General features: G+C 37.4%; 1 protein-coding gene and 1 pseudogene across 1 annotated transcript; one reads left to right on the top strand and one right to left on the bottom strand.

Moving 5' to 3' along the window:
* Positions 1-18,453: 18,453 nt before the first annotated feature.
* Positions 18,454-51,406, bottom strand: LOC123249775 (annotated as a pseudogene).
* Positions 51,407-53,589: 2,183 nt separating this feature from the next.
* FOXL3 (forkhead box L3) lies at positions 53,590-55,357 on the top strand. The gene is made up of 3 exons (XM_044657436.1): positions 53,590-53,696; positions 54,245-54,413; positions 54,875-55,357. Exons 1-3 carry the CDS (start codon positions 53,590-53,592, stop codon positions 55,355-55,357), a joined length of 759 nt encoding a protein of 252 aa, XP_044513371.1.
* The last annotated feature ends 16,732 nt before the right edge of the window (positions 55,358-72,089 follow it).

Here is a 72,089-nt window from a genome sequence, read left to right as displayed (position 1 = left end):
AAAGATTTTTTTCTGCATAGTTCCATATTTCCCTTCTAATTTTAATTCGCTAGGGTTTTTTGTTGTGCAAAACCCTTTTTACTTTTATGTAGTCAAAATTTCATGTACCATTTATGATCTTCTCTCTCCATTGTCTGGTCATGATGTCTTCTTTTATCCACAGGATATGAAAGTGTTTTTTCCTTGTTCTTTTGATTTGTTTATAATGTGACCTTTTATATCTAGAGCATGTATCCATTTATCTGCTTATTGTGGTAAGTGAATTTTAGCCTAATCTTAGTTTCTACCAGACTTTTTCAATCAGTTTTTAATAGTGACTCCCCACTCTAGTAGATGTGGTCTTTAGGTTTAATGAGTGCAGTGCTACTACATTCATTTATGTTTATTGTATAATGTATTCCATTTATTGACTCTTCTTGTTTTTTTTAGCCAGTACCAAATGGTTGTGATGTTTACTACTTTGTAATATAGTTTGAGATCTGATTTAGCTAGCTCTCCTTTGTTCTCATGTTTTTATACCATTTCCCTTAAGGAACTTGATCTTTTGCTTCTCCAGATAAATTTTTTTTCTAATTCTCTAAATTAATCCTTTGGTAGTTGATGGATATGTTATTAAATATATAAATTAATTCAAACAATACTCTTATTTTAAAATATCTTTATGGACAATAATTAGCAATTAATCTCCATTTAAGTCTGTCTTTATTTTTATACAAATTGTTTTGTAGTTATAGTTATATAGTTCCTATGTATGAATTGGTGGATACACTAAAAATATATATTCTTTAGGCATTTTCATTGGGCTCTCTTTATCTCTTCTTGTTGGATTTTGTTGGTAATATGTAGAAAAATTGATGGTATAGATGATTTATTTTATATACTGCTACTATGCTAGTTATTATTTAAATTAATTTCTTAATTGATTTTTTAGGGTTCTCTATGAAGACAATCGTGTCTTCTTCAAAAAAGTGAAAACTTTGTTTCCTCTTTGTTGATGCTTATTGCTTCAATTTGTGTCTTTCCTCATTTGCTATACCTAGCATTTCTAGTACTGTACCAAATAGTGAGGATAATAGATTTTCTTGTTTTACCACTGGCCTTACTGAAAAGGTTTTTAGGAATAAAGAACTGGAGGAATTCCATGTGAACTGGAATGACCTCCAGGAATTGAGGCAGAGTGAAAGAAGCAAGATCCAGGAGAACATTGTACACAGAGACTGATACCCTGTGGTACAATCGAACATAACAGACTTCTCTACGAGCAGCAATGCAAGGATCCAGAGCAAGGCTGAGGGACTTATGAGAAAGAAAACTAACCACATTCAGAGGAAGAACTGTGGGAGAAGAAACACAGAAGAAAAACAACTACTTGAACACATGGGCTGATGGGGATATTATTGGGGATGTAGACACTAAACGATAACTCTAGTCCAACTATCAATAACGTGGAATTAGGTCTTGATCAATGATACATGTAAAACCCAGTGGAATTGTGAGTCGGCTAACGGGGAGTAGGGAGGTTTGGGGGAGAGGGAAAGAACATGAAACATGTAACTGGGGGAAAATATTCAAAATTAAAATTAAAAATTAAAAATTAATAAATAAATTTCTTTCTAAATTCCTAAAAAAATTAAAAAAAAATAAATTGAACTTCTCCCCTTAAAAAAAGAAAAGGTTTTTAGTTTATCTCCTTTAAATGCAATGTCCTTAGTGTGAGAGAATTTAAAATGAAAACTCATTTAAGGAAAGTCTGGAAATTCCTCTGCTTTTTAGTATGCTGAACAAAAATTTGTGCTGTATTTTGTTAAAAGCTTTTCCTTCATCTAATGATACAATCATATGGATTTTGTTATTCTTTTCCACATAGTCTATTATGTTTGTATTTTTCCTAATATCAAAAACCATACTTGCATTCCTGATATCCAGCCAGGGATTTTTTGCATGATAATCTTGACTACAGTTATCAGGATTATCCTAAGGCAAAATTAAAATGCAGATAAAATCTATCTTCAGCACTCTCCTACCACCCTTTCTTATTCTTTCTATATCCATTCTCTCTATATATAAAATAGGAGCTGTGGTGTACCTAATGACTATTAGCTTCTGAAATCTAATTACGTAAGTATCCTAATCAGGTTTGTCTTTGTTGGATAAGTTCTTGTGCTCTGGACAATTCTATATCTTGACCTCTGAATTTTGAAAATCTCTCTCTCTCTCTGGACTATTCCAAATCTCCCTGCCTTAATCTCATTATTGTCCCCCAAAAGCTAGATCTGAAGCTGAACTCGAATCCCAAGCATCTATAATGACCATGCATGACCACGAGCACATTTGAGAAAATACGTCTTTCTTCTTATTGCAGAAGTGGGGGACTATGAATATGGAACATGCCATATGTTGTCAGATGAGGTTGATATGTACATTAGTTTTGCTGTACTTGTATTTATCTGTTTTAAATTTTTTCCTTGCAAGGAGGTGTCAATGTGTGTGAGGGAGGGAATACAACTGGAAATGGTGAAAAAAAGAAAATATATTATTAAAACCTAAAAACTTTAAAAACAAATAGGCAGTTAACCAATGCAGTAGATAGAGCATTTGACCTGTAGATAGGATGATATGAATTAAAATTTGATCTCAGATACTTTCAAGCCATGTGATTCTGAGCAAGTCACTTAACCTGTTTGCCTTAGTTTCCTCATCTGTAAAATGGGAATCATAAAACCTCCTACTTCCCAGGATTGTTATGAGAATCAAATGAAATAACAGATGTAAAGTGCCTTGCTAATTTTAAAGCACTATAATAAATAAAAACTGGCTATTTATAATTCTTATTGTTGTTATAATAATTATTATAATTTTTATTAAAAGAAAATCAATCCATGTTCTAAGGCTAATGTTAGTCTTATTAAGTGGTACAGGTTAAACAAGCATAGTTGGCCAAAGATAAGTGTCAGAGTTTCCACCAATGCCTAGTTTAAGGAAGAGGAGGTTTCGAAAATCAGTTTGACAGTGCTTTCAGTCTTAGGATATATACCTTGATCAGCCCCATTTTTTACTTTACAAAAGTCACGGTGTCTCATGTGGGATAGGAGGAAATGAGTAACAGATAAGCCTCTTGAAAAGCCTATAGTAGCTCTTCAGTGATGGTGGTCTGGCTGTGGATCTGTGGCCTTGGCTGCTATACCTCAGGAAAGGGTTGAGTAGCTAATTAAACTAGAATGACTGTCAACCCAATTCACAGGGCATTTGCTCAATCCTCTACTTCATTTTGCCTAAACAAAATAATTAGACTGAAGAGTCTTAGGGAATGTCTCCAACCTTTCCCTAATAAAAAAGTGCTTTTGATTTCCCTGGGCCCTTATGATTATTGACCAAGGATAAGGACAGTGTGTGTTTCTAGGACATTCCCATGAAGTCAAAGGCATGAGGGACTGTAGAGTTATAGGAATGTGTTAGTGACCATTCCACCATCACAGAGAAGCTTCTGTAGGCTTCTCAAGAGATCTGTCTGTCATTCATTTTTTGCTACACTACAAAGATATTGTGATGTTCATGAAATAAAAAAGGGATATGACCAAGATACATTAGGACTGCAATACCATAATAAATATAAAGTGGCAAATAATTAAAATACAGTGATAGAAATTGAGCACTAGCTACTGGTGGCAATTCATGGCCCAGCAAACCTAATTTTAAAGCCTCCTCTTTCTTAAATTAGCTATTGGTGGAAGCCTTGGCATTTATCTCTGGCCAACTATGCTTGTTTAACCTGTACTAGTTACTAGGACTAAAATTAACTTTAGAACATAGATTAATTTTTTATAATAATAATTGTCATAACACTAATTATTATTATAAATATCCCATTTTTACTTATTATATGCAGTGTTTTAAAGTTTGCAAGGTACTTTATAGATGTTATTTTATTTGAAACTTCAAAGCTTGAAGACTGATAAGGATTTGAGAATGAATAAGAACTTTTTATATCACAGAATTTTCAAAGTCATAGACTTAGAGCTGGAAGGGACTTTTCTAAAATCTTTTTTTTTTAAACAGATGAAGAAAATGAAGCCAAAAGAGATTCCATGTTTTACTGTGAAGATAGAATTAACTCTCCCTTTGTCTATTTTTAGCAAATCAAATCAAGAACTTAAAGTACCCCTACTTAGTAGTTAGCTAACCATTAGGTAAGAGAGCTCACAAAGCACTTACTAGTTCACACCCCAAAGGCCACAAGTACTTTTGGACAGTGCTAGGCAAATTGGAAAACTGCAATTGGTTCCTGTGAAGAGGAGGAGAGACAGGAAATGACATGAAAAAAAGGGGTGTAAAAGAAGAGACCAACATGGTCTGGGCCTTTTTTTTCCTGCCTTGGCTTTTGGAAAGACTCTTCCCTTGGATTCTGCATTACTGAGTAGAGCTGTAAAGACACAATTTTCCTTGGAGTCATTCTGCAATGGTAGAACTCTGGCTGAAGACTCCTGGGACTTCCACGTGGAAATCTGGACTTCAGGGAGCCCCTGCCAGGGGCTGAGCCAGATTTCACCAGAGCAGCACTTAGGGAAGTAGGCTAGACAAGACTCTGTCTCCTTCATATATTTCCCACTTTCGATATCTCTACTTTGTTGTAAATAAAAGCTGCTAACAGTCATTTTGACTTAGGGGCTAAGATTTTGTAATTGGAGATGACTTTTAAAACTCTTTTATTGAGTCAAAACCTAATTTAAATCTTACACTTACCCAAGGTCACACAGCAAGTAGTATCTAAAGCTGGATTTGAATACAAGTCTTCTTGACTTTGAGATCCTATCTATGCTATCTACTTTTTTCTACTTTCAGGACTCTATCCACTACAATAGAGAGCCTTTTCAATTAATAGAGGTCAATTAGGGAATCTTTACTTTAGAACAATATTCACCTTGATCATTCTTCTGCAGAAAATATCTATTTAAACAGGTGAATTGGATCAAGACCCCAAAATGGTGATCACTGGAGTGCTATCGGAATGCCCAAACCTGTGCTTCCAAAACACTTTGTACACATTAAAGACCTGTCTAAATATGAGTTGTTTCTGTTGTTATTTCTTATCTAGACAAACCTGAGCATCTGTACAAGAGGGGAGAGGGAGTTGAATTGCCTTTGAGAAACACTGCAGTTCTTTTAATGACCCTAAGCTTCTCCTATTAAACAAAGGTTTATCCTTTTAATATCCTCATTTTTCAGGCAATACTATAGGGCCAGCATATCATGAAACTGCAAAGTCTGGTAAGATTTAAAATTGTGAGTTAGCCAAAGAACAATGGAATGGTGCATGGTAGGGACAGGAGTGAAGCAGGCTGCCACATGTGAGCAGTGATATTTCTATGGAATACATGGGTGAAGCAAGGAAGTGTATCTCATCAGAGAGATAAATAATCTTTCCCTCCAAAGAAAAATTGCTAGAAATACTATAGACAGCATTACATAAAAGCTAAGTATTATCATTTGGCAAAGTGCTTTAAATCTTTCATTTAACCTCACAATTCTAGAAGAGAGGTACTATCGTTATCCCCATTATACAATAAAGGATATTGAGGTAGATAGAGGATAAAAAAATTTCTTTAGTGTCTCAGGCTAATTGTCTGAAGTTGGATTTGAACTCATCTGCCTAGTTCCAACCCAATGCTCTATCCACAGCACCAGTCTGTTCATATACCTTCCCACTCAGTTGATATGTAAATTAATTTGATTGAGTTACCTTTTCTTCCTTTTTTTAGTCTCCCAAGAGATGATTTACTAGACATAAAACGGGGAGGGTGGATTCTAAGATCATCAATTTAGAACTAAAAGGAACCTAAGAGTAGAAACCCCTTAGCATACAGAGGTTAAGTGATTTGCACAGGGGATATGTTCAGAAATGAAAGTGATAGAAAAACAGATCTCAAAAATTAAAAATTAAGAAAAGTATTATTTTCTTCTTCTTTCCTCACCGCTGTGTAATACTTTAACTACATTATGGGTCAAATAAACTGGCCTTGGAACAAATTCACACTGAAAATGCTTTGAAAACAATGGACCACCACCACCACCAACAACACAAATACAAAGGGTGGCAGAGGGGATAGAGCACTGAGTGTGAAGTCAGGAAGATGTGGGTTCAAATTGGTCTCAGAAATTTACTAGTTTGTAAATATAACTTTGTTATATAACTTGAGCCTCACGTCCAGGGTCACTATATATATATATAGTGAGAGAGAGAGAGAGAAAGAGCTCTTAGCAAAATTCCTGGTGAGTATTACGTAAATGTTAGTTATTTGCTATTATATTTTTGCATATGTTTCATATCTCTATGTATAATAATAATATAATTTATGTACACAAAATGAATTGTTCATTTTGAAGTTAGGGGGTTTAGGGGACATGGCAAACTTTTGAGGTGACCCTATGTTACCATGAGAATTAATTACACATCTCCACAGAATTTCTCTTGTGGTCTCTGTCAGAGACAAAATCCTGGGCTGGAGGTATTGGCTGCTTTTGTGTGGCATTTCTCATATTAGCCTGCTAAAGGTCATCTTGTCCTTCCAGTTTGTGGTTTGCCATCCATGGTCAACCTTCATAAAAATGGTATAAGCTAGGAGTTTTCTCTCTATCAGTTCCAGTCACCAGGGAGTACATGCTAATACATAAACATTTAGAAACTTAACAGCCCAAGTCTACACACAAGAACAGCCAAATCAAACCACCAAATGACCCAGAGATTTTTTTAAGCCCTTCCCTTCCATCTTAGAATCAATTCTGTCTATTGGTTCTAAAACAGAAAAGTAGTAAGGACTAGGGATGGGGGTAAAGTGACTTAGCCAGGGTCAATAAGTAGGAAGTGTCTGAGGGCAGATTTCTACCCAGAACCTCCTGTCTCTAGGCCTGACTCTCAATCTACTAAGCCACCTAGCTCCCTTCCAGAAATTTCTTTATGGTATCTATCATCTATTCTCTCTGCCTGAGTTGATTGTCTCCTTGATGCTTTATTTTTCCATATATACTTTGATGGTTATTTCATCCTACTGAGGTTGTTGATTAGGAAGTGAAAGTCATTCAAATTTTCTAGGAACCATAATCCTTCTCTACTTTTCCCTATTCCCTCTCACCTAAAGTTAAGTAATTCAACAGTTTTAAATAGCCTCCTTTGCCACGAGTTTCCCCAGCATCTAATCTATCCTTCACATTGTGGCTTTAATAATTTTTTTCTAAAGCACAGTTCTCATTGTTACTATCCTACTTTAAAACCAGTGGAAATGTGCATTGGATATGGGGGGGGGGGGAAAGGGGGGTGAAGGGGAAAGTAAAAACAAGAATCATGTAACCATGGAAAATTTTTCTAAAAAACCTTTTCTCTGACTCCCTATCACCTCCCTTCTAGATGGTGAAGTACAAACACCTCAGCTTTCACATTCAAAGTCCTCCATAGTCTAGTGCAAATCTTCTTTCCCCATCTTTCCTCTCACTTCTCTGGGATATACAATCTATGCTCTAACCTCATTGCAAGGTCTCTGAAGGCACATCAAAGCCTGTAGTAATCAGTCGACATTGCCTACAGGAAATCATATGAGGAAATTTCCCAGAATTTCAGAACATAGAAAACAAAGCATGAATGCAGAGAATTTGTAGGACACACACACACACACACACACACACACACACACACACACACACACACACACACACACACGACATTCAAATTCCAAGACATGTGGTTGTTAAGTTTAAGATATTCGAAGTAACAAATTCCACAGATCCTTAGGGAAAAGATTGCCAAATATAAGGAAAGGAATTTCAAGTGACCCAAGATTATTCTGTGACCATGAAAAATCAAAGGAAGGAATGGAACAGTATATGCTGAAAAGAAAAAAAAAAGAGTTCAAGACATAACACATCATGTAAATTTGAATTCTAATCATCCCTGGTGGTGGGGGGAACAGGCACTCAACAAGAGAGGTATTTGAGGTACTGCAGAACAACAACAAACAACAACTCTGAAACAAAAAAATGAATAGGTATAAGTAGAATATTAGACTTTTATCATCCCCACACAACAGAAAAACAAGAAAGGCAAAGAAGTACATTTGAAACTAGAAGAATATGCAATGAAATTTATGACCTCATGTTTAGATGTTGCCTTAACAGAAAGATAAATGAATTTTAAAAGGTTAAGAATGATCAATTAGAATGAATGATTGAATGAATGAATTGAATAAAGATCATGCCTGATTCTGTTGCATGTAATGCTTCTTTACAGGTACTTCAGCCTTGGGCAGGTTCACCTGCATTTCTGGGCTTCCATCCAGGGGAAGGAGAAACCCTCTTATCTTTCCAAATAATCTCCCCACTCACAACAATACATAATTGACTCCTTCATTTCTACAGCTCCTTTACTCTTGCATAGTCCAAAGCACACTACCTGTGTGAAATGAAAACATGCTTCAGTAATTTATCCACACTGTTCTCCTTGTCCTACCTTGGGGGCAGGGGCAGACAGAGGAGCAGGTGCAGCTAGGAAATACACCAGCTGGCCTGGGGACCTTTGAAATGGTATCAGTCTCCCCAGGTTCAATATTGGTGCAAATCTACCAAGAGATTCATAAGCATGACTTTTCTGACGAGGTCCTGAAGATTCTGGGTATATAAGGCCTCAGTTTCTTCCTCTGTACAACTAAGGAGTTAGACTGGATGATCTTGAAGATCCCTTTCAGGTTTTTATTCTTGAAAAAAATTTAAAAATGCCTATAATTAGTCCTTTGGCAAAGGATAGGATTTTTCATTACTGCCTAAAATCTTCTAAAGGATAGAAAAAAATGAAGTTAAAGATTAAGAAAATTGGAAGGATGGGGAAAATAATTTAGCTTTGAGTGAAGTGGTGCCACAGTCCTGAAGTCTGGAAGACTCCTCCTCTTCTTGAGTTCAAATCTGGCCCCAGACACTTAACTTTGTGATCATGGGCAAGTGACTTAACCCTGTTTACCTCAGTTTCCTCATTTGAAAAAATGAACTGGAGAAGAAAATGGCAAACCAGTCCAGTATCTTTGACAAGAAAACCCCAAATGAGGTTATGAAGAATTGGACCAGACTGAAACAACTGAATAACATTGAAGTGATCTTACTCATCGTTCTGTCCCAGCAAGATTTAATGCATAACACTCTAAACTTAAACATAACATTCCTTTACCTGTGTGCCAATCAAGAAAATCTATTGTTCAATTTCTTTTTTTTTTAAACCCTTACCTTCCATTTTAGAGTCGATACTGTATATTGGCTCCAAGGCAGAAGAGTGATAAGGGCTAGGCAGTGGGGGTCAAGTGACTTGCCCAGGGTCACACAGCTGGGAAGTTTCTGAGGTCAGATTTGAACCTAGGACTTCTCATCTCTTTAGGCCTGGCTCTCAATCCACTGAGTCACCCAGCTGCCTCTATTGTTCAATTTCTGCCTGTGATGCAATGAGGGGCAAGTAACAAACTGGGTTCTTAGTCTGATATTATTAATCTGAAAAAGAGATAACGATATTTTGAATACTCGAGCAATTCTTGTGAGGTTCGAATGGGATCATACAAAAACTTTAATTTATATGGCAATTTTGTAAAAAGTTTTACATGTATTATTTCACTTAGTCCTTCTAACAACCAGGTCAGATTGTTCTTTATTCATTTCAGTCATATCCAACTCTTCATGATCCCATTTGGAATTTTCTTGGCAAAGATTATGGAGTAGTTTTCCATTTCCTTCTCCAGCTTATTTTACAGATGAGGAAGTGAGGCAAAGAAGGTTAAATCATTTGCCCAAGGTCACACAGCTAGCAAATATCTGAAGCCAAATTTAAATTTGTGAAGGTGTTTTCCTGACTACAAGCTCTATAACCACTGTACCACCAGCTCCTCATTAGATGAGATGGATACTTTTATTATACTCATTTTATTTTTTTCTTTTCTTTTTCTTTTTTTTTAAACCCTTACCTTCAGTCTTGGAATCAATACTTTGTATTGGCTCCAAGGCAGAAGAGTGGTAAGGGCTAGGCAATGGGGGTTAAGTGACTTGCCCAGGGTCACACAGCTGGGAAGTGTCTGAGGCCATATTTGAACCCAGGACCTCCCTTCTCTAGTCCTGGTTCTCAATCCACTGAGCTACCCAGCTGCCCCATATTATACTCATTTTAGAGAGGAGGAAACAAACTCAGAGAGGTGGGTGACAAAGTAAGCGCCAGAGGTAGAATTTGAAAATAGGTCTTCCTGATTTCCAGTTCAATGTTCTATCCACCATACTGTGTTGAGGCACTTTATGAATGTATGGACTATTTAAAAATCCTTGTGAACTTCAAAACAAGACCAATTAGAGGCATGTCAGTCATATGCCAACTAGTCAAGTTAACCTCAGAGGGCCATGGACAGGGTGATTCACTGAAACATACAGGAATTGTGATCTGCATTGGTGGCAGGGGTATTGTGAGGCTAGAATGAGACCAATGAATGCAAGGCACTCTGCAAACCATGGAGCATTATATAAGTGCAAGTTTTTATTATTATTGTTTTTGTTGTTAGCCTACAATCACCAGGCTTCTCATCTGCTGATGATTTCATTCCTTGTTTTTTATTGCATTCTTGCTGAGCTCAAGCAAGGTTTGAACATCAATAGATGGTAAATGGTAAATGGTTAAATAGATTTTTTTAAACCCTTACCTTCCATCTCAGAATCAACAATATGTATTGGTTCCAAGGCAGAAGAGCAGTAAGGGCTAGGTAACAGGAGCCAAGTGACTTGTCCAGAGTCACACAGCTGGGAAGTATCTAAGACCAGATTGAATCCAGGACCTTCCCTCTCTTGGCCTGGTTCTCTATCCACTAAGCCACCTAGCTACCCTTCTGGTAAATATTTAAACAACCAGGCTCTCCAGGGGGGAAAAAAAACCTAACAAACTTTTGCATATGCTTTTAAGTTCAATCTGCCTTATTAACATTTTTGTTATTCTAAACAATCAGCAAAATAATAAATCAAGTCCTGATTTGTAGTGACTGGGAATTTCTGAAGTGGTAAAATTCAACAGTGGGGTCTTCCAAGGGGGCTCTCACACATAGCCACAGAATCACAGATCTCTCATAAATTGCCATCTAAGTCTAGTTTAAATCATAGACTGGTGGTCTTACCACCATTAGAAAAGAAGGCAATTGATTTGTGGAATTGGTGCAAAGGCAGTGCCTCTGTGTGTGTGTGTTTGTGTGTGTGTGCGTGTGTGTGCTTATTGATGACTCTACAACAGTGATGGGCCACCTTTTGAGCTTGGTGTGTCACTGAGCATAATTCGGATGGTGTGTCAGTTCGAGAAAAAAAACATATAATGTCGCCATATTTATAGTTTAAATAACAAAAATGTATAATTGTAATATATAACTGTATTTAATAAACCAAAATAGGTAAAATAATATAGGTAGAATTGTCATCTATAGCGTACAGAGTGTCTACACTACACTATAGCAAATGTTTCATCCTCGGCATGTGACCCCAGACTTCTCTGTATGCGGCCGCGTATCAATGAAAATGGCCACGTGTGTCAATGCTGGCATGTGTGTCATAGGTTTGCCATCACCACTCTACAAAGAAAATTTAACTTAAAAAAGAGTAGGGTCTAAGTATCTTGATTTCTATTGGACTGGTTCTTATACTGCGTCTCTAGAGCTGAATATTTCAAAAATAAGGAGGGCAAGAGAATCAAGTGAGACTTCTTTCTAGCAGGGGAGCAAAGCTTTTGCCAGCTTGATTGCCTGGGTAACTTTTGCTCTTTATCTGTGTTTATATTCCTTCACCTGTGTGCCAACCTGGAGAAAATCTTATACAATGGGGGTGGTGTATGGGGTATTCCAGGAGGCCTAGCACCTCTGGTGTGAGGACTTGCTAATTGATTGATTCTATAATCATATTAACTGATGGAGGGCATTTTAGCTGGAAGAGATCAGAGAAATTATCTAGTAGAATCAGGGGTGGGCTCATAAACATTTGACAACTGGCTTTCCCCAAAAAAATCATGTGCAAGACACACTTTTAAGTGTCTGGCTTGCATTGTTTTCACATTTTCAAAGTGTAAATATTACGTTGAAAATTTAACAATGTGCTCTTTTATTGGGTTGGAGCTGGTTCCCGCACACCCCTGTCTTAAGCAAACATTCAAATCCCAGAGACCTCTGCATTTACTTAGCTGATGTCCTAAGTAATTAGTTCTTGAACTAAATCCCCAGCATAGGTTTAAAGCAGGAGGCCTGCACCATCAAGATTCTATATCACAACTAAGAGAAATAACTACATCTGAGGAACCCATTGAAGTAAAAAAAAGAAAACCCAAAATAACTACATAATGTCAAAGCTACTAATCTCTGTTTGACATAAAATACTTCTCATTGTCCAAGGTATCCCAAAGGTTTTAGTGAAGTTTTGAGCTTAAAACTGGACTGAGACTTTTAGGGCATAGTGTATAATATGTGAATATATATTATATGACATATAATATGTAAATATATAATATATCGATACAGTCTATAAAATAATATAACATAACATAATAAAACAAATATACGTATATAATTGGTTGATTGTTATTCTTCATTCTCAAATAGAACCATAATGATATAACTGGAAATGTCTTTTGACTGAAGAAAAAATTGGGATTAAGTGAGGCAGAGTGGCACCAAGTTATCAGTCTTACTCTTCTGGAGCCACTGAAGTCCAGTGGTAAGACAAAAGCCAAGATGATTGGTGATGACTCAGGATGCAGTGGATAACAATGTCTGATCAAGCCCTCACCTCTCCACAGCAGCTGCTTCAGTCACCTTCATGGTCAATGGAACAAATTGTTCTCACCTGCCCCTTCCTCTAGGACAGTGGTTCCCAAACTTTTTTGGCCTACTGCCCCCTTTCCAGAAAAAATATTACTTAGCACCCCCTGGAAATTATGAAACTATTTATTGAACTCAGAATAGAATGTAATACAAAAAAATGTGGCCATCACTGTTCCCCTGGATCGCTGCAGCACCCACCAGGGGCAGTGGCGCCCACTTTGGGAATCACTACTCTAGGAGAAGACTTCACAAGCCTGGGGTGAACACTGCCCTAATGCACTAGTAGGTTCAAGGCCTATCAATTATTACCCTCAATCTGGTTTAGTTCCTCTGCCTCGATGGTCTTCCCCAATTAACTAGCCTTTACCACTCTTTTGCCTTAGAACTGATACTTAGCTATTGGTTGTAAGATAAAAGGTAAGGATTTTTAAATTAAAAATAAAGAAATGAAGGTGTGGGCTTCTGACATCCTGTCTATTTCTAAGTCCATAATTTTTTGATAAGAAGTGCCTGCAATTCTAGAAGCTAGTTTAGAAGCCTTAGTCTCAACATTGATCAATTTGGTAGCTAAGAGGCTGGTCTGGGAGAAGTGATCAAGGAAGCATGAGAGAAACCTAGAAATGTCTGGGAGACTGTGTCTAAGACTTGGGGAATAAGTCAGTTTCAGGAGTTATGGTATAGCAATAAAGTGAATCAGATTATACCAGCCAAGGTAAGTACAGGGCTTCCTACCTGTGAAGTGGGACATGAAAAATTCAATTTATTTCAATCTGTCAGTCAGTAAATATTGATTAAGCAACTACTATGTATCTTGGTCAGTAGATAGAACAGTGGAAAGAGTGCTGGGCTCAGAGTCAAGAAGATTCATCTTTCTGAGTTCAAATCTGGCTTCATATATTTACTAGCTATGTGACTTTGCACAAGACATTTAATCCTACTTGCCTCAGTTTCCTCATCTGTAAAATGACTGTACATGCTACAGCTTCTTGAAGCCACAAGTGAGAGCTGAGTGGCAAGCGGACATCAAAGGAGAAAAGTAGTCCTAAAAAGGTTTTAGTGAGCCCTCGCAACAGAGGTGCTAGTCCCCCCGAATATCTGTGGCACTCCATGTATGTAATAACTTTCATTTATATAGTGTTTAAGGTTTAAGGTTTACAGAGAATTTTCTTAGAACTAGCATAGATAAACAGTTTATTTTTTTAAACCAGTTAAAATAGATAAACATTTGTCTCTTTCACTGGGTGTATGAAAATTCTCTTTGAAAATCATGGCTTGTTCAGACTCATCCCCATATATCTAAAAACCTTTTAAATCCCAGTTCCATACACTGCTGAGTCCCAAGGGTTGCAGATTTTTCCTTTTCTATAGTAATAAGTTCTTCACATTTTTACCACTATCTTGAGAGCTGAAACATTTTTGTTTCAGTTGTTTAGGATCATTAGATGCCTGGTGTTATGTGAGTGGAAAATATCCTTGCTACTGAGCCCTAAGATTCATTCATCCAAAAGATACTTCAAGGATCTTAGGGACTCTATGGGGCCCAAAGGGAAAAGAAGAGAAATAGGAATACCTCAGATGGAAAAAATATAGATTAGATTAAAACCCAGAATCATGTGACATATTGTTTATAAAAAAAGACATATGAGGCAAGGAGATTCATATAGAGTAAAGGTAAGGGACTGGAACAGATACTTCAGCTAAAGTAAAAAAAAAAAAAAAGCAGGAATAGCAATCATGATCTCAGATGAAGCTAAAGCAAAAATAGATCTAATTAAATGAGATAAGGAAGGAAATTACATCTTCGTAAAAGGTACCATAGACAATGAAATAATAGCAATTCTAAATATATGTACACCAAGTGATATAGTCTTAAAATTTTTTAAAGAGAAATTAATGATCATCAAGAGGAAATAGACAGCAAAACTATCCTAGTAGAGATAACCTTATCCTCTCAGAACTAGATAAATCTAACAAAAAATAAATAAGAAAGAAATAAAGGAAGTGAATGTAATTTAGAAAATTGAGATTTAATACCTCTCTGGAAAAAATTAAATGGGGATAGAAAGGAATATACATCCTTTTTAGAAGTGCATGGTACATATACAAAAATTGATCATGTGTTAGGGCACAAAAATTTCACAAAAAAATGCAGAAAAAATAAATATATCCCTTTCAGATCATAATGTAATAAAAATTATAATCAATGAGGATCCATGGAAGGACAAAGTAAAAATTAATTGAAATTTAAATATTCTAAATCTAAAAAAGGGTGTGTCAAAAACAAATCATAGGAACAATAAATATTTTCATAAAAAAGAATGACAATAAAGAGACAATCTATCAAAATTTATAGGAAAAACCCAAATCAGTTCTTAGGGAAAAATTTATATATAATATATAAATCTGGCTTCAGGCACTTCCTAGCTATGTGACCCTGGGAAATTCACTTAACCCCCATTGCCTAGCCCTTACTACTTTTCTGTCTTGGATCCAAAACATAGTATTGATTCTAAGATGGAAGGTAAGGGTATAAAAAAAAAAATAAAAGATAGAGAGAGAGAGAAAGAGAGGCAGAGAGAGACAGAGAGACAGAGAGAGACAGAGAGACAGAGACAGAGAGAAACAGAGAGAGAACAGATCAATGAAGGAGGTATGCAACTAAAAATAACCCAAATATTCCAGCTTTTGGGATAAGAACTCATTATTTAACAAAAACTGCTAGAAAACAGTATGGTAGAAACTAGGTATAGATCAACGATCTTACACTCTATACCAAGATAAGGTCAAAATGGAGATGTGATTTAGACTTAAAGGGTGATATTATAAGTAAATTAGTGGAACATAGAATAGTTTACCTGTCAGATCTAAAGAGAAGGGAAAAAATTATGACCAAATAAGAGACAGAGAACATTACAAGATGTAAGGTAAATAATGCTGATTATATTAAATTAAAAAGGTTTTGTGAAGGGGGTAGCTGGGTAGCTCAGTGGATTGAGAGCCAGGCCTAGAGATGGGAGGTCCTGGGTTCAAATCTGGCCTCAGACACTTCCCAGCTATGTGACTCTGGGCAAGTCACTTGACCCCCATTGTCTACCCTTACCACTCTTCCACCTATAAGTCAATACACAGAAGTTAAGGGTTTAAAATAAAAAAAAGAAAAGAAAAAAAAGGTTTTGTGCAAACAAAATCAATGTAACCAAACCAGGAAAAAATTTACAGCAATTTTTTAAAACCTTTACCTTCTGTCATGGAATCAATACTGTGTATTGGCTCCAAGATAGAAGAGTGGTAAGGACTAGATAATGGGGGGTTAAGTGACTTGCCTAGGGTCACACAGCTGGGAAGTGTCTGAGGCCAGATTTGAAACTAGGACATCCCATTTCTAGGCCTGGCTCTCAATCCACTGAGCGACCCAGCTGCCCCAGCAATTTTTTTTCTGATAAAGGTCCCATTTCTTAAAAGGATAGAGAGAACTGAGCCAAATTTTAAGAATACAAGCTATTCCCCAATTGATGAATGGTCAAAGGATATGAAGAGCAGTTTTCAGATGGAGAAATCAAAGCTATCAATAATAGTTATATGAAAAAATGTTCTAAATTATTCTTGATTAAAAAGTGCAAACTAAAACAACTCTGTGGTACTATCTTTCACCTTTCCGATTGGCCAATATGACAGTAAAGGGAAGTGATAAATGTTGAAGGGGATGTAGCAAAATTGGAATATTAATGCATTAGGTGGAGTTGTGACCTGATCCAACCATTCTGAAGGGCAATTTGGAACTATGCCTAGAGGGAGGCCTATAAAACAGCGCATACTCTTTGATCCTCTAATACTACTAAGAGGTTTATATCCCAAATAGATGAAAAAAGGCTGGGGAAAGAACCTACTTGTACAAAAATATTTTTAAAAGCTCTTTCTGTGGTGGCAAAGAATAAGAAATTGAGGGGATGTCCATCGTTTAGAGAATGGCTGGATAAATTGTGGTATGTGATGGTGATGGAATACTACTGTGCTATAATAAGTGATAAATAGGAGGATTTCAGAAAGAGCTAGGAAAGATCTACATGAACTGATGGAGAATGAAATAAGCAGAACCAGGAAAACATTGTACAGTGTAACAGCCACATTGTAGAATGATCAAATGGGATAGACTTAGCTACTCTCTGCAGTACAATGATCCAGGACAATTCTGAAGGACTTATGACAAAGAATGTTGTTCACTTCCAGAGAAAGAATTGTAGGAGATGGAATGAAGATCAAAATATACTATTTTTCACTTTAATATATTTGTGTTTTTATTTTGTGTTTTGGTTTTATAAGACTATTTTCTTACAATGATGACCAGTATAGAAATATGTTTTGCATGATAATATTTATATAACCCAGAACAAATTGTTTACCATCTCTGGGAGGAGAGAAAAAAAGAGAGAGAGGGAGACAATTTGGATCTTTTAATTTTGGAAAATTTTTATTACATGTAATTGGGAGAATATCTTTATAATAAATATCTTTAAATATTTAATAAATAAATATCTTTAAAAACAATAACAAAAAGAATGGTAGGTTTAGAAGCAAGGGCCCCTGGAATTATTTCTGCCCCTCTGCTCCCTACTCCCTGTATGACCTTGGGGAGATCATTGAATCTCAGTGGATCTCAAATTCTTCATTTTGCAAGATGAAAGGGTTGGGTTACATGGAATTCTCCCAGACTGCATATAACCTAGAGTCCACTTTTGTGGACTTTTTACCTTTTGCCTACCTTCCCTTTGTTAGTATTATAAGCAAAGGTAGGGAGGTTAAGCAAGAGATTATTGTACCAGGGGCAGCTAGGTGGCTTAGTGGATTGAGAGCTAACCTAAAGTCAGAAAGTTCTGCATTCAAATCTAACCTCAGACACTTCCTAGCTCTGTGACCCTGGGCAAGTCATTTAACTCACTTTGCCTAGCCTTTGCCACTTTTCTACCTTAGAACATGATATTAATTTTAAGAGACTATGCTACCACAGAGCTTGGAAGCTTCTACTTCAAGAGTGCCTATCGTCATTCTGAATACTTAGGCAGTGGGAAAAAGCATTTGGTGATAGTATTTGATCTTTAAAGTTACCACCAATTTGTCACTCCCTGCTGTGTTCTGTCATCAAGAGAGTGAATGAAAGCAGGAGAGGAAAGAGATTAAGATCTTTGGTGCAGGGTCAAGCTCTAACTTTTTTTTTTAGTAAAAAACAAACAAATCCACAACTCTTAACTTCTGTCCCAGAATCAATATTAAGTATTGGTTCCAAGTCAGAAGAGAGGTAAGGGCTAGGCAATTAGGGTTAAGTGACTTGCCCAGAATAAAAAAGCTAGTAAATGGTTAAGGTAGAATTTGAAATTAGGTGTCCCTGACTGTAGGCATAGCATATCATCAACCTATCTGCCTGAATTAGGTGAGAGAGATCAGGAGAAATTGGGAGGTGTAGTACAGTGGCCTCATCATGATGTCTTGGGCTTAGCTCACTATCTTTTGTATCAGAATTTTTTGGGGGGGTCTGGGAGGAATGCAACAACTTTATTGAAAGAAAAGTGCAGTGAAATTACTCAAAAGCTTGAAAGAATTGAGGGAATTAGACATCTCCCCTCAAGCGCAGGACCAAGTGCAGGGTAGATTCTTTCTGGATGTTGTAGTCAGACAGGGTATAATCATCTTCCAGCTGCCTCCCAGCAAAGATCAGACTCTGCTGCTCTGGAGGGATGCCTTCTTTGTTCTGGATCTTTGTCTTGACATTCTCAGTGTATCACTGGACTTCACTTCCAGGGTAATGGTCTTGCCAGTTAAGGTCTTCACAAAGATCTTCATGCCATCCCTGAGGTGAAAAACCAAATGCAAGGTGGATTCTTTCTGAATGTTGTAGTCAGACAGGGTGTGACCATCATCTAGCTGCTTTCCAGCAAAGATCAGTCTCTGCCGGTCTGAGGGGATGCCCTCCTTGTCTTGGATGTGCTACAGATTTTGTCAGTCTGAGACTTATCTGTCTCCTGAGCACGATCCCAGCTACCCTTCCTTTCAGTGTACTAGTGTGGAGACCAAAAAAAAGATGAAGCGATTTCTATTAGATGCATTCTAGTTTTGTTTATCTGAATTGCATCAGCTGAGCTTGTCCTAGTTTCTTCATCTGGAGCGAGGGTACTTGGAGGCCAGCCAAACAAAGGATAGTTGATTTCTGTTAGAAGTTTTTAGGAAAGCATCGGAGTAAATTAATTCACGGTAAGATATGAATGACTTTTAGCTCACTTCCTCTCACAGTAATGCACTAACCTTCTCAAAGATATTTTTATTTTTAAAAAGAAATAAGCAGACAAAATCCTTAAGGGAAGAAATTCCACTATATGAAAAAGATGCTCCAATTCACTATAATTAGAGAACTACAAAGATTGAAATTCTAAGATTCCACTTAATACCCATCTAATTGGCAAAGATGACCAAAAGACTAATGGATGTTGGAGGGGCTATGGGAAAACAGGCATACTGATACACTGCCAGAGGACTAGTGAATGGCTACAACCATTCTGGAAAGCAATTTAGAATTATAAACAGCTACTAAACAGTGACCCAGATATAACAGAGGTCTAGGAGGTCTCTCTCCAGAGGAAAACAAAGAGAGGAGAGGGTCCTATATGTATAAAAATATTCAGAGTGGCTTTTTTTTTGTGGTGACAAAAAAACTAGAAATTAAAGGGATAGCTACCAATTGTGGAAAGGATTGAATAAATTATGGTCTATGAATGTGATTGAACACTATCGTGTTGTTGGGGAAATACTGGGGAAATACAACTTGTCTGACAGACATAGATAAACATGTACAAACAGATCTATATGACATATATACATACTTATTTACCTAGTTGAATATAAGGTATTGAATTATATGTATGTAATATGTATGTATATGCTTTATGAATGCATATATTATGCTGCCAATGGGGGAATTTGTTTTTCTTGACTAGGCATATCTCTCTCTCCAATAGAATAGGAATAGGAGGCAAGAAAATAAATTTCTTTTTTATAATTAATTAATTTGTTCATGACATTTAAATACCTCCCTACCTTCCCTCTCCCTATTAGAAAAGGTATCATTTGACAAAAAGTACATCTAAAACTATGCCTTACTTATTTTTCTTCATCAATTCTTTTTCTGGAGGTTAAATTTCTACCAATTAATAATTTAAAAAATAGAGAGATAGGACAGTATTATAGATGTGGAATGTTGCTTATACTTTGTGATGAAGTCACTGTATTGTTAGTTTTGTTTTACCCTTGCCAGGGACCCCTCGTGGAGTCTGTAAATACTTGTAATGTAAAAATAAAACACATCAATACTTTTTTTTAAAGAGCTTCACCCAAATGAATGACTCTTCAAAAGTGAAATTTCAAGCCAAATTGACCAATGGGGGAGTCATCTGGAAAAGAGAAAAATCTAATAATATTCTATATTTTACTAAAGGCCAGCCCTAAGATGGTCTCTTCTTTCTATTAGAGTGTGAGCTTCTTGATATTAGAGATTGTTGATGTTTCTATTTGTATCCTTAATCATTCAATAAAATTTGTTAAACACTTGCTATGTATCATTGCTGGGGATTTGAGAAAGAGAGAGAGAGAGAGAGAAAGAGAGAGAGAGAGAGAGAGAGAGAGAGAGAGAGAGAGAGAGAGAGAAACACAGTTCCTGCCTTCAAGGAGCTTACAATTTATTAAGGGAAACACCATGAAAACAAATAGATGTGTACAAAGCAAGCCATATACAGGATGGAAAGCAGAAAAAAAATGACAAAAATACAAAAACAAAAACCCATTGGAATTAAGAGCAGTGAAAGAAAGCTTCCTTTAGATGTTGAGCTTTCAGCTGGGAAGTTGGGTAGTTCTCCAGCATTTGGTAATGAGGAAAGTGCTTAATAATGCTTCCCCTTATTCATCCTTTGCTTTGTCCTCACTCCTAAATACTGGTCCAGAGCCCTGTATACAGTAGGCACTCAATAAATGATGATAATGATGAAGATAAAGACAAAGCCACAAGAACTAGTAAATAAACTCTAGAACTGACTGCTCAGCCAGTTGATTTTGTTTTTTTCATCACTAATCACCTTCCACCATCTAGAGGAGAAAGAGAGAATTGAAAAAGACTTCTCTCCAAAAATCACCTCACAAAAAAAGATTCTTGAGTTTCAGCACACGAATTCAAAATCATCTTTCATCATCTTCCTACCAGAGTGTCTAAGTAAGTTTGATGCCTGTTACTCCATACTTGAGGCAAGACCATATGAGACAAAGAAGAGAGAATTTGGAGATCTGTGTTCTAATCTTAGCTGTCTCTACTAGCTAGACATGTGACTTAGGGCATCTCACTTTTTTTTTTTCTGTGTCAAAGATGCCTCATCTGTAGAAAATAGGAATCAGAATAGATCTTTTATTAAGTGTCTGAAGTCAGATTTAAATTCACGAAGATGAGTCTTCCTGACTTCAAGCCTGGCACTCTAACTGCTGTCCCACCTATCTATCCCTGGAGTGAGAGACCTAGGTTTAAAAGTTTCAAGCACTTACTCATGGTCTGTGATTCGTGACCAGGAGTAAAACTGTTTTACCTCACTCCATTTCTCTAGTTATAAAATGAGAAAAGAACTACTTTAGGAAGTTAGGAAGAAAATACTGTGATTTCTTTGCCCTTCACTGATTTGCAACCCTGTTGGGGAAATCCTAGGGAGTTGCTGGCAATTTAGAGAGGTTTACTGACTTGTCCTGGTTCATGCAGCTAAGTAAGTGTAGGAGACAGTATTTGAACCTGAGTCTTCCTGATTTTACACACAACACTTTTTTCCACTGGACCATTCTATCACTTTCTTGTTGTGAGGAAAACACTATAGAAATCAGATATTATTATTATTTGAAATTAATTATTTGAAATTAAAAAGTATTTTGGTATCCCAGGTACAGAGCTAAACTAGGATTACAAAGACAAAAATAAAACCAAAAAAAACCCCACCTACCCCCTGACCTCAAGGAACTAAATTATGACATTTGTTCTTTCAGTAAGCACTTACTGATGACATTCTAAGAATGTAAGTCCCTTGAGGACAGTCCCTGGTGTGTGTGTATGTGTGTGTATGACAAAATCTACACATTTGTTGACTTGTTGATTGATAACCAAATGGGTAATCTCAGTTATTATGAGAAAAAAAAACAACAACAAGAACTTCATTTTCCCTTTGGCCTGAAATTATAACATTTTAAGGACCTTCCTTTGGCTAATGCCTGGGAAATTACCTTTATCTTTGATGCTTTTTCTTCTTCCCTTTCCCCAACAAAATCAACAAACTTATTCTCACCCACCTATGGCCATTACAACATTATTCCTTTGATTTATGCCTCTTATCACCTAATAACATAAAAATTCTTCTGGTAAACATAACAAATCTCTATGTGGATGAGAGTACAAGATGGTAAACTCTGAGTATGTTTAAGTAGAGTGTTTTAGCAGAGGAAGCATTAATAATTGGGAAATAAGACTCTAGACCAGGATAAGACCTCTAAAACAATTTAGTCTAACCCTGTAATTTTACAAATGAGAAAACTGAGCCCTAAAACAACTAAGGAGCAAGGGACAGAGAAGAAGCAAAGTGGATTGAGAACCAAGCCTGGAGATAGAAGGTCCTGGGTTCAAATGTAGCTTCAGATACTTCCTAGCTATGTTAACCTCCATCGTTTAGACCTTTTTGTTCTTCTGCCTTGGAACCAATACAAAATATTGATTCTAAGATAGACAATAAGAGTTAAAAAAAAAAGAAAAGGAAAGAAAAAAGAAAACTAAGTCATTTCCCCTAGATCACACAGGTCATTTGCCCCATAAGTCATTGTTGTTGTTTTTAAATTGTGCCAAGATCCCTTCACTGTGTAGAAAATTGGAATCCAGTAGATAACTTTGATGAATCTTCCAATTCTTATATTCTATCATTTTTTGACCCTATCTTGAACAAAGGCTTTTTGAGGTCAGTGGGACTCTTTGCATCATGATTGGAAAAGAGAAACTGAGAGAGAATAGTCAGAACGAACCACTCTATGCTCCAGTATTCACATTATGGTATTTGCAACTCATATTGGAGAGGAAGAGTAAATGTTGAGGCATTATTAACCACAGTAACTTGAATAAATTTAGAGAACAGGCTGTTTAATTCAGGTAAGTTTTCTTGGCAGTTGGAGAAAGACTGGAACATTGACTACTACTGTAAGAAAAATGCTAGGGGTCTGGGAATTGAGGGAAGGTCTAAGGGTCCTTGTTTAAGACCCACTAAGAAAAGGGCATGCAAGGAAAAAATGTGAATGGAGAGCCTGAAGATAAATTTGGCTTATCTTACAATTTTGACAGGGAATGACCCTGGTTATGTTCCCTTTTAATCCAACCATTAAGAAAGAGAGGGAATGAATTATGAACAAATATGCTTCAAAGCTTATGAAGCACTCATTTTCCCATGCTCTGGACCTGATAACGGTTTTTGTTCAGGTTATTGCAGAAACTTGGGTGGCATTATTTAGAATATAAACCATGAAAATTAGGGTTTCTGCCCCCTCTAGTGGAAGAAAGAGAAAACACTGATTTTTTTAAAATGTTTTCTCTAGATTTAAAGGGTCTGTGGGTCATTCTACAGCTTTTCATACTGAAGACGAAGTGATCTAATGGGAAAAGACACTAATTTGAACCATAACTAGGGCTTTCCCCAGGATGCCAAAATTTACAAGGTACTGGAAACATTTGTATCCTTTCAATAGAATGAAATAATTCAATCTAACACCTCGTGGGAAAGAATAATTAGTTAAAATATGAAACTACCAGATGAGTTTCCTCTCCCCAGAGGCAATTCTCTAAATTAACTTCTCCCCAGCCCTTCTCTGTTACCTCTCTGGTGGTATTTTCTCTAGCAGTGATCTTAAGGTGTTGCTCCCCAATCTCCAGTTTATCCAGTTTATAGGTCTTTCTTTCCTCCCAGATGACACCTTTGAAAATCTGACTTGAAGGTGATTTTCATTCATACTATTTGTCCCAAACATAAAAGATACTAGCTATAACTCTAGCCCTAATTATGTCATTAGTGATTCCACTGTTCTACCTCCTACTTTCTGGCCATTTAGTAGGTGTTTAAAAATGTTTACTGGTAGGTTTTATCAGGAAAAGAAGTACAAAAGTAACTTCTAATAATTTCAGTTAGCTATAGTTTTAGTTAAAGAGAGTTGAAAATGAAGTTTGCAGGTAAGATTTGGATTTTTGGATTTCTAGGAGTTAAGAAGCCTAGGTTCCAAGGGGTAACACAGAGATGCCATTAATTATTGTTATGTGATATCAGGCAAGTCATTTAACCTCATTCTCAATTGTCTTCTTTGCCAAATGATGAAAATCACATGTAAGCCTATAGCTGTGATGATGAACCTTTTAGAGACCAAGTGCCTAAACTTCATTGTCATGCTACATGTGAATCACCCCCTTACCTCAGAGAGGGGAGGGAGGAAGTGCTCTCATTGGGCTGCTGGGCAGAGGGATGGGTCATGTGAGAAATGTCCTCAGGTGTGGTGGAGAGGGGGAGGGGAGCAGCCCCCTCAGGCACATGTGTCATAGGTTCACCAACATGGACCTATAAGATTATTTGAAGACAAGAAACTGTGCACTGAAAGGATTTTGGAAATGATAAAACACTATATAAAAGGAGAAGAAGAAGAATGATTAATATAATTGTAAGTATATATTACTATTACTTGGTATTATATTTCTATTATTATAATAAATATCATCATCATCATCATCATCATCATCATCATCATCATCATCATCATCATAGCCTGAATCCAATCCATCATCCTTTTAGTGAGGATACAAAAGAAAAGTAGGGGAATGATATTGAGGGTGAAGTATAGCTGGGACTTCATGTATCCTGAGACCATTACAGTAAATATGAAAGGTTAGCAGGAGTCCTGAAACACTGGTCTGCAGAGATAACATTGATTGATTTAGCAATTCTGTTAATGTGAAGCAACTCTTACTAAAAGTTAAAGATTCAGATAGGAAGGTATAAAGTTCCAGGCTAGCAATATTTTAAATTTTCAATATCCTCATGATTTCCTTGACTTTTCTGTTTATATTTCAAAGTCTCTATAGAGGATAGTAGAATGAATTGTGTTACTTAATGTTTTGGTTTTTATTATTTGTATATTTGTTATTATTACTTTATATTTATATATTTGTATAATATATAAAATATATTATTATTTATATTATATATTTATTATCATTTAATATCTACTTCTTTTACCTTCTTTATGAGAATCGATAATGTATACTGGTTCCAAGGCAGAAGAGTAGTGAGGGCAAGTCAGTGGAGGTTAAGAGACTTGCCCAGGGTCACACAATTAAGAACTATCTAAAGGCAGATTTTAACCCAGGACCTCCTCTCTAGGTCTAGTTCTGTTTCCACTGAGCCACCTAGCTGCCCCTTTCTTCTTTTTGGAAGAGCAAGTATTCATCTTTCTTTAGCTACAGTAAGATCACAAAACCTATGTTCTGTTGATCTTGTGTCAGTTTTTTTTTTTAAGCTTCAAGATCTGCCCACCATCTTAGTATTGCCAAAAGTATATGTTAAGATTATTATGGCATGGGTATTAATGACTGGAAATGTGCTCTTTCCATTAAGTTTTGACTTTGGAATATCTTTCAGTCTTATTATTATATGAATGTGGGATTTATATACTTGTTGTTATGCTTAAATACAGATAAATGTGATCTCTTCACCATGGATAATCCTTCTGCTGGTATAGATCACCATCCTTTTTTGTCGTCCAAATTTGTGAAATTGTGATTCATAGCTCTCCATAAGAGAGGCAGATTGTTGAAGAAGAGAGATAGTGGGCTTGGAACCAGGAACCTTTGGATTCAAGTCTTGCCTTTCCTCCATACTGGCTATGGGACTGAGCAAGTGATTTGACCTCTCAATGCTCTGGCAATTCTCTGAGATAAGAAGTTGACCTGCTTTGTTAGAGGGAACTTCCTCATTTAGGAGTGCCTTGTAGCTGGATATGGATGGGTTCTGTTCCTATCCCTATTGGTACCTTTCCGTAAAACCCTCTATTTGAATGCCCCCCTAAATGCACTTAGTCCATCCTACCCCAACTCTATGAAAAAAGCAGCATGGCGGCCATTAGATACTTAAGTGGATTGAGAGCCAGGCACAGAGAGGGGAGGTCCTGGGTTCAACTATAGCCTCTCAAACTTCCTAGCTGTGTGACCCAGGACAATTGCCTAACCCGTACCCTGCTTCTGCCTAGGAACCAATGCTTGGTAATAATTCTAAAATAAAATAGTAAGGGCTAAAAAAGAAAAGGCAGGGGGCAGCTGGGTAGCTCAGTGGATTGAAAGCCAAGCCTAGAGATGGGAGGTCCTAGGTTCAAATCCGGCCTCAGACACTTCCCAGCTGTGTGACCCTGGGCAAGTCACTTGACCCCCCATTGCCTACCCTTACCACTCTTCCACCTATAAGTCAATACACAGAAGTTAAGGGTTTAAAATTTAAAAAAAAAAAAAGAAAAGGCAGTGTGGAATAGTGGAAAGAATTCTATGGGTTCAAACTCCATATCGGTCAGCTAGAATTTATTAAACGCTTTCACTGTGCCAGGCCTTATACTAGACAACAGGCAAGTCTGCTGCATCCTACCTATGTGACCTTAGGTAAATGACTTCCTCTCTAGGTCTTCTTTTTATTTATAAAAATAATGGTGTTCTACTCAGGTGTGTGCTAGAGTTAGTTTGAATTGGCTCTAAAGCCAATTGTTAAATTTTCTATGTGAGCAGATATCTACTCTTTTGAAATTGTCAAATGCTACAAATCAAGGCTTGATTTCTTCTTTTGATGGTTATTTAAATTCAACAAAGTGCTGTAAAAATGTTAATGATGTCAACTAAACTTTAAAGGGTGTCGACATACATTTCAGGGGAGACAATTGTTAAACATTTACCAGCTCAACTCTGGTTCTATCAGATAATTTCTAAGATCCCTTTCAGCTAAGATCCCTTTCATCAATTAATATAATTATAGAAATTAATCATTACAAAAGAAGACTCTTAAATAATAACATATTATATTCCCAGTGCATCTTTTAAAAAAAACAACCTTACCTTCTGTCTTGGAATCATGCTAAATATCAGATCCAAGGCAAAAGAGAGATAAGGACTAGGCAATTGGGGTTAAGTGACTTGCCCAAGGTCATACATGTAGGAAGTGTCTGAGACCAGATTTGAACCTAGAACCTCCTACCTCCAGGTTTGGCTCTCTCTCCACTTAGCCACCTACCTGCCCCTTTCTGTGCATCTTCTTTTCTTGATTCATTCTTTGAACATTTTCTCAGGAGTAGGGAAAATCACACTTATATCCATGGAAAGAGATTTAAATTCTCTGAACAAAATGTGCCAGTTAGAATGTCAGAAAGGATCGCCCTGTTAGGATGTCCTCCAACTGCTATCTTTCCTGAATAGAAGGGAAAAAATCATCTCAAATAAGACAAATCACAGCGGAAATAGGCTAGACTGAGAGGTAAAGGAGATGTCACAGACGGCTTTCCAGGCAGATTAGAAAAGCAAACTGAATCCTTTCATTTCAAAGCCAAAGCCAGCAAGCCTCTGCTTCAATACCAGCCAAAACAAATGCTAATAATCCAGCTGTTCCACCCCATGATACCTTCACTGGCAAAACCTGAGCTTGAGGCTAGAAATAAGTAGCACCTTAATGCTAAGTCTGGTTCCAAATGCATGAGGCAAATGTTCTGTTGTGAATACACAGACCTTGGGCAGAATGTGGGCTCCAGGCAGGCAAGTATCTTCACAGGATCATATATTTGTAACTAGAAAGAATAATCAATAAATATTTATTGAGTGCCTATTAGATGCCAGGCATTGGACATAAAAAAAGACAAAACTGAAACAGACTCTGACCTCATGTAACTCACATTCAGGGGGTAGGGGAGAAACAACACAGACAATATATACATATATATATATATTCATATATATATATGTATATATATATAAAACATAAGATACTTTGGGGGAAGGTAATAGCAGCTGGAGAGATTAGGGAAAGCATGTAGGAGGTGGTATTTGAGTTGAGTTTCAAAGGAAGCTAGCTTTCTAAGATGAAGGAATGAAAAGAGAATACCTTCCAGAAATGAAGTAACTACTAATAACTTGTACAAATGCACAGAATTAGGAGAAGAAATGTCACTCATGTGTCAGGAACAGAAAGGAAACCAGTTTGATAAGATCATAGTGAATGAAGGGAAATAATGTATAATAGGACCAGAAAGGTAAGTTAGAGCCCGTTTTTTAAATGCCAAGAAGAGGGTTCAACATCTTAATTTTACAGATGGGGAAACTGAGGCCCATCAATGTTATGCTTATTGTAGTTATGACTTACATTATTTCCTGGTGGTCGTCATGCCTCTACTTCATCCTGGCACTCAATCTCTCTTCATGTCATTCTCATCACCCAAGCATTTGCCTGATCTTGTTCAGATCCAGAGCCATCCCTCTCCCTAATCCCAGCTCTGAGAGCAGGAATCGCAATACCTCCTTTCCAAGAAAGGACATGGTAATCAATTGTTCCCTACCTACAGTCCCTACTCCCTTTGGTTCTCCTTTCTAAAACGCTCCTCCTTTTCCTTGCATATTTTTTCCTCCCTCTTAGAATGTAAGCATCTTTTTTTTTCCAGTTACATGTAGTAACAATTTTTGACAATTGTTTTCTGATATTTTACAGTTTGGATTTTCTCCCACCTATTCTTCTTGGGAACTTTCTTGAAGTGGAAAATAGTCTAATATAGTTATACCAGTACTTAGAATATAAACATCCTAAGGGAATGTATTGTCTTGTTTGTTTGCATTGGTATCCCCAGCTTTTAGCACAGTGATTGTATATAGTCAGCCCTTAATAAATAGTTTTTCATTCATTCAGTCATTGAAACATTGAAACATAGCAAAGACATGATTCAAACCTGGATTCTCTAATGAGAAATCTGTCCTTCCTCCTACTCCATCATGTTGATCGAACGCTTTGTTCATCTGCTATAACATGCAGTCTACAGAACATAAGTTAGGATTTTTTGGTAGATAGTCTGATATTATTGGTCTTTGTTTAGTTCCTGCCTTGTCTACCCAACTTAACTGTAAGCTTTTTGGATGTCAGAGATTTTATTTTATTTGCCTTTGAATATGCCCAGCATCTAGCACATATTCAAAGAAAATGTTTGCTGATAGAACCAGAACATGCTAGTATTGTACTAAATGCTGAAGCTTTGCACTGACCTCAAAGAGCTTATATTCTAACAGGGGAAAATAAGATATATAAAGGAGTAGGAAGGCAATGTCTATCTAAGGAGTTACAGGGCAGTAATTTGGTATGCCCTCTTCTAAAGTAATGGTAATAGAGATTCGATCACTGCATCCAGAATAAGAGGTATAAGTAAGTGTATTGGAGTTATGGATATCCATTTTTTATGGAAAGCATTGGAGCAGGCTAAGGTTTTGTTAGTCCTGTCCCAAGAAAGAATCTAGTATCTGGGTCTCCTGACTCTCAAGGCATTCTAATTAATAGGCCTCTCATTTAGACTTGGTCCCCCCAGGAAGGAGCTGCTTTATTCTAAGATACCTTACAAGGAATCTATAGTTAAGTGGTGCAATTATTAATTTGATCAAGTTCTTCATTCAGATTAATTTTATCTAATCATCTACTATATGCTCATACAGTTTTGTTTTTAAAAATAGTATAAAGTATTAATGAAAACAGGACTGCCATCTTGTATGTTCATAAGCAAATAAATACTGACTTATTGGTCAAAGTGGCCTACTTGCTGTTCCCCTAGACTTAGCATTCCACTTCCCACTTGGGGTTCTTTGCTTAGATTATTCCATAAGCCAAGAATGATCTTAATCACTCTTCTTTCTTAGAATCCTCCTTTTCTTCAAGAATCTGCTCAGATACTTGCTTTGCTATGATGATCTTATTGATTTGTCTAGCTGTTGGTGCTCTCTCTCTCCTAAAATTATACTTATATTATCTATATAAATGCTATATTTCTCTCTTTAATAAAAGGTTAGCTCCTTAAGGGAGCAGACAATTTGCCATTTTGTCTTAATATTTCTAGTGCTCAACACAGTCCCTTGTCCATAGCAAGCACTTTGTAAATGTTGAATTAAATTTCATTGCACCAAATTATTTACCTCATGAATGGACGGAACCACTCATTTTGTAGATTTAAGAAACATTAAGACTTATGGATGACAAAAATTATGTAGGGGAAAAAATTCCTTGTGTTAATATAGTATCACTGATACTACCTTTTTTTTTTTTTTTGATACTACCTTTTTTGTATTTGAGTTCCCTGGAAAAGCTACCTAGGCTCTTGATAACCTATGAGCCTACATTTACTAAAAAGAAAAAAAAACAACAACATACTTTATAAGCCCCCACAGGAGTGTTTCTTTTATTAGTCAGCTAGAGAACAAAAAGTTCAAAGTAAAGATTTAATGAAATGGCATAGTAAAAAAGTGAGATGGTAGAACATTTACTTACTCACCACAACCATCATGAAAAAAATTTAGAACACATTTTCCTAGAACTACACACGTTCTAAGATGGAATGGTAGACACAAATAAGGAATGTGTATGTGTGAGGACAATTCATGCCTTTCTGATGCAGTAGTCAGGCCTGCCAATATCTTCTGTGATGTCATCATATGACTTCCATCAAATCTATTTCCTGCTAGTTTTGCATGGCATGTCATCCTCACCTAGTGTTTCTCTGGTCTTGTGTTGGTTGCTAAGTGATGAGCCATTAGGCATTTGGTTGGGGAGCTTGTCTCTGCTGGCAGATACTACTTTCATTTGGAGTTCTCTCCTGGGTACTTTCTCTTCCCTATACTAGGAAGAAAGGGCTTGCTATCTCTCTTCTAGCTTAAAACTTTCAACTTTTTCAAACCTCAGACTTGTATCACTCCCACCATCCAGTGCCTTGGATGAAGCCAGAGAAAACATGTTGACTGGATATACTATGAATTTATGTTACATAATCTCAACTGGTTCCTGACTGCTACAAGGCATTCCTTTTAACCCTCCTTAATTTATTCACTATCCTACTTACTACAGGAAATTTTCCAAACTTTTCATCTCTCCTCAAGCTTCCCAGGGCTCCTCTTTCATTCTCTACTGAGAATCTTGCCTTATATTTTGCTGAAAAAAATTGAGGTCATTTGCCTAGGGATCCCTCTTTACCCCTCCTCATCTCACTTCACTCAGATAGCCTCTGCCACTATTTCCTCCTTGACTCATTTTGCTTGAAGAGATATCCACCCTTCTCTTTACCAGGACAAAGCCTTCTCTCAAACATGTAAATGATCCCTTTCCATTCTATCTTCTTCCCTAGGATTATCCCTCTATCATCCCTATTCTTTCACTTATCTTCAATTATTTCCTATCTACCAGCTCTCTCCCTACAATTTGCAAACATACCTATGTTTCATCCAACCCACACCCCTTAAAATGAACATTTAACTCTTCTGTCCCTGCTAACTATTATCCCAAAATATTGCCTGTCTTTTGTGGCTAAACATCTTGAGCAGGTTGTCTACAGTGGATGTCCCCACTTCCCTTCCTCTCATTCTTCTTCACCCTAAAGTCTCATTATCTACCTCATCATTCAACCAAAATTGCTCTCTCCAGAGTTACTGATGATCTTTTCATTTCCAAAATGAATGACCTTTCTCTCATTCCTCATCCTTTTTGATTTCTCAGTATAATTTCTGACACTGTTGATTACCTTTTTCTCCTCAATATTCTCTTCTCTATCAGTTTTCTTGATGTTAATCTCTCCTGGTTTTCCTCCACATCTGACTATTTTTTCTGTCTCCTTTGCTATATCTTCATTTAGGTCATGCCCTGGAGCCATTGCTATTTAAGAACGCATTGTCTTGGACTTCTCTTACCCCTCTATTCTGTTTCCCTTGTTGATTTTATCAGCTTTCATGGATTTAATAATCATTGATAAACAGATAATTCTCAAATCTATTTATCTAGCTTTTTTTCTTTTTACTTTCTTTTCTTTGCAAAAAACCCATGCCTTTTTTCTTAGAATCAATATTAAGTATTGGTTCCAAGGAAAAAGAGGTAAGGTAGGCATTTGGAATTAAGTAACTTCCCCAGGGTCATACAGCTGGGAGATGTCTGAGGCTATATTTGAACCCAGATCCTCTTATCTATCCTAGCTCTCTATCCACTGAGCCATTTAGCTGCCCCCTCTTTTTCCTTTTTTAAAAAACATTTTTCCATAAGTTCTACATTCTCTCTTTCCCAGCACCCCTACCCTACCCAGTGAGAAAGCAAGAGATACAATACCTATTATTCATATAAAATCATGCAAAATGTTTTTATTAGCTATGTTCCATATAAAACAAAAGAAGAAAAATGAAGAAAGGAAAAAAATATATTTTAATCTTCACTCGTAGTCTATCAGTTCTCTATCTGGAGGAGGATAATGTTTTATATCATGAGCCCTTTGGGGTTGTGGTGGCTCACTGTATTGCTCAGAGTTACTAGGTCTTTCATATTTATACTTAAAATATTACTGTTACTGTGTAGCATGTTCTCCTAGTTCTGCTCAATTAACTCAGTTTATATCATCATCAGTTCATATAGGTCTTTCCAATATTTATCCAGGTTTACCTTCTCTTCTGACTTCCAGTCTGACATTTCCAACTGATATCCTGAAACATCTTAAACTCAACAAGTCCAAAACTGAACTCATTATTTCTCTCCCTAAAACTTTCCCTTTTCCCAACTTCCCTATTAGTGTTAAGTAGTTGTCAAATCTTGTCATTTCTCTTTTTGTAACATCTCTTATAAATGCTGTCTTCTCTCCTCTAATAATACCATCCCCCTACGATAGGCTCTCATCATCTTACACATGGACTATTTCATAGTCTGTTGGTTGGCCTTCCTGCCATAGGTGATGTCCATCAATTGTGAAATGGCTGAACAAGTTGTGGTATATAATAGTTATGGAATACTATTGTGCTATAAGAAATAACAAGCAGGATGATTTCAGAAAAACCTGGAAAAACTTATGTGAACAGATGAAAAGTGAAGTGAGCAGAACCAGAACAATACTGTAACAGTGGCAGCAATTTTTCATGATGAACAACTATGAATGAATGAATGATCAGCAACTCAGTAATCCAAGACAATTCCAGAGATTCAAGATGAAAAATGCCATCTACCTCCAAGAAAGAATTGGCAGAGTCTGAATGCAGACTGAAACATCCTTTCTTTGTTTCTTTGCTTTTTCCTTCTCCTTATTCTTTCTTTTTCTTGTTCTTCCACAAAATGACTAAAATGGGAAAATATTTTATGTGATTACACATATAAACTCTATATTAGATTGCTTGCCATTTCAGGGAGTGGAGAGGGGAGGGAGGAAGGGAAGGAGAGTCAGAAGAAAGGAGGGAATTTGGAACTCAAAACTTTAAAAAAATAAATGTTATGAAATTTTTAAAATATGTAATAGGGGATTTTTTTTAATTTTAAAGAAAATGCTGGTCCCTTCCTACATTTCCAGGATTCTTATACCTTACCTCCAGGAATTCTCTGACGATGACACTGGTGTCCTTCTTATTCCTTCAACATGACACTCCGTCTCTGAGAATTTTCACTGGCTATTCCTTATGCCTTTAATTATTTCCCTTCTCATCTCTGTCCCCTAGCTTTCCTTGTGTCTTTCAGAAAGGATTTAACCAGAGTCCTATCTCCTAAAAGAAGCCTTTCCTAGTTGTCCTTAATCTGACACAATCCCCAATTTATGCCATATATCTTATTTATACATGTGTTTGTATGCCGTCTCCCCTATTAGTTCTAAACTCCTTGACAGCAAGGACTGCACCCCCTTTCTTTATATTCTCAGTGCCTAGTACAGTGCCTGACACATAGTAGATATTTATAAATGTTGGTTGATTGATTGACACAAAGGAGGTGCTTAACAAGTACTAATTGACTCACTGGCTAAAAGAAAGAGGCCACTCTATACCTAGTATAAAATTAATGGAAAAATCATTAGCTTCTTTCTTTCCACAAGGAAAAGAATCTGCCAGTTCTCAGAGTCTTGGTGGTTTGAAGATTTTTCTCTCCATTGGAGGAATCTTGCCTCCAGGGAACAGGATCATTTGAAACACAAAATATCCAAGCAGCTAAGTAGAATCACCAAATATTTCAAGTGTCTTTTTCTCTTATTCACTCGGAACAATGTCACAATCCCAATCTTCTATTTGATTTCAGGTATAAAAATTCCTTAGAGCTCTTATTTAGAGAAGAAGTAGATCATACTTGATAGGGTACTGGACTTGGAGTCAGGAATCCTTTTTCAGCCACTTAAACTGCTGGGATAAATAAGTGGCAGTTTAAAATGGGTATGGAGAAAACTGGAAAGGAGTAAACTAGTTGTTCTACCTCATTTCAACAAAGATGAACACACACCTCTGTGCTAGTCAATAGGGATAAAAAAAGGTTGAAGGAAAGAAAAGAGAGAAGAAAGAATGCACAGAAAGGTAGATACAGAGCTATGCTGATAAATGCTTGACAACCACCTCTCAGAAATTGCACGATACATTTTAAAGTTTAATCTGCATCATTAACATTGTCTCCACCACTTTCTTAAATCTGGACAATAAACCAAATAATCCATCAAGCCCTAATGTGTAGTTGTTTGGGGATTTCCTAGGTGTAAATGCTCACATTGAAAATTTAACAATTGAATGGGCTTGAAAGACTCCCAAAGAATTGGCTCACCACATACTCCTCATAGGAAATGTGAAAAACATGCAAAAAACAAACAAACAAACAAAAAAAAACAATGTATATCAAGTAATACAAAGAGCAAGATTTAAGAAATAGCCAAGTGTAGGCTTTTATTTCATGTATAGCACTATTTTTTTCCCCTAAGAAAATTAAATCAGGGGCAGCTAGGGAGCTCAGGAGATTGAGAGCCAGGCCCAAATCTGGATTAAGACACATCCAAGCTATGTGACTCTGGGCACTCACTTAATCCCCATTGCCTACCCCCCTTACTGCTCTTGTGCCTTAGAACCAATACACAGTACTAATTCTAAGATGGAAGGTAAGGGTTGAAAGAAAGAAAGAAAGAAAGAAAGAAAGAAAGAAAGAAAGAAAGGAAGGAAGGAAGGAAGGAAGGAAGGAAGGAAGGAAGGAAGAAAGAAAGAAAGAAAACTCAAGCCCACCAAGAAGACCTCTTAGAAGATTTATTTGTTCTCTTCGGTAATAGTTGATCCTCAATTCTTTTTTTATAGCATTAGGTCAATTTCACTCTGAACTTATTCACATACTCTTTTATTTCTAACCATTGACTCAAATCACAAAACCATTTGATCGACATCTCTGTCCCCCCCACCCCCTCCCACTTATATACAATGATGTTGGAACAAATCTAAATATTTTCCTTTCCTAGAGAAGTGGCTTGCTTATCTGAAGGGATCAGAACAGCAGTAAGATGATATTGGCTCCCAATGCAATGAAAAGAAGGGAGCTCACTGATCAAAAATGTATACTTTATATTATATGTGTTTACAATTCTTGCCTCATTTTTGTCTTTGGTTATTCATCACACTAGACTGGGGAGCTATATAAAGAGTGATTTGGATCTCATCCGTCTTTAATGCAGTGCTTGGCTTCTGAACTCAATGCACGTACAATTGCTGGCCAAGAAAGAAATGCCAGATGCTAATTGCCTTCTCCTATGTTTTCTGGCGTTAACATGAGCTGAGCCACAAGTATTTAGAGAACATTCTAACACTTGCTTTGCTGCTTAAAAAAAATGAGCACAAGCAAAATTTTGCTATATCTTCTTCATTCTTGTTTTTGTATCATTAGTTCAAATGAATTTCAAGAGGAACAACAATAAGAATCCTCTCCTATACATGACATCTCTTGAGAATGATAAGCTGATTTAGTCTGGACTGCTGTAAGCCCCATTTGTCTGAGGAGTTGCAGAAAACTATGTCAAAAGAGATGTGAAAACATTTTTTATTTTATTTTTCTTAGAAAAAGAAATTTGAGGAAATCCAGCATTTGAAAATACAAATTTAGGAAAATTTGGGGGAGGGCATTGTGGTTGGTGATTTTTCACATGCTAATAGAGCTCTCTCTTTATTTTCCTAAGGAGAAAGAGTTTACTTGTAGGTTCCATGAAAAAGGAAAGTCTCTTTGTGAGTTTTTTCCCACTCAAAAAAGTATTGATATTTTTGGTCTTATATAATTTTTATTTTGAAATGTATTCTCTAACCCTACCCCTACCACTAAGAGCCAGCCCTTAGACTTATAATAAAGAATTTTAAAAGGGGGGAGAGGTTCAGTAAGCTAACCAGCATCATTCAAGTCTGGCACATAGTAGATGTTTAAAGATGCTTACAGATTAAAGATTTTGCAATAAATACAATGCTACATCCCATCCTCTACCTCTTCAATAAGAGGAAAGAGATAACAATCTCATATTTCTTCTTTAGGGCTAAGCTTATTTATTAAAAGTTTGAATGGCTCAGTGGATTGAGAGCCAGGCTTTGAGACTGGAGGTCCTAAATTCAAATGTGGTCTCAGACACTTCCTAGCTATGTGACCCTGGGTAAGTCACTTAACCCCTATTGTGTAGCCCTTACTTCTCTTTTGCCTTGGAGCCAATACACAGTATTGATTCTAAGGTAAGAGTTTAAAATAAAAAAAAAAGATTCATTGAATTCAATGTTAATTTTTGGGGGGAGGTGGGGGGTTCTTTGAATTACATCATTGTAATTGTTGTGTATATTATTTTCCTAGTTGAACTTACATTACTATGCATCAATTTGCAAAGGCCTTTCCATGATCATCTGGATTCTTTAATTCTCTCATTTCTTCCAGTGCAATAAGCCTTGAGTTTTTATAAGGAAATTTCACTGATAAAATTTCACTTCTCACAGAACTACTCCAATGTACAATTGTTGTAAGAATTAAGAATGGGAAAACCCTCAGAAATTAAGGATTTCCTTTAATTTTTTAAAAGCCTTATCCTGAAATGATATCTTAGAGATGTTTTGATTTGTGTTTTGTTAATCAATAATGATTTAGAGTATTTTTCATATGGTTTGATTTCTTCATCCAAAAATTGTGTTCATATCTTTTTTACCATGGTTCAGTTGGAGAATGACTCATATAAGAAGGGAGCCATAGATTTCAACAGGCTGCCAAAGGAGTTCATGACACAATAAAGGTTAAAAATCCTGATTTAGGCCAAAGCCTGCCTGAAACACAAATGTTTTGGGGGCATGTGGGACAAGATGTAGGGCTAGATCTCTTTGTCATTTCTTTTTTTTTTTTAAGTTAAATTTAACATTTTCCCCAATTACATGTAAAAACAGTTTCAAACATTTTTCAAAGAATATTGAATCTTGAATTCTCTCCTTCTCCCCTCTTTCCCCCCACCCCCATCCTCCATCTCCCTTGAGATGGTATGCAATCTCATATAGATTGTACATGTGTAATCATATAAAACATTTTTCCATATTAATGCTTATGTGAAAAGAAACTCAAATAGAAAAAAAAATAAAATGAAAAAAGTTTACTTTGTTTACCATTTCTTTTAAGGAAAAAAATGCAGTAATGTACTCAATTTGTTAATGATTTTTTTAAAAGTTAATTTTGCTGAGTTGCTCCCTTTCTCTCTCTCTCTCTCTCTCTCTCTCTCTCTCTCTCTCTCTCTCTTTCTCTCTCTCTCTCTTTCTGTTTGTCTCTCTGTCTCTGACTCTCTGTCTCTATCTCTGGTTCCCTGTTTCCTTCTCTGACTCTATCTCTCCATCTCTCTCCTCTCTCTTGTCTCTCTCTGTCTCCTCTTTCCTCCTCCTCCTCCTCCTCCTCCTCCCCTCCCAGCTTGTCTTTGGGTAGGCAAGCTATATACTTGGAAATTAAGATTTTTTTTCTTAAGGAGTTCCTAGGAAAATTAAGGTCCTCACCTCCCCACATCTTATTCTATTAAAATTCCTAAGAAAACTTATTTCCTCCCTTTTTTTGTACCTTAAAAAACCCATACCTCTTTTTTCCCCCAGTCAGTCGAACTTCCTTCCTCTTCCAAGAATTATAGAATTTAGGACTAGGAAAGACCTCAGAGCTGATGGAGTTCAATGCTTTTAATTTACAGGTGAGGAAATGGATGCTGAGAGGAGTTGAAGCACTTGTCTAACCAAGGTCACACAGGCAATCTTATTGCAAAACCAGTGGTCTTTCTACCATGCCATACTGCTTTTTCTTTGGCACATCCTAGATTCAGTTTATGACACTCGACATGCTATCTCTACTCAAGGGAATGAATGGAAGGAGAGAAAGCTCTTTACTACTTTCCCTCAGTGCCTAGATTGAAGTGTCATGGAATTGGCTTTACGTCAAACCTAAATCCAAATGGACCTAGGAGAATTAACTTTGTTTTGTTAAAACAAGAAGATTAGGATGTAGATCTATGTTTAGAGGAAATGCAAATTGAGTTTTCAATATTTTGAGTTTGAGGGACCAGTGATGCCTTCAAATAGGCATTGTGGAGTGATTTTAAAAATTCTAGAGTTTGGACCCAAAGCCTGGCATTCAAAATCTTTTTTATTGTTGTTCAGTCATTTCAGTATGATCTCTTTGTGACCCTGTTTGGAGTTTTCTTGCAAAGATTCTGGAGTAGTTTTCCATTTCCTTCTCCAACTCATTTTCCAGATGGAGAAACTGAGGCAAAGTTAAGTGACATGTCCAGGATCATACAATTAGTGTCTAAGGTCATATTTGAACTCAACCCACTGAACCACCTAGCTGCCCAAATCTTACCTCTGCTATTAACTTCTTGTGTGACCTTTGGCAAGCCACTCTGGACCTTAATTACCTCACCTAAAATATGAAACAATCATACTAGTTATCCTTCTTTCCCTCTATATTGATCTTATAAATTTCTACTGAAACTTCTTCCTTGTGCTTCTCTCTTTCCTTCCCTCCTTCTCCCACCCCAACTGTTTCATTGTAAGTACCCCCATTCCCCAAACAAAATTACGTGCTGGAACTATGTACTAGTGGGAGACTCAGAAATAGTTATTGGGCACATAAAGATGTCGATAATAGTGTCAGGGTGGGAGTGGGGTAAGGCATGGGTTTCCAGCTGGGACCCAGGTGTCCTTAGATCAGGCCCCTGTTTGTCTATAATTGCACTCCCAAAATTCTTTTGTTAATATTCTTTTTTTTTTTCTTCTCTGATCATACTGCAGGCTCTCCCAAAACTCTTCCATTGCCTAATTGATAAAACAGCCCTGGTCCGGAAGAACCCCAGGTTCCCTGAGCTCCAGAGGAGAAAGTCCCATCTAATCCATCCAGTGTCTAATACCTGAGGCTACATGAGGCCTTAAGCAAATCATTTTCTTTCGCTCACCCAGCTTTCCCATTTGTGACAAAGTAAGAGGCCGTGTGGTGGGAATTGATTTCCATCTGTAAGATATTGTGAAGGTGGGATATGCTGGATAAATGCTAAAAAATGCTTCATTGCTAAGAGAAGTCAGATTGCAGGGAGGTATGGACTTATTTTTGGATGGTGTCTGGCATATTCCTGCTTTTTAGAGCAAGCCAACAAGAGCCTTTGAGTTACAAAATTATAGATTCATAGACTATTAAAGAGAGAAGGGACTTTAGAGATAATGCCCTCATTTTACATGGAAGGGAAATGAGATCCAGAGAAAAGAGATAATTTGCCCATTTCCACAGAGGAAGTGGCCAAAAATTGGATTAGAACTTAGATCGGTTTCATGATTCTTAGTCCAATGCTACATGTCACACAGGGAAATGGACCAAGTGACTTCTTAAGGTCCCTCAACTCACAGATGTGCCATAAACTAGTTAGCCAACACAAAAGGTCTGAACAGGCTTGGGTTCATATAAAGGGAGAATTTTTTTATTAGCATATACTGTGTGGCTTAAGCCCCCAACCTAGTATGAAACTAGGGATTTTTAAATTTAATCCAGGACAAAAAATTCACTTATTACTGTGCTAACAGAAACCTAGGCAATGAAAGCAGAGGAATAGCAAAAGTATTTAACTGAAATGGAAGCAAAAATGGAAAAAAATAGTTAGAAGTATCCCAATAGCGATTGTCCGATTAAAGACATCCTTCTTCCTTGGCAAAATCTTGAGAGAAAGCTTTCTCTTACTCTTCCCACCTGCAAACTAGAGAAAACAATACAATATTTTGTCAGTTATAAACCGTGACACTTAGGTTGTTGTTATTCAGTTGTTTCTATCATGTCTGACTCTTCATGACCCAATTTGGGGTTTTCTTGTCAAAGAATGGTTTGCCCTTTCCTTCTCTGGCAAACAATGTTAAATGACTTGCCCAAAGTCACATAGCTAGTAAGTGTCTGAAGTTGGATTTGAACTCAGAAAGATAAGTATTCCTCACTCTAGTTCCAGGGCTCTATCCGCTGTGCCACCTAGCTGATAATTAAATTGACTATCATTCCCTGTCAACTGAAACCATATCAATGTCTGCAGGTCTCCTCTCTAACCTGCTCATGTATGGCAGTTTGACCAATCCATTCATAATTCTCTGTTGTTCATAATTTGGTCAGAGCCATAATTTCTTTCTAGTCAGCCTTTGGACTTAGTCAGTTTCATGAAATACGACTTATCCCCCCTTTCCCCCCAATTCTTTTTTTAGAAATTAATTCATTAATTAAGAATATTTTTCCACAGTTACATGAATCATGTTTTTCCCTCTCCTCCTCCCTTCCCTCTCACATAGCCAACAAGCAATTCCACTGGGTTTTACATGTGTCATTGATCAAGACCTAATGAAATAGGACTTATTGTAGTACCCCTTTATATCCTTGATTTTCATCCATCTTTCCCTACTTCTAAGAGCCAGTGCTTAAGGACTCAAGAGAGCTGATTATTAAATTTTCAGTGTGAGGATTTATAATTTGGAAATTAGTAAACTACAAATCAGGCTTGATTTATTGTTTTGCGAATTGATTCAAGAAAATGATAGGAAAAATGTTAATAATATAAATTGAACTTAAATATAGCTGTATATGCATACCCGTCTTCCCCACTGATTGTTAAATATTTATCAGCTGATTTCTAATTCTAATGACATCCCATTACTATTGGCATATTTTCCTGCAGGAATATAAAACTTCAATGCCCTTCTATCAGGTCCAAGTTCCAAGACTTGGAACATCATGTTTATTGTAGTTGTAGTTGCCGATGGGACAAGAATGTACCTACTACATAATACTCTGGTAGTACAAGCTTCCTCTCATCTGGTCTCTATGATAGTTATATTTAACTATAGGCAGCATAAGTAGTTTTCAGGTCACATTAACTTACATGAATAGTCATAGTAAGCAGTCACTCGGAAACTGTAATTTGAGAGTTACCAAAGCATCCCCTTGAACACTTACAAAGTTTTGTGACCTACACAGGTCACTTAACCCTGTTTTCCTCAGTTTCCTCATTTATAAAAGTTCCTCATTTATAAAAGTTGGAGAAGGAAATGGAAAATTACTCTAATATCTTTGCCAAGAAAACATCAAATGGGGTCACAGAGTCAGACACAACTGAAATGACTGAACAACAACAACAATAAAATCATCTCTTGCCCCAAATTCATTCTCCCACAAGCTTTCCACTAGTCTGAAATTCTCACTCTCAAGTAAATAACTCCACTGGGTATCATCTTAATCAGATATTCCCTTTGAAAATCCAAATACCATTTAAGAATCATTGACATATTAACTTATCATGAGCTATTTACATTTTAAGAATTCATTTACGAGCTTTCCTCCTTTTTCCTCAATTCACCGGTGTCATAGTTGAGTAAATGGGGGCCCAGAACAGAGAAGTTTTCATTTGAGAGCAGGAGAAGACAGGAAGTTATAAAAGATTTGAACTGTGAAAAGTCACAGAAGGAGGGCAATTGCTTTAGAATGTGGCTACTGGTTAATGTAGCAATTGCCCAGAGAAACCTTGGAATTTTCTCACCTGCTAGAGTAGAGAGGAATTTATTTTTTACAATGGCAACTGACTCGTAGATTTACCAGACAAGGTTTCTAAAAATAGTTAACAACCAGAATCTTTTATTTTGTGGGGTCTTTGCCTCAAAAGACACTATCTTTAAGCCAGAAGGGAACTGAGGATAGGTTCCCCTGGACTAAATGTATCTTTATTATTAACTCTTCACGGCAGTATTTCCTGGCCCCTAGTTTTCAGAGTAAGCCTTGGTTGGCTCTGGGCTCTCTGTCACCCCCCAACATACATTAGTGACTAGACCCAGATGTTTTTCCTACTTTCATGCCCCTGTCTCTCCCTGCCCACTTCCTCTTGCCCCCAAACTTCAGTTCTGGGATGTAAGAGTAGAATGATGTGGGAAACAGCCTTAGAGAGACTTGGATTCTAGCACCAGATCTGCCATTAACTAGTTGGACCTCAGTTTCTTTTTTATGTTTTAGGAGGGGATTTCGATTAAATGATTTTTAAGTTTCCTTTCATCCTTAGCATCCTGCCTTCATGACCATGCCTGGTAATTAGCACATGATATCTCCCACATTGAAGACTGAAAGGACCTTGTCTTTATACTTGAGTTTGGGATCTTTTTTTCAACTTTGGCTGTGATTATGATTCTTAGTCTTTACCATCCCTGGTTTCCTATGCCTGATTATGTCTGCTTTCATTGCAGGTAATTTTCTTCATCCACAGGGAAATGAGTTTTCCATTATTACCCTTGAATTCGGGCCATAAAGTAGAAGAAATGGGATACACGTGCAACCATTTAACCTTCACAGTCACTAAAGACATCCTGCCCTTGATGTCTTAGATTCTATGGGGAAAGAAAAAAGCAATTAAAACAACCCAACAACCCAGGCTGAATCAATGGCGACTCATGGCAAATAAGAGAGGACCTTAGTAAAGGAAAAGGAAATAATGAAAAGAGAGAATGGATCCATTTTTGATCACACCTTAGAGTGACTTTTAACCCTGCCTGGCAACAGAGGCCAGTGGCCATTTATTTGCTATCTTAGTCCCTGATCCCTGGTCTCCCACACCATTTGTCCTAGCCCCAACATTGTTGTGGCATGATGAGATTCTCTTTCTATCTATTCAGTGATGACTGTGCCCTTCTAGAATAGGTTTCAGCTCACTTTTCCAGGCTTATTATGCATTATTCCTCTTCATGCACATTTATAGTCCAATCAAATTGGTCACTTTGCTTTTCCTCGTATATAATTTTCCATTTCCCATCTCTGCACTTTGTAGAGTTTATCTCTTTACATTTGGAATTTGCTCATTCTTCACCTCCACCTCATAGAATTTCTAATTTCCTTAAAATCTCAGCCCAAATGTGACCTTCTACACAAGGATGTGTTGTTTAATGTTTAACAACCTGCTCTTTGAAAAACAAACGAACTAGGCAAGACACAATTTTAGTTTAACTTACATTATTAGCATTTTCTCTATCACTTTCTTTTTTAAAAAAATATACGTCTTATTTACTTATTTGTAACCTTTCTTCTTTAATTGCGCTATGAATTATCTCTCCTACTCCGACCACCTCTGAGAAAGCAAGACATTGATATTGCTTCATCATTTTCTTAAGTCTAGAGCAGACAAATGATATTTTTGGCTCAGTAATATTTATTTTTTTCTTAATTGCATATAAACACAATTTTTAAACATTTTTTCTAATGTTTTGCATTCCATAGTTTTCCTTCCCTCCCTTCCTCCCTCTCTGAGAGGATAAGCCACTTCATTGCCCCCAAGTATAATGATGTCTAGGCCTATGAAGATGGGCTGCTCCCTAAAAATTCTTTCCCTATTTATTGATAATAGATGCAACTTCATTACTAGGAAAGGAGTTTTTGTTCTATAATCAGACATTTTAGTAAGGTGGAACAGAAGGGCTTAATCATATTTTGTCTTTTCTTGAGAGCAAATTATGATAGAGGAGAATCAAAGAGTGATAGAGAATGGTGGAAAGGGGAAAAGAGGGAGAGAGAGGACCCAGAATGGGGAGGTTGGTGTTAATCCTCACCCCTTTCTGAAGTCACTGCCCTGGGGATATAGAGTAACTTGAATGTGTCATATTATAAATACTTGGCACAAATGTTTTCATCACTCAACATGTGATCCAATAAGGAATGGGTTGGCACAAGCTCCCAAACCATATGGGCTCTGTTGATTCTCATATTCCTTGGAAAAGAAGCCTTCACTCTCTCCTTCTCTCCATTTCCTGGGCTTATGAAATGGTATTCTTTCCCCTCACTTTGTCCCCTTGCTCCACTTGATACACCCTAAAGTTAATTCTTCCCCAGAGTCTTTAAGATTACTATAAATAATGAAAAGAGCTAACATTTATATTTTACTTGTAAGTGTACAAAATGTTTTACATATATGCATACATCTCATTATTATTACTTTTTATGGGGTCTAGTGGATGTTCAGGGAGGACTAACACCTCTGCTCTAAAGGTTTGCCAAAACCTTTTCAGAGCTTCTCATTCACGTTGGTTCACCTTCACCCAACTCCTAACCTGTGATTCCAAGAATCTATAGCATGCAAAGCAGTCATAGCCCCATAAAAGCATCTTAACAGGTGTGCTAAACAAGTTTGAAGATAACTGATGGACCTCAAACCCATGAGTTGGGGGAATGTCTACCTGCTGAATGGGTAGATTTGTTTCAACGCCCATAAAGGCAGCCGAAGCAGGTGCTGTGAAGTCCTTAGAGCTTCATCAAACATTGAAGATGCCAACATCATCCACTATATGCCTAAGCCATCACCAATCTTCTTGACTTTTGTCCTGCCAGTGGATTTCAATTACTGGAAGAGAGAGCAAGGCTGATGACTTTGTGAAACTCTGCCTCACTTGTATCCAATTCACAGGCAAGTCAAAAGGCATCAGCAGCAATGACACTGATCCTCATCTCCAATGAGGGATGAACGACAACAATTGTATTTTAAATATTTCCCATGGAAAATATTGTATATTTGATGGTTTTCAATGGGAAGACATGGTGTTTCTGTATTCTTAATTTGTTATTATCAGATAAAGGGTATCAATAGCAGAAAAAATACAGATTATAGATTTAGAATTAAAAGAGATCTCAAAGGCTTATCTGGTACAGCTCTCTTATTGTCTTTGCTACTTTGTTAACCTGGAACATTCTTATGCTTCAGAAACCCTTTGTTCCATTGGGAAATTTTAAATTTCTCATTCTTTTTGCTTGTCATTTGCATTTTCCAGGCTTCGGACAATTTCTAGCACATTTTTGCTGTTGTTCAATTGTCTCGGCTGTGTCTAAATCCCCATGACCCCATTTGGAGTTTTCTTGGAAAACATAATGGAGTGGTTTTCCATTTCCTTCTTCAGCTCACTTTATAGATGAAGAAGCTGAGGCCAATAGGGTTAAGTGACTTGCCCAGAGTGATACAGCTTGGGCATGCAACTTAAAAAATTAGAAAGCAACCAAATTAAAAATCCCCAGTTGAAAACTAAATTAGAAATACTAAAAATCAAAGGAGAAATTAATAAAATTGAAAGTAAAAGAACTATTGAATTAATAAATGACTAGAAGCTGGTACTTTGAAAAAACAGATAAAATAGACAAAGTACTGGTAAACCTAATTAAAAAAAGGAAAGAAGAAAACCAAATTAACAGTTTCAAAGATGAAAAGGGAGACCTCACTTCTAATGAAGAGGAAATTAAGGCAATCACTAAAAACTATTTTTCTCAATTATATGACAATAAATATAGCAATCTAGGTGATATGGAGGAATATTTACAAAAATACAAAATGCCTAGTTTAAAAGCAGAAGAAATAGAATACTAAGTAATCCAATACCAGAGTAATACAGCTAATAAATGTGTGAAACCTGATTTGAACTCAGGAGGATGAATCTTCTGCACTCTATACACTGCACAATCTAGCTGCCAAGATTATCTCAAAGGTGCCCTGTGTTCTATCTACTGTGCCTCCTAAATGTTTTAATGCATGTTCTCATTTCACACAAGAGAAAACTGAGGTATAAAGTAAGTGATTTCCCCTGGGTCATTCAGTTAGCAAGTGTCAAAGCAAGGCTTTGGACTCAAACTTTCTTCGCTACAAGTTCAGTACCCGCTCTACTACACATACTGCCTTCATCAACAGCTTGACTCTCTTTGCCTCTCACCAATAAGTTTAAAATGGAAAATTTTGGTAATGAAAAGTGAATGCTAGATTGGCATCAAAGAAAGCACTTATTTTGCATCCTCCCACTAGATGATTGAGCATAGATTTGGACCTTCAAGGAAATTAGTGACTATTTCATCCAGGAACCTCACTGTACAGATAAGAAAGGAAAATGAGACCCAGGAAAGATAAAGAGACTTTCCTGAGATCACAATGGTTATAAGTAACTGAGCCGAGATTCAAATCTGAGTCTTCTTAAATTCTTAAGCACCACAATTTTCTCCCAAGAATTCCTTTAAAGAAGAGTAAAGGGTATAGACCAGTGATGGTGGACCTATGGCATGGTGCCAAAGATGGCATGCAGAGTACTCTCTGTGGGCACATGGCCACCCCCCACAAGTTAATTACTAGAAAGGCAGAGAGATTTGGGTGGAGCTGCTCCCATTCCCCTTTCCATGCCCCCCACCTTTCTGCCCAGCAGCCCAATGGGAGCTCACAGAGGGTAACATGGGCAGCTCACAGGCAGTAGAGCTGGAGGGAAGCAGAGCTCTTGGGTGATTCCTCTCCCTGTCTCTACCACTTGCTGAGGACATCCCTCACTTCCTCTACCCCCTCCATCCAGCAGCCCAATGGGAGCACTTCCTCCCTCCAATATGTGGAGAAAAAGAGTGGGGCATACCTAGCATGTGGGGGGGGGATGGCACTCAGTCTCTGAGGGAGGCAGGCATGGCACTTTGTCTGGGGGGTGAAGGTGGGCAGGACCTGGCAATCCATCTCTAAAAAATTCACCATCACTGCTATAGGCAATGAATACTGGTTGTCAGGGGGCAGAGATAACATTTATTGTATAGTGTTCATCATGACAGAGAATTCACTAAAACTAGAAAATACAAGGCACTTTTACTAGGATCATCCAGTGGGATATAGAAACACTTGTTATAAGAGACCTTTCCTGGTAATAGTATTTACTGATTGGATACATTATTGATATTTTACTATGACAGCTAGGTGGCACAATGGATCGAGTCAGGAAGATTTTTTTCCTTAGCTCAAATCTGGCTTCAGACACTTACTAGCTTTGTGACTCTGGATAAGTCATTTAACATTGTTGGCCTCAGTTTCCTTACCTGTAAAATGAGCTGAAGAAAGAAATGGCAAACCACTGCAGGATCTCTGCCAAGAAAACCCCAAATGGGGTTATGAAGAATCAGACATGACTGCAATGACTAAAAAACAACAACAAATTTACTAATAGGATGTTCATAACAACATAATAACAATTTGATAACCTAGTCACTATGGCAATCAACAACAGAAAAGCATTTGCAATGATCAAATGAAGAGGGAGACAGACAGAGAGACAGAGACAGAGAGATAGAAAGAGAAAAACATAGATTGATTTCTCTGAGTAAAAAGGAATAGTAGGGAGAAAGGCCTTGAAAACAAATCAAAAGAACTAAAATTCAGCCTGGGTTCTATTTCTCAATAGCTATGGACCTTGGGCAAAATCACTTAATCTATCTGAGTCCCATTTTCCTCATCTGTAAAATGGGGCTAATAGAACTTGCATGAGCTAATTCCCAGGGCTTTGATAAGGAAAGGACTTTGCAAAGCTTTGAAGTTCTATGGAAATCACAATTATTGTTATGACCAACATCATAATGTGAGGATTAAATGAGATCACGTACATGGAAGGGCTTTTTTTTTTACCATAAAGTAGGGAAAGGGATAGGATTTGAGATTTTAGTGGTATTAGTGTAGCTTTAGTCACAAAACCTTTTGGTACGGGACTCTCCACCAATGGAGATAAAGGCCCTGACCTGCACGAGGGTTGGGGTGCAGTTGATGAGGGTAGAAGAGCTTGACTCTTGAGTCTTTAGGGTTGCTTCAGGTTGAAATACTTTGATGTCTCTAGTTGGTTTGAGCACTTCTGATTTCTAGTTTAGAAAGAAAACAGATGACCTTAATCCTACTTTAGGTTGTTGAAGGAAAAGATTCTGGAAAGACATGGATAAAGTGGTCAATCTCCATCCATCATGTTCGTAACTCCAGTTTGTAACACTAGAGACTTTGGAATATTTCCTCTTGGGTGAGATCCAGGATCCCCACTCTTGTTTGAGCCAAGATATCATACTCCCAATGGGCGAGTTCCTTCACTCTGTGTGTCTGGTATATATTCTCCCATGTAGAGTTTCTTTGATTTTCTTGTCTTGCTATCAAATTGGATAAATTTCTTGGCTAACTGCTATCTGTGTGTTAATTGTGGAATAGGGATTTGGTGGGAAAAAGGTCAAACCTTAGCTATAAAAGGGGTCCTCCTTGTTCCCCAATAATGAGTGGTGATCAGAAGTTAGACTATACCTGAAAACCCTTGACTAATAATGCTCAAGGAAGCAAATATAATTCTAGATCAATAGTCCTTCTCTGTGAGGAGAGCAGAGAGGCCAAATTTCCAGCCCCAATCTCTTGCTTCCCTTCCTGGTTGGAATTAAATTCTTTCTTGAGAGAAAAGAGTTTAGAGATATCTATCCTGCCTCCCTTCAAGCATACAAATATACTCCCAATGCCAGTGGGCAATAGACAAATGACCCTCACAACAAACTGATATTGCCACATATGGAACTCTTAGGTAAAGAAATATATATATTTTTTCTAATGTAAGTTGTCACTTTGTCTACAACTTCTAGTCTTGGAGAGTTGCCTGGAACCTTGAGGAGAAAAATGACTGGCCCAGGGTCACAGAGTCAGTATGTGTCAGAGACCAGATTCAACTCAAGTCTTCTTGGCTTTAAGGATGATTCTTTTAGTCCACCATACTGATTGAAAGAATGATGTTGCCCTTAGCAGAAATAGGAAAGTTAGGAGAAGAGGAGGATTCTGGGAGAGACATAATGAATTCTGTTTAGGACATGTTGAGTTGAGTTTGAGATGGCCATGGAGCATTTACATAGATATGTCTAATAGACAACTGGGGATGTTGGCTTCAACCTCAAAAAAGAAATGAGGGCTGTATATAGCCATTTTGGAATTATTAGTACAATGGTGAGCTCACCGAGAGAGTATTGAGAAAGAAAAGTGAGGGACCAGGACAAAGATCAAGGGTACACCCATAAATAGGAGAGAGAACATTCTTGATGATCCAGAAAAGGATCTAAGAAGGACTGTTCAGACAACAAAAAGGAAGGCTGCAATAGAGGAGAGTCATAAACACTTAGGAAGGAGACAGTATGAAGAAGTATCAAAAAACATCAAAAGCTGCAGAGAGGTTAAGAAGAATGAAAATTAAACAAAAGACTTTGGATTGAGCAAAAAGTGAATCATTGGTGACCATGGAGAAAGAGACTTCTCTCATGTGGGTGTGATTGAAGTTAAGGAGTTAAGGAGCATGTGAGAAGTGCAGAAATAGAGGCAAAGATTACAAACATTTTTTGCTAGCAATTTGCTTGTGATAAGGAGAAGAAATATAGGATGATAGCTTGAGTGGATAGTAAATTACAATTTGGGTTCGTTTTTTTTAATGATTGAGGAAACCTGGGTATGTTTGTAGGCAACAAGGGAAGAAGCTAGTAGATCAGGAGGGATCAGTTTGGAATCCTAACATTTAAGTGGACTAAGCTGAACCCAAACTAAAAAGAAATTAGTTTCAAGAGCTAATAAGGGGGCAAATAGGTGGATAAGTGGTTAGAGAGCCAGGCCTGGAGACAAGGATCCTTGCATTCAGATTTGACCTCAAACACTTCCTAGCTGTATGACCCTAAGCAAGTTATTTAATTTCGATTGCCTAGCCCTTAACGCCCTACTGCCTTGGAACCAATACTTAGTAATGATTATAAAAGAGAAGGTAAGGTTTTCTTTCTTCTTTTTTTTTTTTTAAAGAGCTAATATGCACATTTTAGTAGTACCACATTGGTACCACTAATAATCAGTGTTAAAACTAGGACAAGTTAGTCTGGGAAAAAAAAAAACATTGATGTAGCAGTTGTGGGGTTAAATACAAAAACAAAAACAAACCCAACAAAAACAAACCACTGGACATTACACCTAGATATCCTAATGTCCTTTGAGCCTACTATAGTCAGAGGCACATTGGACTTTTGTTAGGAAACATTCCTGAGAGAGTGAAAAGAAATAAACAAGGCCCTAGAACCCAGTCTCTCAATATATATTATTAAGTTATCAATTTTTTTATTGTAAGATGAGCTTTCTGAGCTTTATTTTTAATCTATTTTTTCCAATACCTAAATCTATGCTGTTGTTAATTTTTTAAATTGAAAATTCGAAGTACCAATACCTCATTTTTTTATTACTTGTATTGGAACCATCTTTATAAACTGGCCCCAAGTGATAACCCCGAAGACCTTGAAATTCTTCATTTCCAAAATTATGCTTGCTGTTCTCTAAAGAACTAAGTACAAAAATGCAAAATCAAAAGTATCTCCCCATTTTATTCATTTATGACAGATCTGGTCAAAGTTTGTATGTTTTTCCAGGGAATAGGAAAATATAATAAAGCATTTAGAGGAAAAATATATATATATCTTTTTTTTAAAAAAGGAAAAGAAATTTATTATGTGGTTACCTGCCAAAATCACCTATTATAAAATAAGCATATAGTAATCTTGTAAAAAGTATATAGTGTTCTCAAAAGGCAATAGAAGCATACTAGGAAGCTTCCAAAAGAAGGACCACCAGTGAGTTGGTTTTTTATTTGTTTGTTTGTTTTGAAGACATTTCTTTTATTCTGTTGGACTAAGCTAAGGAGTTTGTACTTATCATATCTAATCCCAGAGGCAACAGGGCTCTATTGACAATTCTTGAGCTTGGAAGAATTATGGTCAGATATGTGATGGAAGTCATACTCGAAGATAAATTTGGAGACAATGTGCCCACAAGATAATTCATCATTGATGGTCAGTCAGGCACCCCATACTGTAATTGCAACTCTTACGTATTTGGCTACCACGGCCAAAAATCCAAGAGCTAAAAGTGTTTCCCTTCAATGGAATGCAGTGTTGATGCAAGAAGCATATGCCACAACTATTTTTCTTCTGCCAAGTTGAGGTCAGTGTTACAAGTGAGAGATGCCATGGTATTTGACTTGGAAAATAGGATTAAAATTGAGTTTGTATGTTCCCCTTGAAAATTTCTTTTAAGTAAATCTAGACTTGTTATCTGGGACTCACTGTTGGAATGGCAGCCTGTTTGCAAGTGGAAAAAAGTGCTGCTCCCATGTTGGAAATTCTATGATTGCTTTTGGAGGCTTTGTAATTTGAAGTCTCAAAGACAACAGTTGATTTTACTTTAAAAGTCTACATTATTTTAGGGGTTGTTCAGAGTAAGATTCATAGAGTAAGTTCACAGAGTAAGATTTTGTGGCTTCCTTTTATAAATCATTTGTGCCTTCTCTAAAAATTCTACTTCGATAATACTTAAAATTGGAAGGAAACTTAATGTAGAGGCTATCTATTCCAATTCCTTTATTTGCATGTGAGGAAACAGGAGTACAGAGTAGTGAGTAGCATATCCTTTACTTGAACCTAGGTCTTATGATTTAAAATTGAATTTTCTTGGCATCATTACAATGCTTTATCCAAAATAAGATACTTTTATATTTTCTTTCTTATAGCTTTTTTCTTCCCTCCCTCCCCTCCCCTTCCCATATTGTTTAGGACTGTAATTACTTATTTATGGACTATACAAGATATTTAGAAATATGCAAATTTACCTAACAGGAAGCTAGAGTTGATGAAGGTAAGGGACTCCAGGGGAATCCAGGACTATCATGACAGTGCCCAATTTGTCAATCTGTACCAACATGGACATCCTGGGGTTAAGGGTCAAGTGAGAGAGCAGGAGATTTAACCTTTTTTTATTACTCTTTCCTGGTATCAAGGGCAGTGGCTCTCTCCCTAATTTCCCTCGTTTTGTCCCCACGGGTGTCCATAACTCCTCCTTTTTTCTCCACTGCTTCCCTCATTAATATACTTCCAGTCAATCAGTAAAGACAGAGGAAGTGTGGTAGCGTCTCTGGGATGCTGACCTGAGGGACAGTAGTCCTAAATTTTGTGCTGATGTCTGGCCTTAGTCAAATCTCCCTGCCTCTGTCAGCCTCAATTTCTTCATCTGTCAAGATGAGGGTACATTTCAGGACCTTTCAGCTCTAACCTTAGGATAAATCAATAAAATAATTTCATTTCACTAGCATTCATACTGTTCCCATTTATAATTTTTTCTGATTAACTTTACACAATTTTTTTTCCTGTTTCCATATTAGCATTGCTCTCCCCTACCATCCCCTCTCCCCCCAGCTTCCCTGGAAAATAGCGGGCCTGGCATAATCTGATTATCTTGTGGCATACACCTTTTTCAAGTCCCAGAACCTTTGTTATGACTTTGGTTTACATCACTTGTTGGAAAACACTCCGAAGCATAGAAAAACTATTAAATTGTTACAGTATTGGATGCCAACACACAGGGCTATTACTCTAATTCATCCCCCAGATCAAAGCCCACACAAGCAGTTCTCCAGCCGGGAGCTATTTTCCCTTAGCTTTCCTGCTTGACAGTAGGCTCCCGGATTCTCTGTTCTGTCTTCTTTGAACATATAGCTTTTCCTTTAGTCACGGAAACACAATTTATGTCTATTATACTGTATTACAGATTATATCTCGGGAGATGGGCATTATTGGATGGAATGTCTGCCGACTGTAAGTGGTGTGTGTCTGTGTGTGTTTCCTTAGCAAAACTGGGGGGAAGGGAAAGGATAAAGAGGGGTGGAGGAGAAGGGGATAGGGCGGGGGTATTTTGGGGGGAGTGGATCCTAAAACTTGAATTTGCAAAAGTCATCCTTGAAGCATAATTTATTAACATTGTGTTCTTTGCTTTTGTCACACTGTGCATGGAGATGACCAGAGAAAGAAGGAAAGAAAAGAAAAGGGAAAGGAAGAAAGAAAGAAAGCAAGCCTGGCCCCTCTCCACCTCTACATCAGACCACCCAGGGCTCTTGAGTATGGCTACTGGCTGTACAAGCCAGGGGGTTCAAAGGTTCATGGGAGAAGTAACCAATTTAATCAGTTATTAGCTGCCTCCCTTATAACCAGATTGGACACACACGCACACACGCACACACAAAGTGTGTGTCGGGGGCGGCGGGGGGGGGGGGTGTTGGGAGGGAGAGGGCGCAAGAAATATCCCTACAGTCTCTGTCTGGGATTCAAGAATTACAAAAACAACCTCCACCCCTGGACTGCGAGAGTATGTGAGTGGAAGAGGGAGAGGGTGAGGGCGGAGGAGGAGAAGGAGGAGGAGGAGGGGGAAGAAAAGAGGGGGGAGGAGAGGGACGAGGCGCTAAGGGAGAACCCCACACCAGCTCTTGCACCCTGCCGGAGCTGAGCAGAACCCGGCTGTGAGAAAGATGTTCGATAACACGCAGTATCCCTACAACTGTTTCAACTACGATGGTGATGACTACCCCGCCTGCAGCTCTGATGAGGAGAAGAAACTCAGTCGCCCAGCTTACAGGTAGCTGAGAAGTTTCCTATGAAGTCTTCCTCTCTGGGGCAAGGTGGTATTAATGATGTAGGGGAGGGGAGGCAGCGAGGACAGGGGATTCCCCCTCCCCCTACCAAGTCCTGTACTAGTCTGGGTCCAGGAAGATGCTAGTAGGATCCTGGGGCAGGGAGTGCTCGGAAAACCTCAGCTGGTCGGGAGTTGGAGAAAAGAAGTGGTGCTCCGCAGGCACTGGCAGTAGGCGGTGGGGGGTCGCCAAGGGATCCCGGCAAGAGAGCAGGCTGGACGCGCCAGGGTCCCTGAAGGCGAACATTTGCACTAGGCGGAGACTAGGGAACCCTGGGTCACTCAGTGGAAAATGCATCCCGCAGCTTCCCTGAAACACCTTCCCTGGCTAAGTGAGGGGGTCCCAGCTGGTAGAGTGGAGGAGACTTTTTGTGGGACTGGTCCTCCACCAAGCCCAGGGTAACACAGCTCTCCAGGAGAGTAGAGAGGAGCTCCTCGGGCTACTTAATGCTTGATTCCTAAGGCAATGGCTTAACCCTGATTTTCTTTTCCAGCTACATTGCCTTGATCGCAATGGCCATCCAGCAAAGCCCTACCAATAGAGTGACGCTGTCTGGCATTTATGACTTTATAATGAAGAAATTCCCTTACTACAGATCAAACCAAAGAGCCTGGCAAAACTCCATTAGGCATAACCTCTCCCTTAACAGTTGTTTTGTAAAGGTAAGAAGATTAATCACAGTCTCTTCATATAGGCCAGTTATTCAGCAGCAGCAGCAGCAACAGCAGCAGCAGCCCTGAGATGACTTTCTATCTAGGAAACATCTGTCTTAAATATTCTTGCTGAGATCCAGAAAAAAAGGGGGAGGGGGGAAGGGGTACGACACACTCTTGAGAAATGCCATGATTGTGCTCTAGATAATTAAGAGCTCTCCCTCCCTCACAGCTGTTGAAAAGTTAATGCTCTTCTTGTCTGATTTACCTTAATGTATACCCAAGTTAACCAGAGTTGTTGTTTTTCTTGTTGTTGTTTTACCTAGGAGTTACACAATTTGGGGGGTAGGAGGAGGCATGATTTCAATGGCTTGTATGTTTATACCAATCGTGACTTTAAATGAACACAGATGCAAAGTGCCAGCATCTGCGCACCATACCCACACTGAACTGCCTTTCTCAAAATCCAGGTCCCCAGAATGGAAGGGAACGAGAAGGGAAAGGGAAACTATTGGACTTTCGCTTCAGGATGTGAGTCCATGCTGGATCTTTTTGAAAACGGGAACTACCGGAGGAGGCGTAGGAGGAGAAATATGAAAAAAGAACCTAAAGACCAGAACTCAGGTGGGATTATGGAACCTTCCACGCCTGAGCTGCCCATTATAGATTCATACTCAGAGAGCTCCCACCTGAATGAAGGCACGACGAAGAAACAGGAGTTCAGAGCCCCTCACCTAGAGCCGTCTCCATTCTACTCAAATGGCCTCTCCAATCGGCAGAACCTAAGCAATCCCTCTCTTGGAAAATCTGACTCAGAAATTAAATTTAGCATTGATTACATCCTCTCATCACCCGATCCTTTGCCTGCCCTAAGATCGCCCTTCAATACCCAAGATAATAAATATCATCTTCTGGAGCCTCAACAAATTAACCTCCAGTTTTGGACAATGTGAGATGCTCAAAAAATGGGGTATATTCTGGTACTACTCTATAACCACTAGCTTTCAGTTAGTGAGATTGTTGTGCTTCTTTCCCATACCATCTTCTGAAAGAGCACAGTCAAGCCAACTTTTCATATAAAAGCTGAGCTGTTCAATCAAAACCAAAAGCTTGATTTCAGCGGTTTGTGCTTAATGGTTAATCCATTTGTTGAGGGGTGGGGTGGGGTGGGGGGATGGCTTTTGATTTCATAAGCAATGCAAATGTGAAACTGGCTATTATTCCTTTAAAGATGCTCACCTGTGGAGAAATCCATATCATGGATCAATTCAATTCAGTTCAATTCAACAAAAATATGCCAGGCAGTGTTGGGCACTGGGGGTTATAAAGACATAGTCACACCAGATAGGTTAACCTACTGACACCATTTTCCAGCTAGATCCCTTAAAGAGTGAGAGAGGAGAAAGAGGAGAAACAGACAGACAGACAGACAGACAGACAGACTGAGACAGAGACAGAGATACAGAGACAGAGACAGACAGAAAGAATATTTGATTCCTTTATTCTAATTCTTAGTTCATTGCTCCATTACCTAACAAAATTTCTTGATAGCTCTTTTAGTGCCTGGATGAGAGAGTTATGTCAACTCTAAACAGTAATATGTGGTAGTAATTTATCCAATGGAAGTTATATCTAGATACTGCTTACTTTGGTTAGTGTTTGTTGGATGATGTGATAAGACCTGACAGATATGCCCCAACTGATCTGCAAAGAGAGTGTCCTCTTGTGTTATTGTGATGGCTTAAGAAATCCTTTGAATTTGTTCTATATAAGATGGAAGGAGATAAAAGTGGGCTTGGAATTTTAGGCATTGACAAAATACTGAAATGGAGTTAGTTTTATCCCCTGGCTTAAAATAGTAAATTCATATGAAGTCACTGATCCCACCTGCTATCAGCCACCAAAGTGATACTGGAAAAATGTCCTTTCCATTTTGGTGAAGTGGGTAATCACAGACTGGCACAATTACAGATATCCATATTAGGATGGCATGCATCATTTGAAATGTAAATTATTTCATTACTGTGAGAGATGAACATTTAGAGAAATATAATCATACACATAAAACTATTTGGCCACTCGGCATTTTTTAAAAAATCATACATGTCTTTACAGAATTAATTGCTATCTATAACATAATTTGAAGATTAGCATAGATTATACTAGACATGATTTGCAAAGTAGCAACTGTAGGATTAAACAGAAATACATCCGGGGAGGCTAGTCTTCTCAATACACAATTTTGAAAACAAATCCAGGCTTTAGAAAAGGAACTTAAGTTAAATAAAGGTAGGCAAATTGACAAGGATAAACCAAACCACGTAAAAGATAGACTTAGACATTGTTCAAATTTTGAAATGGGAAATCTGACATTTCATTAAATTATTCATACTGTATATAGATACTTGACATACTCTTACATATCATATTCAGATGAGGAAAGATTGCCAGTGACATTTATAAATATTGTGAAATTGCATGATCTTGTCTTTTCTTGTGTTCAAAATTGTTACAGATGCTTCTACTGTACTGCCTTTCCAGCTCTCTGCCCCCCAAAAAACATCCTGCTGACTTCTTTCTTAGAAAATGATGTGGGTTTTCAGAAAGTCCTTCACCTTAGCAAGAATAAGTGCTTCTCCACATTCCATTGGAAATTTCTTTCTCAGAAAAGCAGCAGAATCTATGGAAATCTATTTTAAAAAGAACCAACAAATAGCAAGAACATCACCAAAAACAAAACAAAACACCACCTGCCTTTCAAATTTCTAATAATATTTTTCAATGACCATGAGACATTTTCATGTTGTCAGAATGATGATATGTGTATGTGTAAGTGTGTCTTGTGAGTTTTTATGTGTCTGCACTCCAATGTACATATAGCTATATTTATATCTGAGTTGCTGTCTTGCCAAAAACATTATTTTTAATTATGCTATATATAAGCAGGATGGTGACAATGCAATGTAGCCTGTACTGGAAACGAGTATATATGGAGTGTTTGGAAATATATTTTTCTGTTGCCAATGGAGCAAACACAATTTACTTTATATCCTTTGTGCTCATAGTTAATTGGCTTCTTTCTCTCACCAGTGAAAACTGGTTTAGGGTAGAACTCTTGGGCTATGTAAACCCCAGCTATGTAAACATTTGGATACAGTAGGTTCCAGCTGCTTTGAAAGGAGAGAAGTCAGGAAAATGATGAATTTCCAATAGGGATATGAACTTACTAAAGCTAACAAATTTGTAAACCAGCCAGTCATTCAAGCTGCCTAGTAAGGAAGGTGTGTTGGGGGTTGTTGGAACATGCAGTTGTAGGAATTTGTGTACAGATAGGTGCTAACATTTGTTTTGCAAAGGATATCAATCATGTTTCTAAAAGTGAAGGGACATTTTTCAATTTGCCCAGTGTATTATATTCTCACCACTTTAGAAAGGTTTCTAGCACTTAAAGTGAATGGCATTTAATATAGAACAACATAACAGGGGTGAGGGCTGGATGTGACCTATTCAAATGTCGCTACCATTACATAGCTATTCCCAATGCAATTATAATTAAATACTTTATGCCTTTCTTGCAAATCTGCTGATCGATCATTGATATTAACATTAATACTGTATTACCCCCGAGCAGATGTCTACCACAAAAGTGTTATGGATCACCAGGTTTCCATTAACAAAGTTGTGAGGTATTGCCATATGCTAGCCAGGGATAAATTTACGTAAATTACCTTATGACAAAGCATCCAGGACTGTGCTAAACCAACGAATAATGTTATTCCTTCTCTTAGGCCACAGTGATTCTAGAATTTATACACCCTTATAGCTTTATGGGTAAAGTGAATCAAGAAAAGAGATCCTTCTTGCACATCAATGTAGCTATATGTTCTTTGCAAAAAGCCCCTGTGTATGACCAACTGCCATTGTCCATCATGATGGAATGGAAAAAAGGTAGCATAATGTAAGCTAATTGAGAATCTTTAAATGATCTCAACATAGTTTTGGACAATAGGGCACATGATTAGACTTATCCACTTAGAAAGACATAGGCTTCCTGGCTTCCTTAGTTTCACGCTTATGGTATAATCCTTAGCTCCTATCAGTCACTTTGCAAATGAGATTTATTGGTACCTAACAACAAAGTATGGAACATTCAGTGCCAACTGTCCCTGCTATTAGAGAAACAATATTCAAAGTCAGGTCCTCTCTGAGCAAGTCAGTCAGCATCATCTCTACATAAGGGGCAACTCATCATTCTTCATCACCATCATTTTCACCAACATGTGTTGCTTAAACACCTGATATATACAGGGTCCTGTACTGAGTTCTATGGATTTAAGAGTAAAGTGAAAACGATTATCCTCAGCTACCTGTTCTCATTCATTCGCTTGTGCTAGGTGCTATGGATTGGGGAGACACAGGACATGATTCAAAGGCTATTTTCTTCTAGGATCTTATAGTATAGCTAAGAAAAAACTGCAGATACATGGAAAAGATTCTCTACATCTCCTAATGCTCCTTTCTGATGTTGAATATTAGTTGTATGCACTCATGCTCTCTCCCACAAGCCCCATGGAGGCTCAGAGTCACTTGCAAAGGTGAGGAAAGGCAGGTGAGAGTCTGGAACCTACATGCTACTAAATGATTTGAATTTCTTTTACTACCTGGCTTGAATGGCTGGGAATGAACAAGATGTCTGAAGTAGGAAAGGAGAAAGGGAACAATTTCCTATTTGAATATATCCTCTAGATAATTCATTGATTGAAGATTCTTGAAGATTTTTGACAATAAGCTGAGAGATTGTCTGGGATGCTGTAGATCAGTGATGGTGAACCTTTCAGAGACTGAGTGGCCATCCTACAACCCTCACACTGCATGTGGGCAACCTCCCACCTTACTCCAGACACGGGAAGGAGGAAGCACTCCTATTGGGCTGTTCAGCAGAGGAGCAGGTGCTGTGCAAAATGTCCTCAGGTGTGTGTGGGGTGTTGAGGTTGGGGAGAGCCCTCTTTGACATGCGTGCCATAGGTGCACCAACATGACTATAGATCATTTGATGAAGGTTGGATTAGATGACTTTTGAGACCTTCCAAGCACTGAGATTCTGTGTTGGTAAATTTTGTGGGGAACAAATGTGCCTCCAAAGAGAAGTAAGTCTATTATCAGCCATTCACACTTTTTGTTCTTGAGTATTTAAATAGATTAATAACAGACTTAGTTGGGAGGGCTTCAGTGAATAGGGAATGGAAAAGGCTTGTGCAATCCTTCTAGGACTAGAGACCCTTAAAGCCCAGAAAAAATAGTGAAAAAATAAGATCTGGACCATTTTGGGTTAGGAAACTCTGATTCTTACTTGATCTATGAATATTTGCATCCCTAATTCAGGCTTTGAACTAATTTGTTGTTGTTTTGTCCAGTTCTAACCCTCTACAATTCTATTCAGGTGGTGCAATATATATTGCTGATTATTGTGTTCAGATTCAGCCATGTCTGATTCTTTGTGAGTGACCCCATTTAGGGTTTTCTCAGCAGAGATACTAGTGTACTTTGACATTTTGTTCTCCAGCTTATTTTATAGATTAGGAAATGGAGGCAAATAGGGTGAAGTGATACGCTCAGGGTCACACAGCTGAGGCCATATATCAGGGGTCAGCAACCTTTTTGGCCGTGAGAGCCATAAATGCCACATTTTTTAAAATGTAATTTCGTGAGAGCCGTACAGTGCTCACAGTGCGCCCTCCTGTAACAGCGCCTGAAAAAAAATTGACTTTATGGCTCCTGCAGAAAGAACCATATCTGGCCCTCAAAAGAGCCAGATATGGCTCGAGAGCCATACGTTGCCGACCCCTGCCATATATGAACTCAAGAAGATGAGTCTTTCTGACTCCAGGCCCCATGCTCTATCCACTATGCCACTTAGTATTTTTTTTTAAACTATTTGAACCTATGGTCTCAATTAAAGCCTAAGCAATCATCAAGCCTTATAATCTGCTCATGCATTTATTTGTTACCATTTGTTTTCCTTTCATCTTCCAACCACCACCTCATCTGGGTCTAGCAACATCTTCCTCTTTTCCCTTTTTTTGCCTCTCTGCCAACACACATGGCACGTAAGCACTTTGAAAAGGTTTATTCATTAGAGGAAAAAGAATCACAGAGTCCATCTAAGAGTTGGAAGGGACCACTCAATCCAACCTTATAAATGGTCATCCAGCCTCTGTTTGAATACTTCTAATGAAGGGCAATCAATGATTTTTTTTTTTATAGCACTTGGTGGTATGGTAGATGGAGTGTTGGGCTTGGAGTCAGGAACACCTGAGTTCAAATCCAGACACAGATACTTATTGGCTGTGTGAACTTGGGCAAGTCACTTAACCCTATTTGCCTCAATTTCCTCATCCATAAAATGAATTGGAGAAGGAAATGGCAAACCACTCCTATATCTTTGCTAAGGAAACTCCAAATGGGGTCATGAAGAGTCAGAAATGACTGAAAAATGACTAAACTACTATTGCTAGGAAGATTTTTCTTTATATCAAGACTAAATTTGTTCCTCTACCACTTTTGCCCACTGATCTTTATTCTGCCCTCCAAAGAAAAGCAGATCAAAACTAATCCTTCTTCTGCAGACCAGCCCTTCAAACAGTTGAAGGCAGCTGCCATACCTCCTGGTCTTTTCTTCTATACCTGAAAATCTCCAGTTCTCCCAAACAATCCATACTCTTATGAAATTTTAAGTCATCCTTTGATCGTTCTTGCCATGCCTTTATAGGCACACTCCAAATTGTCTGTATCATTCCTAAAAAGTGATGTCCAGAATGTCCAGAACTTCAAGCAGAAGTTCATGGCTTGTTCCATGGACCATCAAGCTCTATGGATATATGATGTCAGAAAGACCATGAACTTGGATGGTGAAGTACACACACAGATCTCTAAATCTATATCTAGATATTTCCAGTGACAAGAAAAAAGTCAGGATGACTGGCAATGGCTTGGGATATAGTGGATAGCCTTGACCTTGCTGATGTCTATCCAAACAGTAAGTACTCCATTGGAACAAAGTCCATCTATTCTGCTGAGAGAAGTACTCATATGATTGGGATAAACATCCCTCCAAACTCACCAATAGGTTTGAGGCCTGTCAGCTACCCTCAACCCATTTTAGCCAATCTGCTGAGATTTATCAGGGTATGGATTACAGCTTCTTGGCATCACAGGTGAAAATTGGGTAAGAGATGAACAACAAAAGTGGATGAGCAGCCCTAAAATGGGCTCTGCAAGTCCTTGCACCAAGAGGTCCTGTCTTCTCTGAACACTTCATACTCTGTAAGAGAGAATGAGGCTGATGACTTGGTGCAACTTTGCCTCAGTTAAATCCAATTCAAGCACAAGTCACAATATCACCTGTGATGTGATTTGTCCTTCTCGAAACAAAGAACAAACAATGATGACAATATTCTTACATATATATCAGTAACCATTGGTTTCCTTTGTAGGCCTATGTATTTATTTTATGTAATTAATATTATTCTGTAATGGAGGTCTGTAGGCTGCCAAAGGGATCCACAAACCAACGAAGGAAAAAAACCTTTGATCTAAACCAGAGATTCCCAAGTGGGCTCTACCGCCCCCTGGTGGGTGCTGCAGTGATCCAGGTGTATGGTGATGGCCACATTTTTTTTTTTTTTTTTTTTGGTATTTCATTCTATTTTGAGTTCAATAAATAGTTTCATAATTTCCAGGGGGCACTAAGAAATATTTTTTCTGGAAAGGGGGCAGTAGACCAAAAAAGTTTGGGAGCCACTGATCTAGACATTATGCCATTTGTAAAGAAAACTAGGATGCCATTAGCTTTTTTGACTGTCATGTCACTCTGTTGACTCATATTGATATCAAGATTTCAGTACACTAAAAATTTACTGAACTCTTTTTCTTTCAAAGGAACTCTTTGTCTAGCAATACTTCCCCTGTTTCTTATTGATGAAATTGATTTTGGGGGCTTCAAGGATGACTTTGCATTCATCCTTTTTCAATTTAGTCTTTCTTGAGGCAGTCCATTGTCTTACCTATCTAGAACTTTTTGAATCCAAATGCTATCATTCACTGTGTTAATTATTCCTCCCATCTTTGGCTTCTCTGAAAGTATGGCAAGAAAGTTGTCTATTCCATTAACCGAATCATAAATATAAATATAGTATAAAATAAAAATGTTAACTAACATAGCATCAATGATAGATCCCTGAATTACCTTGCTGGAGACCACGCTCCAATCTGACACGGTATCATTAATGATTTGTCCTTGGATCTCACATTCAACCAGTTTCAAATATTTCTAATGACACAGTAGCTAAAAGCTAACATTTATATAATACATTATGTGCTGGGCACTATGATAAGCATTTTATAATCATTATCTCATTTGTTCTTCACAATAACCCTGGGAGGTAAGTGCTATTAATGATCCCTATTCTGCAGTTGGTGAAACTGAGGCATAGAGAGGCAAAGTGACTTACTCAAGACCACACAGCCAGTAATACGACTCAGTCAGGTCTTTCTGATTCCAGGGCTGACACTGTATCCCCTGCTCAAATCAAACTGCCTTGTATTTCTCCAACTGATCCAGAAGCAAAGAAATTGAGATTTTGCCAAATGTTTTGCTGAGCTCTAAATACATTTATGTCATTCACTTGACCTACTAGTCTAGTTACCCTATCAGAAGAGAAACTGAGGTTAGTTTGACATGACTTATTCTTGGTGAAGTCATGCTGGCTTTTAGTGATCACGACTTCCCTAAGTGCCCATAAATCATCCCTTTAATAATGTGTTCTAAAAATTTTCCAGGAATAAATCCATATATAATATACAATGATAAAAGTAATCAGAAGTTCATATAAAATGAATCTACTCGGCACAGACTGGGTGGCTCCAAAGCTTAATAATCTGTTATCTAGCCAAAATCCCCAGACAGTCTTTAGACCCTGGAGCTCCATCCTCAAGCCTCTTGGCTCAACTCTGGCCCAAACTAAGAATGGGCAGCCTTCTCAGTTAATGCTAAAACCCGTCATCTAAGTCTCTTCCTCCTTTGTCTGTTCCTGCGGGGGGATCCAGGGGATTTCATCCTCTTATTCATGCTTCATATTAGTTTGCAGAATAACCTTCCTTTCCCAGAGAACAGGTTATACCATTTCTTTGATCAAAAATATTCAGTAGCTTATTCATTCATTCATTTGCTCAATGGCCTAGATCTATGAAGGGTTAAGCAACTAGGTAGTGCAATGGATAGAGCTCTGGGCTGGACTTGTTGTCGGGAAGACCTGAGTACAAATTTAGCTTTGGTCACATAATAGCTGTGGGACCCTGGGCAAGTCATTTAACCCCATTACCTCAGTTTCCTCATCTGTAAAATGAATTAGAGAAGGAAATGGCAAACTACTCCAGCATTTCTGCCAAAAAAAAAACAAACAAACAAACAAACAAAAAAAAAAACAAATGGAGTCATGAAGACTTGGATACTACTGAGATGACTGAATAAATATGAAAAACAACAACAAAAACAACTAGTATTTTATTGCCAGTGGAAGTTCCTGCTCAGGAAAATCCATCTACCAATGCAATTTAACAACTGTTATGCAATTCATTATTAATATTATCACTCATAATATCAATAATTAATTGTCTTAGGTGCCAGGGGCACTGAGAAATTAAAGGATTTGCTCATGCCTTCACAGCCAGCATGTGTCAGAGGCACAATTTGAATCTAGGTCTTCCTGACTCCAAGGAGGAACCTTTCCCCACTTTTTCACATTCATTTCCCTGGCCTCTTACTATTTATTTGCATTCAGCAGAATATACACTCTTTGAGGGCAGAGACTGACTTAGGTTTTTAAAAACTCTTACTTTCTGTCTTAGTAATAACTCTATGACAGAAGGGCAAAGGGCTAGGTAATTGGGGTTAAATGATTTGCCCAGGATCACACAGCTAGGAAACATCAAAAACCAGACTTGAACCCAGGTCCTCCCGACGCCAGGTCTAACATTCTATCCACTGTACTCCCTAGCTGCCCATTTGATAAATAGTAGGTGCTTAATAAATGCTCATTGATGTGATGACATGACAAATATAGAAGTGAACTAGCCCCCTGCCTTCAAGTAACTTATGTTCTAATATAGTAAGATAACACCTAGCTATCTAACTCCTAGTAAGAGGAGGAGACTTGGATGCAGATAAGTATCCTATATCTTATGCTCATTAAGGTAGACAAGTTCCTAATTTTAGGCGGGGGCGGGAGGGAGGTTGAGAGAGAGAGAGAGAGAGAGAGAGAGAGATGGAGACAGACAGACAGACAGATCACCTGTTTGTCTCCATTGCTTTTGAGAAATATACTTAAAGAAATACAAAATTATTAGAAAGGTCTATTAACACAAAATTTTCAGAAGCTGATAAGGTCCAATCAACAAGTATTTATAAGCACTGTGTAGGCATGTGCTAAAAAGTAATGGCAGTATCGACTTGAATCAGTTTCTCAAAGTATATGGGAATTGTGAGAATTGAGTGAACCTCACTGACTCCATCTTGTGACTCAGTCTGGCTTTAACTCAGTTCCTTTTCTATTCAATTATGTGTCTAGTCCAATTTCTGTCTTTTGAATAAAAACTTGATTTAATTATGGAAATTGTGAGAAAACTTGATTGCACTATTTGAACCTCGTCCTGCATGCCTGGGAGGCTGGACCATTTCTCCCTGTCACTTAGAGAACCTCAGGACCTAGTTTATGCTGACCAGAAATCTAGTCATATTCAAAAATTGATGATAGAAGTTTTCTCACAATTATATATCTCAAGCAATCCATATGCCTTACCTGAAAACTGGCCTTACACTGGTCAATCAGTTACTGTTTCCTTGTTCCTTTGATTGAGTACACATACTTGGGGAGAAAGTGTATCCTTTTTCTGGTTTCAGGGAATCGCACCTCTTTGATCCCTCCCTTTCAACATGAAAAGACTAATCTTTCTTCCAATTAGAAATCAGATTACCTAGTCTTATATTCTGATTTATATCTTGTTCATTGTTTCTTTTAATGTATAAAAATGGTATCCCCCTGTATTCAGGGTCCAATGCCAAGTTGAAGAAGTCTTGTCCTGATTTGTTATGCAATTGGCATGAATTGTTTAATAAATTGATATGCTTGGAGGCTAGAATCTTTTATTCTTGTTATTTCAGATTTTACTGTCACAAGTGGGAGGTAGAAGTACATGTGGGGGGGGAGGTTTTCATGTCATTTTATTTTGTTATTATGTTAAAGGTATATGTACCATATATACACACACACACACACGCACACACACACACACACACACACACATATATATATATGCACACTTATATTTACCAACCTATATCAACCTCCTAATATACTGTGACGTTAGTTTTCTTAGCCTAGTTTCCTCTGACCTTTCTTTGCCTTCTTGATTATCAAAACTGATGAATTTCCCTATTGGATGACCCTCTAGAACTTGTTCCCAAGGAATGCATGTTGGTACTATATAAATATTTCTTCACTGACTGACAGATGAAAGCTGAGAATATACCAGAGCTAAGGGGAAATGACCAAATGCATAGATCCCCATAGCTGTATGTTAACACATCCTGGTAACTCTCTAGAGCCATATAGAGAACTCATCCTAGTGAAATTGAAAGAATAAAAGTTTGTCTTAGCAGCATCTCATTTTGCTCCTTTATGTTCCCTTTATCTTTTTCTAGATTTCCTGTCTATCTAACTCTAACCCCCAAGGTGTCCAAGCTCTCTGTTTTAAAATTAATTAATTAATTAAAATATTTTTCCGTGGTTACATGATTCATGTTCTTTCCTTCCCCTCTCCCAGAGCTGACAAGCAATTCCACTGGGTTATACATGTATTGTTATTCAAAACCTATTTCCATATTATTAATATTTGCAATAGAGTGATCTTTAAAGTCCAAATCCTCAATCATATACCCATCAAACCATGTGACCAATCATATGGTTTTCTTTTGCATTTCTATTCCTACAGTTCTTTCTCTGGATGTGGATAGCGTTCTTTCTCATAAGTCCCTCGGGATTGTCCTGATCATTGCATTGCTGCTCGTACAGAAGTCCATTACACAATCATTGTGCCACAGTGTATCAGTTTCTGTGCACAATATTCTCCTGGTTCTGCTCCAGTTCATCATTCCTTTCAGCACAATAGTATTCTATCACCATCTGATATCACAATTTGCTCAGCCATTCCCCAATTGATGGACATCTCCTCATTTTCCAATTTTCTGCCACTACAAAGAGTGTGGCTATAAATATTTTCACACAAACATTTCTCCTTATTATCTCTTTGGAGTACAAACCCAGCAGTGGTATTGCTGGATCAAAGGGTAGACATTTTTTTAAAACCCTTTGGGCATAGTTCCAAATTGCCTTCCAGAATGGTTGGATCAGTTCACAACTCCACCAGCAATGCATTAATGTTCCAATTTTGCCACATCCCCTCCAGCATTCATTACTCTCCCCTTCTTTCATTTTAGCCAATCTGCTAGGTGTGAGGTGGTACCTCAGAGTTGTTTTGATTTGCATTTCTCTGATTATTAGAGATTTAGAACACTTTCTTATATGCTTATGGATAGTTTTGATTTCTTTATCTGAAAACTGCCTATTCCCTTGACAACTTACCAATTTGGGAATAGCTCCTTATAAATTTGAGAAAATAGACCTTTGTCAAAGGTTTTTTTTTTTTTTTTTAAATTTTTTTTTTTTTTTTAATTTTAAACCCTTAACTTCTGTGTATTGACTTATAGGTGGAAGAGCGGTAAGGGTAGGCAATGGGGGTCAAGTGACTTGCCCAGGGTCACACAGCTGGGAAGTGTCTGAGGCCAGATTTGAACCTAGGACCTCCTGTCTCTAGGCCTGGCTCTCAATCCACTGAGCTACCCAGCTGCCCCCAAAGGTTTTTGTTATAAAGATTCCCCTCCCCCAATTTGTTGCTTCCCTTCTGATTTTGGTTGCATTGGTTTTGTTTGTACAAAAGCTTTTTTAATTTAATGCAATCAAAATTATTCATTTTATATTTTGCAATATTCTCTATCTCTTGCTTGGTCTGAAATTATTTTCTTTCCTACAGATATGACAGGTAAACTATTCTATGTTTGCCTAATTTACTTATAATTTCCCTCTTTATATTTAAGTCAGTCACCAATTCTGAATTTATCTTGATATAGGGTGTGAGATGTTGATCTAAACCTAATCTCTCTCATACTGTTTTCCAATTTTCCCAGCAGTTTTTGTCAAATAATGAATTCTTGTCCCCAAAGCTTGGATCTTTGAGTTAATTGTACACTGTATTGCTGAGGTAATTTATCCCAAGTCCATTCCATTGATCCACCCTTCTGTCTCTTAGCCAGTGCCATATTGTTTTGATGACCACTGTTTTATAGCATAGTTTAAGATCTGGTGCCACGAGGCCCCCCATCCTTCACATTTTTTTTCATTATTTCCCTCCTTGATCTATTGCTCTTCCATATGAACTTTGTTATACTTTTTTCTAATTCAATAAAAAAGTTTCTTTGGTATTTTGATAGGTATGGCACTGAATAAGTAAATTAATATGGGTAGGATTGTCATTTTTATAATGTTAGCTCATCCTACCCATGAGCAATTAATGTTTTTCCAATTGTTTAAACCTAGTTTTAATTGTGTGGAAATTGTTTTGTAGTTGTATTCATATAATTCCTTTGTTTGTCTTGGCAAATAGATTCCTAAGTATTTTATATTGTCTAGGATGATTTTAAAAGGAATTTCTCTTTCTAACTCTTGCTGCTGGGTTGTGTGGGAAATATATAGAAATGCTGATGATTTATGTGCATTTATTTTGTATCCTGCAACTTTGCTGAAATTGTTGATTATTTCCACTAACCTTTTTGTTAATTATCTAGGATTCTTTAAGTAGAACATCATATCATCTGCAAAGAATGATAGTTTAGTCTCCTCATTGCCTACTTTAATCCCTTCAACTTTTTCTTTTCTAATTGCTACTGCTAGTGTTTCTAGTACAATGTTAAATAATAGAGGTGATTATGGGCTTCCTTGTTTCACTTCTGATTTTATTGGGAAGACTTCTAATTTATCCTCATTGCAGATGATGCTTGCTGATGGTTTTAAATATATCCTGTTTATTATTTTTAGGAAAGGCCCTTCTATTCCTGTATTTTCTAGTGTTTTCAATAGGAATGGGTGCTGTATTTTTTTTCAATTTTTTTTATTAATATTCTTTTTAACATGGTTTGGGTGCTGTATTTTGTCAAAGGCTTTTTCTGCATCTATTGAAAGAACCATGTGATTTTCGTTGGTTTGGTTGTTGATATGGTCAATTATGTGGATGGTTTTCCTAATATTAAGCCAGTCTTGCATTTCTGGTACAAATCTCACCCAATCATAGGGAATAACTCTTGTGATAACTTGCTGTAGTCTTTTTGCTACTATTTTAAGATTTTTGCATCTTTGTTCATTAAGGAGATTGGTTTGTAGTTTTCTTTCTCTGTTTTTGGCAGACTCTCTTTTTGCTCCACCTTCTGGTGACAAAATTCTGACATTATATATTTGCCACATCAAATTGCTATTTCTTAAAGAAGTTTTAGTAATAACAATTATAGCTGCCCTTTATTTGGCTTCTGATTTCAAATCATCTGAAATAGCTCTGTTTACAATTACCCCATTTCTTGAATTGTTTTCTTTCTAATCTTTACCTCTTGACTTCCCTGGCTTCCTTTATATCTTAGCTGAAGTCCCACCCTCTGCAGGAAGACTTTCCCAGATCTTTTAAATCTTTAGGTATCTACTCAGTGAGACTATCTCTAATTTATCTAGTCTCTATTTTGCTTGAACATATTGGCTTTCATACTGTCTACTCTATTAGACAGTTGTTTTGTCTTTCTTTGCATTCCCAACACTTGGCACAGGGTAGTTCTAAATTCTGACATATAATAGGCAATTAATAAATGCTTCTTTTTTAAATAAGCCTACAAACAGTTTATTATTGTTTAGCCCTTTATGACTTCTCATTCATTTTTACCTTTTATGCTTTTTTTTGACTGCTGTGTTTGAACTTTAAAGTTTCTCCACAGTTCTTGTCTTTTCATCAGGAATGCTTGGAAGTCCTTGATTTCATGAAAGATCTGCCCCTCCCCCATAGGATTATACTTAGTTTTGCTGGGTAAATAATTCTTGGCTCTAAGCCTAGATATTTTGATTTCTGGAATGTCATATTCTAAGTTCTCTGATCTATTACAATGGTAGCTGCTAAATCCTGGTAATCCTGGTGGTTGAATTCTTTATTTCTTATTATTTGTGGCATTTTTTTCTTTGATCAGAAAACTCTGGATTTTGACTATAATGTTCTTGGGAGTTTTCACTTAGGGTTTCTTTCTTTCTCTTTATTAAATTAATTAATTGATTAATTCAATGACATCAATGAACAATGTTTGACAATTGTTTTCTGACATTTTAGAATTCGGATTTTCTGCCTCCCTCTTTTCCCCTACTCTCCAAAGTGGTAAATAGTCTAATATAGATTATATCAATACTTTTATGAAATACATAGTTCCGTATTATTCACTACATAACAGAAGACGTGCCACACATACAATAAAGAACTCATTAAGGAAATAAAATCGAAGAAGATGGCTTGATCTGCAATAAGATTCCACCAGTTCTTCTCTAGTTTAGGATAGCATTTTCCATCTTTGGTTCCTTGTGGATATTTTGGGAATTTGCTTTGCTGGTAATAGTTTATTTCTTCATAATTTATCATTCTATAGTTCTGTTACTGTTTACATTATTCTCCTGGTTCTGGTTACTTTGCATTTGTTCTTATAAGTCTTTCCAGGTTTTTCTGAACTCACCCTGTTCATCATTTCTTAGAGTACAGTATTATTCTATTATGACTACATACCACAACTGGTTCACCCATTCCCCAAATGATGAACAACCCCTCTGTTTCCAATTCTTTGACACTACAAAAAGAGCTGCTAAAAATATTTTTGTACAGGTAGGATCTTCCCTCTTATTTTGATCTCTTTTGGATACAGACCTAGTAGTGATATTTCTGGGTCAAAGAGTATGCATAGTTTTATGGCTCTTTAAGCATGGTTCCATATTGCTCTCCAGAATGTCTCAGTTCATATTTCCACCAATAGTGCATTAGTGTCCCAATTTTCCCAGCTCCCCTCTAACATTTATCATTTTCTTTTCCTGTCATATTAGCTACTCTAATAGATGTGAGGTGGTATCTCAGAGTTTTTTTAATTTATACTTCTTTAATCAATAGTGATTTGGAGTACTTTTTCATATGACTATAGATAGTTTTAATTTCTTTACTTGAAAACTGCTTGTTCATATCCTTTGATCATTTTCAATTGGGGAATGCTTCATAGTCAAAACTTGACTCAGTTCTGTACATATTTGGGAAATGAGACCTTTGCCAAGGACACTTGTGGTAAAATTCACACTCCACCCCAAATTTATTGTTTCCCATCTAATCTTGGTTGCATGGGCTTTGTTTATGCAAACTCTTTTTTGATTTAATGTAATCAAAATCATGCATTTCATTTTTTGTCACATTCTTTACATCTTGTTTTGTCGTAAATTCTTCCTTAATCCATAAGTCTGATAGTGAAACTTTATGTTCCTCTAATTTGTTTATGGAGCCACCCTCTATTTCTAGATCAGATGTCCTCTTAGACAATTTTGGTGTATGGTATGAGATGTTGGTCTCTATCTAGTTTTTGCTAGACTATTTTCCAGTTTTTCCAGTAGTTTTGGTCAAATAGTGAGTTCTTTTCCCAAAAGTTTGGATCTTTGGGTTTATTGAACACTTAGTGGCCATAGACATTAACTACTTTGTATAGCTTGCCTAAATTGATTCACTGCTCTATTTCTTAGGCAGGATCGGATTATTTTGGTGATTATCACTTTATAGCATAGTTTGAAATCTTGAATGGATAGCCTGCCTTCCTTCATATTTTTTTCATTGATTCTCTTGATATTGTTTTCTATTTTCAAGCTCTGTGGTGTAATTCGGATAATTTGCTTGGTCTGGCACTGAACAGGTGAACTGATTTTGGTAGAATTGTCATTTTTAATAAAATGCTTCTTCACTTAACTTGACTAATATATATTATCTCATTTGATCCTCATGGCTACTCTGTGAAAAAGGAGCTATTTTTTATTTCCATTTTACAGATGAGGAAACTGAGGATAAGAGAGAATAAATGGCTTTCCCAGGGTTTCACAGTTAATAAATATCCAAAGTTTCAAACATGTTTTTCTGACTCCAGATCTAATACTCTATCATTCCACTTAACTGACTCTATTTGTAAAATTATTACTAATATTGGCAATAGTTGTTTTCAATTTTTTTGGGAGACTAGTGTGTTCAATGACAACACTGTATGTATATTATTATGCTATAAGACTATGTATATGTTCTATGGTATACAACCCTGAAAGAATATTGGCATTGAAAATATAGGCTTTTGTTTCAAGGAGAAGTTTAAGGGGGTCATTAAAATTGTCCTGTAAATTCCTGAAGACCAGCCAAATTATTCTCCTATTCAATTCTGGTCCATTTGTAATGTCTAAATTATACCAGTGGATAAACTCTAAA

This window comes from Gracilinanus agilis, chromosome 1 (genome assembly GCF_016433145.1).
Source record: "Gracilinanus agilis isolate LMUSP501 chromosome 1, AgileGrace, whole genome shotgun sequence".
NCBI classification, from domain to species: Eukaryota; Metazoa; Chordata; class Mammalia; order Didelphimorphia; family Didelphidae; genus Gracilinanus; species Gracilinanus agilis.
The sequence above is the reverse complement of the archived record's forward strand: the minus strand, read 5'-3'. Positions and strand labels throughout refer to the sequence as shown.

Coding starts and splice junctions, on each gene's coding strand:
- FOXL3 (XM_044657436.1), top strand. CDS start 53,590: ATGTTCGATAACACGCAGTATCCCTACAACTGTTTCAACTACGATGGT. Junction 53,697..54,244: donor CTCAGTCGCCCAGCTTACAG/GTAGCTGAGAAG, acceptor TTTCTTTTCCAG/CTACATTGCCTTGATCGCAA. Junction 54,414..54,874: donor TTAACAGTTGTTTTGTAAAG/GTAAGAAGATTA, acceptor CTCAAAATCCAG/GTCCCCAGAATGGAAGGGAA.